This window comes from Zingiber officinale, chromosome 5B (assembly GCF_018446385.1).
Source record: "Zingiber officinale cultivar Zhangliang chromosome 5B, Zo_v1.1, whole genome shotgun sequence".
Taxonomy (NCBI): domain Eukaryota; kingdom Viridiplantae; phylum Streptophyta; class Magnoliopsida; order Zingiberales; family Zingiberaceae; genus Zingiber; species Zingiber officinale.
The window spans coordinates 101,065,888-101,137,976 of record NC_055995.1 but is presented as its reverse complement, the minus strand read 5'-3'; the positions used below and the strand labels follow the sequence as shown (position 1 = coordinate 101,137,976).

At 40.3% G+C, this 72,089-nt stretch overlaps 1 protein-coding gene and 1 pseudogene across 1 annotated transcript; one reads left to right on the top strand and one right to left on the bottom strand.

The window, feature by feature from the left end:
• Window positions 1-42,891: 42,891 nt before the first annotated feature.
• Window positions 42,892-49,559, bottom strand: LOC121986871 (annotated as a pseudogene).
• Window positions 49,560-69,176: 19,617 nt separating this feature from the next.
• On the top strand, window positions 69,177-70,466 carry LOC121986870 (aspartic proteinase CDR1-like). Its single transcript, XM_042540800.1, has one exon. The coding sequence runs from the start codon at window positions 69,177-69,179 to the stop codon at window positions 70,464-70,466; it is 1,290 nt and encodes a 429-aa protein (XP_042396734.1).
• Window positions 70,467-72,089: the final 1,623 nt, after the last annotated feature.

The following is a 72,089-nucleotide window of genomic DNA, read 5'->3' as shown; positions in this document are numbered from 1 at the left end:
CACTGGAAAAGTCCAAGTATGGAGACTTGGCACGGAAAAGTCCAAGCAGGGAGCTTGGCACGTGAAAAGTCCAAACAGGGAGTTTGGCACGGGGAAAAATCCTAGTGAGTGAAGCTAGGTGAAGGTGAAAGTCCTGGTGAGTGAAGCCAGGCATTCGGGGAAATCCTGGTGAGTGAAGCCAGGTGAAAATCCTAGTGAGTGAAGCTAGGTGAATGAGAAAGTCCTAACTGGGATGTTAGGCAGTGTGGAAAGTCCTGGTGAGTGAAGCCAGGCAGTGTGGAGAGTCCTGGTGAGTGAAGCCAGGCGGTGAGAAAGTCCTGGTGATGTGATGTTAGGCTGGGGAAATCCTGGTGAGTGAAGGTGAAAGTCCTGGTGAGTGAAGCCAGGCAAGGGAAAATCCAGATGGATCAGGGATGATCGGACTTCTGGTGTTGGAAAGTCCAAGTAGGTCAAAGGGATTGACCGGACACTTGGCGGGGAATTCTAGCAGGTCAAGGGAGTGACCAGATGCTAGGAATTAAGTACCAACAGGTCGAGGTTGACCGAATGTTGGTTTGGGAGACTTGGGACTTGGTTTGGGCAAAAACCAAGCTCTGGATCGGTTTGCAGACCGATCCAGTGATACGTTTGTGTATCTGATCGGTCTGGTGACCGATCAGATAACAAACAGAAGGCAAAGCAAGCTTACTGATCGGTCTGGGGACCGATCAGCATGAAGCTTGATCGGTCTCCACGACCGATCAGAGACGCAGCCGGGAGAGGTGGGATCGGTCTGTGGACCGATCCAGCTGGATCGGTCCACGCATCGATCAGAAAGCAAAGTTGGGCAACTTTCGCGAATCATCTTGATCGGTCCGGGACCGATCGATGGTTCTGATCGGTCCACAGACCGATCAGGGCACTAGCCGTTGCGACGCAACGGCTAGATTTCTTCTCCGCTGGCTTCTGTCTTCGCAGGTTATAAAAGGAGATCAAGGCTTTGGTGCTTATTTCCTCTCTTTTCTTCTTCTTCCTGTCCCTAAGTGCTGTTGTGCTTGAGTTTTGTTGAGCTCCTCCGAAGCTTCGCGTGAGCTTCCAGTCGTCGATCAGCTGCTGCTGTTGTCCGAGAAGTTGTTGCTTCACAGGCAGTCGACGAGAAGGCGAGTTAGTGTTTGTACATTGTTCTTGTCCTTCTACTTGTATTCCTTGTATTCTATCTTGCTGTTGCGAGTTATTGTGGCGAGGTTTCTCCACCCACAAGGAGTATATTATTAGCCGGTTTTCCGGGGACTCATCCACCGACGGATTGAGAGGCTTCGTCCACCTTACGGACACGCCGAGGAGTAGGAGTATCATCTCCGAACCTCGTTACATCGACGCGTTGAGGTTTGATCTTCTTGTTTTCGTTTCCTTGTTTATTTTTCCGCTGCGCTAACAAATTGTAGGAAGAAACGCGATCGATTTGGGGCGGCTATTCACACCCCCCTCTCTAGCCGCGTACGAAGGATCCTAACAGTAATTTCTTACCATAGGGTTCCATATAGCTATGGAACCGAGTTTAGGTCTAAGAGTCAAGTCAAAAGTACAAGGGAAGTTATCCCTAGGAGTATTTTTACAACTAAGGTGACTGAGACTTCTAAGAAGCCAAACAAAGTCACTAGGAAGGTATCTAGGGAGGTTATCCCTAGTGAGTACCTAGAGCATCCAAGGAGCACCAATAGGTTTTGGGTTTCTAGGAGCATTTTCTCTACCCCATAGATGGGTTAGAGAGTGTCAACTCAAATTGAAAGGATAGTTAACCTAACCATGATGAAGTTGACACTCAAGGAGCATTTTTAAGGTTATTATTAACCTTTGAAAATGAAAAGGATTATCATTTACTCTTAATTGGAGTAATATGTGCTATGAGTTGAGAAGTTTTGATGTATTTTCAATGGCACAACAAAATATGAGTAAAAGAAATGTCAATTTGGGATTTTGACATTTTCTTAGAAAGTTAAGGGCAATTTAGGCCTTATTTTTAAATGGTTACTCTTGTAAGAGTAAAATGTGTCAAACCTTGAGGAATTGTGTTTCTAAATTAAATTGGCACAATTGGGATAATAATAAGAACTACCAAGTTGATATTTTGGTAGTTTCTTAAGGGATTAAAGGCAATCTATGCCTTAACTCAAATGGTTACTCTTGGAAGAGTAGATTGTGCCAAAATTTGAGGAATATAGTTAATTCAATTGACACAACAAATTAAGAGTAAAAGAAATGTCAAGTTGAGAGTTTGGCATTTTATTAGGGACTTAAGGGCAATCTAGGACTTAAATTTTAAGTTAGCCAAGGTTTTAGGATACTTAGATAGGTAATTTAGGTATTTTATTTATGCTAAAACTTGCCATGATTGTTTGCCTTTTATATGTTATGACATCATATTTATTTTCTTTGGCATTCATACCTTATTATGAAAAATACAAAAAATACCATGTCATGTCATACATACATCATATAGTTATAGGAAATTTTCTTTTGAAAATTATTTTTCTTTGATGTATGTCATAACATTATCATGTATTAGTTTATTCCTTTCAATTAAGGACTAATGACATTTATTAACAAGTAACATCCTTGGTGGATGTTCATAACCTCAAAATGCCTAGGTAGATATGCATGATCCCTAGATTAGGGCAAAACCAAGACTTACATCTCACAAAGAACTATAAGGTGGCTTGTATGTGTTTTTGTACACTTTAGATGCAAGTGAGATGTTAGGATGATGAACAAAACTCAAGATGTGATTTGGTGCTTTCTTTTGAGTTTTAGGTTCATCAAAACACATAGTTATGTGTTTTCCAATCATTGAGAAAGCTAATGTACAAGTCATGTGCATTGAGCCCAAGGAACATGGTTGGATATTGGTTTTGAAAATCATTTTAAAATGCTTTTGGAAAACCTTGGTGAAGGCTATCTTTTGATAGTAATCATCATTGAATAGTTGAGCACAAACTTGAAGAAAACACTAAAGTGTTTACAAGTTTTCAAGTTTGTGTCAATCTTTGAAAAAATGAAGTATTTTCTTAGAAAACTATTTTTCCATGATACTATATGCCCTAAATAATGTCTACAACGATTTTTATGATTTTTGAAATTTTGTAGATTTTTCTAGGGGTTTCTGAAATTGACTGAAATAGAATTTTAACTTTTTCAGAGCTTCAATCGATCACCTGATCGATTGAAGGATCTCAATCGATCGATTGAGAGCAAGATTCTCGTGAACAGAAGCTTCCTGGATCGATCCACCGATCGATCCAGCCCTCCTGAATCGATCAATGGATCGATTTAAGCAGGTTCAATCGATTGGGACCCAACTCCAATCGATTGGGAATGCTGATTTTGGCTGGTAAAGTCTGATTTCAGCATTTTGGACCATCTTTAGTCTAGGTAACCATTCCTAACCCTTCAAAACATATTTATACACATTTAAGGGGAGTTTTCATGATGAAAACAAGAATGGATTGGTTAAGAAAGACTAAGTCGAAGTTTAGGTTGAGGTTTGGTTTCATTATTGAATTTATGAATCTCAAAACTTCTAATTTTGGGTTTCCTAAAGGTTTAGGGATTCCAAGTCATTGTTGGTGTAATGACAAGTTTCGTGCATGTCTTTAGGGGGAGTTACTCTTTAAGGACATGAAAAATACTTTTCATACACCTTGGAAGGTGGCTAACCTTTTTTTTGTGAAAATGCTCAAGGTTGGGCATTTGAATATAATGGAGAGTGTATATCTTCATTATTCAAGTGGTGTCTGCTCAAGGATGAGCATTTAATGATAATGAAGGGTATGAGACCTTCGTTATCGGATTGTGAGCAATGAGTGAAGTTGTGAACAACCTTGGGTAACTCTTCAGGGGGAGAGTTTGTTTATTTTTTTTTTTTATGTGTGCCAATAGGGGGAGAATGAAAGGGTTTAAGTTAGGCCTTCATTATCTAAGAGGGAGTTTGCCCTCTTAAGGGGAGAACGTAGGGTTTAACTTACGTCTTCATTACCTAGTGGCATGAAGGGAGTTGAAGCTATGGGATTAGCCTAACTTAAATGTTGTATTGTCAAACATAAAAAATGACGAGATTGTTGATGCAATATTCCCCAGGTCAAGGTTGACCAAGTTGATTGAGCTTGGACTGAGTCAAGCTCGAGTCTTGATGTTTGAGTTTCGATATTTGACAATATATGTAAACAACACATGGAGATTGCAGGTCCAATTATTCATGTGGGGGGATTGTGAAGAAGAGTCAAGTAGGTCAAGGTTGACTGGATACTTGACTGGAAAGTCCTAGTGAGTGAAGCCAGGCAGAAGGGAAGTCCTGGTGAGTGAAACCAGACAGATTGAAAGTCTTGGTGAGTTAAACCAGACAATTAAGAAAAGTCCAAGTAGGTTAAAGTTTTGACCGGATACTTGGTATGAGGAAATCCAGGTGGATCAAGGTTGATCAGACACCTGGTGGTGAACGTCCAAGTAGGTCAAAGGGATTGACTGGATACTTGGCACGAGGAGGAAAAGTCTAAGTAGGTCAAAGGGATTGACCGGATACTTGGCACGAAGAAAAGTCCAAGTGGGTCAAAGGGATTGACCGGACACTTGGTGAGCGAGTTCTAGCAGGTCAAGGGTGACCGGATGCTAGGCATGATGTACCAACAGGTCATAGGTGACCGAATGTTGGTTTAGGGGGCTTTGGACTTGATTTTGGGCAAAATCAAGGAGCTGGATCGATCAGCCGATCGATTGGGTGAGTCCCCGCGACAAGCTTCCTCCCAATCGATCGGTAGATCGATTAGGAGAGGCTCGCAATCGCACAGAACAACGCTGGATCGATCAGCCGATCGAGCCCGATCGATTGGGAGGTGTGATTCTGCGCAATAAGCCCTGGATCGATCGGTGAATCGATCCAGGCATTTCCCGAGAGCACAGAAGCGCTCTGGATCGATCGACCGATCGATCCAAAGCCTCCCTGATCGATTGGGAGCAATCCAATCGATCGGGATCCGACCGTTGGCGCTGGATAAAGCCGTTGGCGTGTGATTCCTTCGCCATCGCTCGCATTGTTCACTCCCGATCTACACAGCGATCTTCGAGGGTTCTTCTCCAGAGCTCACCGCCAGTTCTTGAAGCTTCTTGGAGCAGCGTTTCCAAGGTCAAGAGGCATCCCAAGCAAGAGGAAGAAGCTAGCTAGGTTTTATTGTACACAATCTTGTAAGATTTACTTGTATTTGCTTATTCTTCTCTTCTTGTTTGTTGTGTGAGTTTGTAAAGGCTTCTCCGCCTTCGGTAGTTACCGTAAAGGAGTGTTTTCATAGTGGAGAGTGCTCGTGTGTGTGGATCCTTGGATTAGTCACCTCATCTTGAGGTGGATACCAAGTAAATCCTTTGTGTTAGCGTTGTATGTTTTGTTTCTTGTATTTCCACTGCATATCATTGAAGAAACAAGCAACGAAGAGCACGAGGAGCGCGACGAGCTATTCACCCCCCTCTAGCTACATTTTGGTCCCAGCACATAGGAGCTCTCACTTTCTTTGTTCGAGGTCAATATTGTACCCATATGGCTCGATCATACCATAGCTCTTATGCGCAGTCAGTGGTTAAACTTTCTGGCAGTCCGAGCTCTGATACCAATTGTAGGATCGAAAAAAATTTAGATATCTCCACAATGACATGATATTGTCCACTTTGGGCCTAAGCCCTCATGATTTTGCTCTTGGACTCTACCCAAAATGTCTCATGCCAATGGAAATATCTTTTCTCTTATAAACTCATGATCTTTCCCATGTGTTTCTAATGTGAGCCTATGTTTGCAACCTTGCAACCCCAACACTTGTTACCTACCGCTATAGCTAAGAATGGCTTGTTGTTAAAAGTCAAGGTTGTTCTTATTTATGGTGGATATCAACCCACTTAGAGAAAACCTACCATCTCCCGAATTCAAAATAAGGGTGTTTGAATTTGATAAATAGGCATGCTTTTATTACATGTAAATTGTTTATATAAATAAAATCATATCTTTCATGCATTCTTATTTTTGTATTTTTAGGTTAATAATTTAATTATAACTTCTGTTAATTTGCGTTCGATTTTGGACTCGAACAAATTGACTGGACCAAACTTCTTGGACTGGTTTCGAAGTTTGAGAATTGTTCTCAAAACTGAAAAGCTAGCTTATGTCCTTGATGAGCCTCTTCCCATAAGTCTTGATGCTGATGCAACTGCAGACCAATTGTTGGTCCATCAGAAACATAAGGATGATTCTGTATTTACAAGTTACATTATGTTAGTTGCTATGGCTCCTGAACTACCGAAATAGTATGAGCATTTGGATGCTTATGATATTGTCTATCATCTTCGTAAGTTGTTTGATGAGCAAGCAAGATCCGAAAGGTTCAAGATCTCTAGGCTTCTCTTTGCTCAAAGATGCAGAAGGGTTTGTCTGCCGTATAATTTGTACTAAAGATGAACGACTACATAGAGGATTTAGCATCACTCGATTTTATGATGGATTGTGAGTTAAGTATTGACTTAATTCAACATGGTTTGCCGAAAAATCATTCATAATTTGTGATAAACTATCAGATGAACAAGTTGGAATCAACCATCCCTGAGATGATCAATATGCTCAAGATTGTGGAGCCTTCTGTTAAAGGTGAACAAAAAATTGTGATGCTAGTAGACTTCTCCAAAAAAGGTTTTAAGAGGAAGCCAAAATATCAGACTAAGGGGAAGAGCAAAAAGGCTAAGACAATAGAACCAGCACAAAAGGGCTTATGCCATCATTGTTGCAAGATGAGACATTTGCGAAGAAACTACATGATTTATCTTGAATCTTTGAAGAAGAATAAGACATTTGATACACCATCCTCTTCAGGTGTTTTCGTTATTAATTGTCATGTTATTTCCTCAAACACTTGGATATTAGATACTAGGTGTGAGTCACATATATATAATGGCATACAAGGGCTAAGGAATAGTAGAAGACTCATCAAGGGATAATCAAGGCCGCGAGTTGGGAATGGAGCAAAGTATTGGGACCGTTGGGCCAGCTAGAAGGGGGGTTGAATAGCCCTGCACAAAATTAAAAAAAAATACTGTTCTCGGACTTAAATGAACACTTGCATAAATAAAATTAAAATAAACAAAAAATAGAGGCTCAAGGGATTTACTTGGTTATAACCGGGGAGGTTGTTAATCCAAGGAAATGAAGCGAACTAAATATTCCTTCAGGCGGAGAAGCCTCTTACAGCAGTGAAAGCACAAAAATGAAGAAGCTAAACAAAAATGGAAAGCGTACAAGTGTTGTAAATGAAATTGCTTGTTCATCGTAGCTTCTTGGACCGAACAAGGTTATATTTATAGCCTTGGTCGAGGCGCCTAGAGGGGGATAGGACTTTATCCCCTCCGTAACGGATCACAATCAAATGTGATCTAGATAGAATCATGTTCCGGGTGCCCGGAATCGCTCCGGGCACCCGGAATCGCTCCGGGCACCCGGAATCGCTCCGGGCACCCGGACTGGTCTGAGCGCCCGGAGCCTTAAAGTCAACATGGTTGACTTTTTCTAGTCCGAGCCCTCTGCTCCAGTGTTGCTTGTCTCGATCCGGGTCTTCCGCTTCGGCTTCGCTTGCTTGGGTGATTTCGTCCAACAGAAATAAGGCTCACCCAAACTCAATTTCGGCCTTCTCCTCGAGTAGGCTTTTGCTCCGGCTTTTCGTCCCTCGAACGTCGCGTACATTCTTTTCATCCACCGGTGTACTCTTCCGTGGTGCCTCGCCCCTCAGACGTACCGAGCCCGTCGGCTCTCTCCTATACCGTCCTTCTCGCTAGCCACTGTTGGTGTAGCGGGACCGGCAAGAGGAGGGGGGGGAGTGAATTGCCTGCAAACAAGAATACCCTCCTCAAAACTTTCAACTCAAAATAAAAGTAACAGTAAAGTAAAAATAACAGAAAGAAAAAAAGGGGCTCAGTGAATTGACTTGGTTACAACCGAGACGGTTGAACAGGTACACTAACAGAGTCTCCTTCTCTGAAGGCAGAGAAGCCTTTTATACTTTGAAAGCTCTTACACGTTGCTTGGAAATGAAATACAGAGTTGATTTTCGTTGATTCTGAATAGCTGTTCGAGACCCCTTTATATAGGGGTTCCAAGACTTATCCAGTTCACCTGATCTTCGAGATCAGCATTTGTCTCGAGAGGGATCGGTCGATCGATCCCCAGGTTCGGTTGACCGAACCTGCGTACTTGACCAACCTTCCGTCCAAATGCAATCCGTGTGGATCGAGCCTGCGTTCGATCGACCGATCAGCCAACGGTCTCTCCCTTAGCTGGCCCGATTAGCATGCTCGACTAAGTCTCTGGTTTATCTCCGGTTCGGTCGACCGATCAGAAGGTTCGGTCGACCGATCAGCCAACGGTTGGTTGTTGACGTGGCTGCTGACGTGTCACCAACGGCTGGCTTTTGATGATAGGGGTTCGGTCGATGGATCATGGCGTCCGGTCGACCAAACACTTGTCAAGTCAACTTCCCGGTTGACCTGCTCTGGTTCTGCTCGCTTGGGTGATTGCGGTCAACCGAAATAGAGCTCACTCGAACCCAATTCCCGGTCTTCTCCTCGAGTAGTCTTCCGTCCCGGCTTTACGTCCCTCGAACGTCGCACACGTTCTTTTCGCCCACCGGTGTACTCTTCCGCAGCTCTCTCATCCTTCGGACGCATCGAGCCCATCAGCTCCCTTCCCGTGTCGTCCTTCTCGCTAGCTACGTCTTCCGCTCGACTTCCTGCGCTCCTAAGCTCCTGCACACTTAGATACAGGGATCAAAAACAAACAGGACCTAACTAACTTGGTTGATCACATCAAAACAACCACGGGGTCCAACAGCCACATCTTCCGCTCAGCTTCCTGTGCTCCTAAGCTCCTACACACTTAGCCACAGGGATAAAAAAATCACAGGACGTAACTTAACTTGTTTGATCACATCAAAATAACTTTGGAGTTCCAACACAAAGATTGTTGCAATCGCCATCGGAACATACTTATTAAAACTTATTAGTGGACTTGTCTTAGAACTGGATAATTATTATTTTATTTTTACATTAAAAAGAACATTATTTCTATTTTTTACTTAAATAAAAAAGATTTTCATTTGACTTTTAGTAACAATTATTGTTATAATTTTGAATGACGTTCTTTATTACACTGAAACTTTATGCAATGACATCTACGTGTTAGATATATCTAGTGACGCATTCAATATCAAAACAAGTAATAAACGGGCTCAAATAAATAATCAATTAACCTCTTACTCGTGGCATTGTCGCCTTAGCCATGTAAACAAGAAACGTATGTCCGAATTGCAAAAGATTGCAGTTCTCGAATCATTTAAATTAGATATATTTGATACATACGATTCATGTTAAAAGACAAGATGACAAAGTTACATTTTTCTAGAAAGGGTGAATGAGTTAATGAGTTACTTAGACTCATACATACCAATATATGTGGACCAATGTCAACTCATGGACTAGGAGGTTATAGCTACTTCATTACTTTCATTGGTGATTACTCTCATTATGGGTATGTGTATTTAATGAAACATAAGTCTAAAGCTTTTGAAAAGTTTACAGAACTTAGAAGTGAAGTAGAGAAACAATTTGGTAAAAGTATTAAGATACATCGATCCAATCGAGGTGGTGAGTATTTAAGCCAAGAGTTTCAAGATTATCCAAGGGGCAATGATATATTGTCTTAATAGACTCCGCCTCATATGCTACAATATAATGGTGTATCAGAAAGACGTAACCAAATCCTGTTGGACATAGTTAGGTCAATGATGGATTATACACATCTTCTCAAAACCTTTTGGGGTTATGCAATCATGACTGCTGTTTACTTGCTAAACAAAGTCCCGACAAAGACAATTTCAACTACTCCATATGAGGTATGGACTAGTAAGAAATCCCTCATATCTTGTTTGAAGATATGGAGATGCCCTGCTTATGAGAAGAGAATTGTGTTAGACAAGTTGGACGCTAAGTTTGATAAGTGTTTATTTATTGGATGCTCTAAGGAAACTAAGGGTTACCAATTCTTTCACCCATTCGAACAAAAGGTGTTTGTTTCAAGGTAGGTTGCATTCCTAAAGAAAGAGTTTCTCTTGCAGGAAGCAAGTGGGAGTATAGTTGAACTTGATGAAGTTCAAGAGACTCCAATAGACACTAATCAGAATCCTAGTTAAGAACTACAACCGATTATGATACAACCTCCTCGTAGATCAAGTAAGACATGCAATATTCCTGAGAGATATGGATCTCTTGAAAGAGAATCGAATGATATGTTACTTATTGAGAATGAGGAATCTAATGATTACGAAGAAACTCTAAATAGTTCAAAGAAGGACAAGTGACTTATAACCATGAAGTCGAAAATAAATTTTATGTACACAAATCAAGTTTGGAATTTAGTAAACTCACCTAAAGGTATTACGCCTATAGGGTGTAAGTGAATTTTCAAGAAGAAAACAAACATGGATGGTAATGTAATTACCTACAAGGCAAGGTTGGCAGCAAAAGGCTATTATCAAAGGCAAGACATTGACTATGACGAACCCTTCTCACCTGTAGTCATGCTTAAATCTATTCGGATACTCCCGACCATATTAGTTCATCATGATTACGAGATATGACAAATTAATGTGAAAATAACTTTTCTTAATGGAAATCTGCTCAAAGACGTGTATATGATACAACCCAAAGGTTTCACATCTATTAACAAGAATAAAGTATGTAAGTTTCAACGGTCCATTTATGGACTAAAGCAAGCATCTAGGAGTTGGAATATTAATTTTGATGAGGTGATCAAAGAGTTTGATTTCTCACAAAATTCAGACGAATCTTGTGTGTATCAAAAGGTTAGTGGGAGTGTGATCGTATTCCTAATATTATATGTTGATGACATATTAGTTATAGGAAATGATATGTCAATTCTACAGTCAATTAAAGTTTGATTGTCCATGACATTCTCCATGAAAGATAAGAGAGAAGCAACTTACATTATAAGGATGAAGATCTATAGATATAGACCGAAAAGGTTGTTTGGTCTCTCATAGTCAATATATATAAACAGAGTGCTAAAATGGTTTAGCATGTTTGAAATGAAAAAAAGTTTTATACCTATATGACATGAAATTCACCTTTCGAAGTCTATATGCCCGCGCACAAAAAATGAGAGGATTTGCATGGATAAGATACCTTATGCGTCCGTAATAGGATCTCTTATGTATACTATGTTATGTACAAGGCCCATTGTATCGTATGCTCTAAGTGTTACAAGAAGATGCCAATAAGATTCAGGAATGGATCACTGGGCTACTGTCAAGACAATCTTTAAGTACTTGAGAAAAACTAAGGAAATGTTCTTGGTATATGGAGATGGTGATATGATCATACACGGGTATACAAATGTCAATTTCTAGACGGACAAAAATGACTCCAAGTCTTAGTCTGGATTCATATTCGTATTAAATGGAGACATAGTTAGTTGAAAAAGTTCGAAGCAGGACACTGTTGTAGATTCTACCTGTGAGGTGGAATACATTGTAACTTCAGAAGTAGCAAAGGAAACAGTTTGGATCAAGAAGTTTGTTATCAAACTTGGCGTAGTTCCACCCATTGTTGAGGCATTACCTATTTACTGCGATAATACTGGAGCCATTGTGCAAGCAAAAGAACCTAAGTCTCATTAGCAATCTAAACACATGCTTCGCTGCTATCATCTTATCAGGAAGATCATTAGTAGGAAAAAAAATACAACTCAAGAAAATTTCCACTGAAAGGAACCTAGCGGATCCTTTGATAAAAATTCTACCACAAAGCAAGTTTGAGAGTCACATCCAGACTTACGGTTTAGGACACTATGATGATTGGTATTAGGCGAAGTGAGAGTGTTAAATTTTGAGGGATGTCTTAAGGCAATCGTTTTATGATTTTTATTATTTATTTAATAAATATATATTCACTATTTGAGTGCATATAATATGTTTGAATAGTCTTAAACTCATATACTAAATGTCCACAATACAATTCATAGTATGAGAGAATTTGTGATTAGATTGTAACTTGTGATTATCTCTACATGTGCAATTATGAACGTATTAGAATTTTCCTAGTCGTCGAAATTGATGCATTCAAATATCATAAATTCTGTAAGACTAACATGAGTTATACTCCTTGGTTCAGCCAAGCAACTGTTTCTCACTAGCTGGAGACATTGCGATATCGAGAGTTAAATGTGAATACTAGTTATGGTAATTAGTTCATTGGAGTGACCTATTGTAAGACTTCATATGGTTCTTTATATATATGGATATGTCTGTGAAGTCTCTACTGTAGCTCGAGTGCAAGTTTCCTTAGACTTGAGGTATACAAGTCACCTTGGTTATGGAGACTTATACTTTGATATCTTAAGCAAGCATCTCCTTGGAGATGTGGATCCGAGATAATTGGGTATAAGTTGAAATGCTCGAAGATATTTGAATAGCCTATAGAGGGTTCATCGCTCCTTGCGAGGAGACATATACCCTATGACCACTCGTTAGGATTATTATTCAAAGTTTTTAGCCAAAGCATCACATGTTAAGAGTATGAGACTCTTGTACACATGTACGAGTGATTTGAATCCACAAAATAAAGAAGTATTACTTGGACTAGGTGTGACGTAGTCAACTTAGTGGGGGCAAACACATATACCATATATTGAACCAAGTGGGTATAAGACGAGTGAAAGGAACGAGGCACGATTCACTGTAACTGCTGAAGGGTTCAGAATTAGTTCTGAGATCAACTGTGATTTTCTGATTAATTGGGGACCATGATGTACTACTAGGTGTCACTCATAATCGTTCCATAATTAAGTAGTTAATTATGGATGACCAAGATAAACATGAATCTATTGGGTCACACGCACTATGAGTCTCTAAAAGACTAAAAACAAGTTAGAGAATATGATTCTCATATCAAGAGATAAATGTGTGGTTAGACCATACATGAGACATATATGAAAATATTTATCGGAACAGAAGCGCCGACAGGCCACATCTCTTATGGAAGAGTTGAGCCCTATTTGGTTTAGTCATGAACCAATTTGATTTAACTATAAACAAATTGATTTAGTTGTGAACCAAACTAAAGGTTAATGAGCTAATTTTTTATTAAGGCATAATGAGTTGGGTTTGTGCTTTCTAATCCAATTCATTAAATGAGACTATATATTGATATAGTTAAAAGAGAATTAATATATAATTCATTATTGGTTTGATTAGGTTTTGAAAACCTAAATCCATTACCTCTCTCTCCCTCCGCCTCTCTCTTGTCATCAACCACAATAAGAGGTTCTCCTCTTATCGCCGTGAGCCACCCAAAGGAAGAAAATCTTTCTTTTGCTTCTTCTTCCTCTTCTTAATCCTTCTCCTTCACTCATGGCTAATACCTTCTGAAGACGAAGTTTGTTCTCTTAGAGTTGTCTTGAAGAGCTCGACGTAGATACGAATAGAGACGAGGTTCAATAATGTCGCAAAAGGTTGATACCCTTCTTATTACAAGTCATCTATAAGGTATAACTAGAATAATTATTATTCAATTTCATTTTTATTTTATGATATTGTCTGCGCGATTATATCTTGCATGTGTGTAGTCTGTATGATGTAATAAATTAATTTATTTATCATTAAGTTTTCCGATGTGCATGTTTACAAAACATGTTTTTAGCACGCACTACATCGGACATATCCCAACATGAGAGCCTCTCTGAATGTCCTTGTTTTTTGTTATCCTCTGGAGTTACAATGAGAATCTCATCCTCAATCAGGAAACGACAACGAGGTATCTTGTCCTGATAACACCTACGAGGAGGGAAAGTCACCACACATTTAGATGAACCACTATGACTAGGGCCAAATTCCTTAATAGGACATATCCCGCCGCTAGGTTCGGCTAAGCCACTAGGCTCATCCATCTCGTAGAAGGTAAAGTCTCGATTGATTTCACCTCTCTTAGGGAAATCATTCTCGAGAAACTTGGCATTACGAGACTCAATCTCAATGACAATTCTGTCTGTATGTTCTCCTAAGAACATATGTCCCTTAGAGTGGTTAGAGTGCCTGATGAAGATACACTTCTTTTCTCGCATACCTAACTTACCATATTTATGAGAGGAATCATAAACATATGTGGGGCAACCCCATGGTTTTAATTTGCTAAGGTCAGGCTGCCTTCCTGTCCAAAGCTCGTATGGAGTGCTGACTATGGACTTCGTTGGAACATGGTCGAGGACATAGACCACAATCAATAACGCATCACCTCAATGGAAGATGGGTAAATTGGCTTGCGTAATCATAGACCTCATCATCTCCAACAGAGTCCTACTCCTCTCAGCGACTCCGTTTTACTGTGGAGTAGCAAGAATAATCAACTATCTTGTAATGTCTCTCTCGAAACATAGTTCTTTAAACTGTTCAAATAGATACTCACGCCCCCGATCAGTTCTGAGAGTTTTCACTCTCAAGTGTAATTGATTTTCAACCTCACTAATAAACCTCCTGAAGCACTCTAGTACCTCAAACTTGTGCGAGATTGAATAGACGTAATCGAAATGCGTGTAGTCATCTTTAAAAATAATGAAATACGTGGTACCATTTTCGGCTCTCACATTCATGGGTCCGTAAATGTCGGAATGAACTAATTGCAATGAAGTCCTAGCTCTCATTGCTTTTCCAAAAGGCTTTCTTGTTGCTTTGTCTACTAGGCAGTACTCACACAAGGGCAACTCAACTTTGGTTAGCGGGCCCAACATGCCACTTGTTGCTAACCTACTTATCCTCTCTTGTCCTATGTGGCCAAGTCTGCTATGCCATACAATCACATCATCTACTACACTATCAAATGCATAGACAATAGGAGAATAAGGACAAGCACATGACATCAAATTTAGTACATAGAGTCCCTCATGGACTAAACTAGAGCAAACTAAAGAGCTATCATAAGACATCAAAACTTCAGAGTTTCCTAACATCACATAGTATCCTAATTGATCTAAGCATCAGACAGATACAAGATTCTACATAATTTCTGGCGCATATAAGACGTCATGAAGATATAAAACTTGGTTGCTTTGCAGCAATAGCTTACACACCCCAATTCCTCTCACTGCCACATATGCTCCCTTCCCAACATATAACTTCTTCATATGAGGACTCAAAAGGTGGAACTCCACAAATGTGCTCCTGTCACAAGCTACGTGGTCTGTGGCTCCTGAGTCTACAATCCAGAAAGGAGAAGAGTTAGCGAACATCACACTAGATGACACATAACTCATACCATGTAAAGAAGAAGGATGTACCTTTCGCTTGCTACACTCGCGTGCGAAATGACCAAGCTTAGCACATACGAAGCATCAGACATTACTCTTAACTAGTTCTTTCTTCTTGTGTCTCTATCCTTTCTCGTCAATCTTCACAAATGGCTTCCTCTTGCATGACCTAAAGTAGTCCTGGTCACATCACAACGCTCTTTCTCGAGCTCACAATGCCTACTCATATTCATGAAAGTACTGATATATTCAGTGTGTGTAAAATAGGTCTTAACAATATCCCATGAGTTAAGCAATGATTGGATCACACCACTATTTGAAGTTTATTAGACATAGGCTCTCTCATATTTTTCAGAGAAGCAATCATACTTGACATATGCATTAAATGTTACTTCATAGTATAAACATGCATCTTCTTGTATGTAATGAACTTATAGGTCAACATCCTTATCTTAGGGGTTGACGGGATGTCATGATGCTCTTTGAGAGCATACCATACTGACTTAGTAGTAGGATACTGCTCATATGGGATCAGTTCATTGTGCATGCTGCTAAGAATGATCACCTTAGCTTGGCTATCTTTCTTTTTCCAAGCACGGTATACCTTTTGATCCTGTGTCGCTTGTGACGTGGTACCCTCCCTAGGGTTTGTCATCTCGTGCATAAGAACCTCCCTGAGTTCTTGTTCCTCGAAGATAAACTGAATCTTCCGGTGCTAAATATTATAGTTGTTATCGTTCAACTTGTCTCCCTTTACGAGATCCATTATGATAGATTTTGTTGCAACCATATCTCTGACACACAGAAAAGAGAGATATTAGTGACAATTAATGCTTAATTACATAATTTTATATATCTTAAGAATCATTAAGACCCAAATGACTCGAGTACAGACTCTAAGACGAGCATATGAATCAACGGACACCATATATCACAATACAAAATTGCATCTCACCATTTAGATTTAGATTTACTACACAAAATCCCACTATTAGTTACCTTTAAGTCAAACCGACCAGTCTCGTTAAATTACTGGGCCTAGTGAACCAAACCGACTTTTAATTTTTTTAATTAAGAAAAATTAAACTTTTTCCCATCTTCTTCACCGCGATGAACCATCCGCGACAATCACAATCACAATCACCGACAATGGACGCCTTTCAGCAGCATCCCGACATAATCACCGGCGATCTCCGACCATGGAAGTCGATCGCCAGCCATCCGAAGCGGTCGTCAAGGCTCGCGATGCACTGAAATCGCAAAACATGGTTTTTTTTTTGTTTTCTGTCGAGATAATCTCTACTGCGATGAAAACGGAATCGCTAAGCATCGGCCTCCCGACGCAGTCGTTGGCATTCACTGGCCACATACGCTGATTGCCAGCCTCCTCACGAGGTTGCAGATGCCCGCGATTCGTGCTTCGCAATAGTTTCTGCCGCTATAGTTTCTACCACGACAAATATGGTTCGCTGACCCACGGCTCGTCACCAACGCTCAATACGGCCTGCGTCCACTCCCCTTTCAAACTCCATCACAGAACTCTTAGCTAGGGAGGACATCGTCGAGCTTGACGGCGAAGAACCGTTCCTTATCGACTAGATCGACGACAACACCATCGACTCCAATGGTCTCCTGCTTAGGGAGCTTCCATTGAACTTGGCTTTGATACCTATATGGAATTTATTCTAACATAGCAAAAGCATATAAGAGATTACATATACAAAATGAGTTGAGTTCTTGATATACCTCAATAGACATTACTGTAAACATCAGAAACTACGAACAACTCGTCATCGGGAAAATAGTCATGTGTTTCGAACTATTGCCACAGCTTCACAATGTCTCAACCCTCGACCCGATGATCTTTGACAGCGAACGATCTATTTCTCTGCAAGCGATCAACAACAGCCTTGCGATCAACAACAACCTTTCTTCTTCTACTTTTTCCACACCTCTCTTAATGCCCAAGACTCTTTATATACTCATGTATATTATGGGGATAATGGGAAATGGAAGGTTATAGACAATGGGCCATGATCCCATTATCTTCCTTGGCATGTTCATATGCCTTGACATGGGCATAACCAAAAGTAACATGATTTGTTCTTACTCTATGGTCTATAACTCTTTAGGGAGTTCCAAAAAATTCACTAACTTTCCTTTTTCCCTAACTTCTGTCATAGGTAGAGAAATCTCTAACAATCTTCTTTGCAATATGAGTATAAATGAAAGCTAGAGAAAATCAAAATTATATGTACATATGAAACCTTAAAAGATTAGAATGATGCCCTCATGGGCATAGCCTAGTTAGTACTTGGGTTAAATTGTCACATGAGAGCAGAGATTAAATCCTTGAGGGAACAATCCCTTGAGGAAGAAAATTCTTCCCACCTCGAGAGATCACTTGATCACCATGATTTATTCCCTTCATCTCGCTATAGAGCCAAATGTGAAGGATGCCTGAGTTGAGCGAGTCATGCACCTTGTGTCACACTTAAGATATTACAATGAAAAGCAATAACTCTACATTTGCCCTTGGTTGTCCATTTATATCTTTGAACCTTCTTTAGCTTCATTTATTATTCTATTGTTATTTTGTCAATATGTATCAATCAGTTTTTTTTATCGCTCCAAATTTCAATTTGCCAACAACTACATCAATTGACTAATTTTCACCATCAATCGATTATTTTCCTATAGCCATTAGGTCAGTCGACTATTGTCGCTTAGGTCATATCAATGACTATTTCAATTTTTCAACTAGGTTAATAGTCAATTGGCAAATGTCATTAGTTGAATGACTCCAGTTCAATTCACTAACTAGTCGATTTAGTCATAAATAGAAATATTTTATTTATTAATTGATTAGTTTAGCCAATTACCTCCACTCAACCAACCACCAGTCGAAGACTGCTTTTAATCAATTAGATGTCAACTACAACTATTTTAATAGTTGAGTTTTCACCTAAATTGAGAATTATCTTCTCTTAAGTACAAGTCTCTTAACTTAAAAGTTTATCTTACAACTCATCTTTAACTACGAGGCCCATCTCCCATCAAGTTACTTATCCTCGGATGTATCAAGCTCTCAGCTCATTCCAGGCATCATCTTTTACATTTCACCTATATAATTTGCCTCCTCTAACTCAATTGCACTTTAATGTTCCTCATCTTGCAGTTATTCAAATGTCTCATAATATATTTCTTCAATCTCCAACAAATCTCTAGCCATCAAATCATCATTAACCTTAGTCGTGCCCAGTTGCCATGTGTATTTTAATCAAGTGCCATGTATAACTTTATATACACATCAAATTCAAATATGATCCGAAATTAAGTCTTTGCATATATATACATCAAAACTCATGATCAAGCTTGATTACTTAAGGTATTATACTAACACTTCAGAATCATAAGTAATTATAAAAAGATCCATACTAATGAAAATCTTATTATATTCAATAATTGTAAAATAGATATCTTATATTTATTATCCATATTTTGCTCAACTTTCTCTTTTAATCTCTTAGAGTATTATAAAGAAGTCAAAAAAATTTAACCTTCATCATATTCAAGGGATGTCAAAAGTTCTCTAAATAAGCCAAATAACTATGAAGATCTAATGTTAAGTCTTAAAGCTCAAATAAAGGTTTCTTATCATCAAGAGAAGGATCAATAGTGGATAATAATGTTAGTCACCTTAACATTGGAGGAGATGCTTCTTAAAGGGACGAAGACATCATCAAACCCTTGTGGAGTTTATCCAAGTGATTCAATTAGAGGTGCATTAAGCGAAGTAGAGACTATCTTTAAAAGGTGGCTCTACTTTTTGATATTTTTCTTCTTGAAACAACTTGGTTTGTATGCTTTTGGCTTATTAAATTTTATGCTCATGTAACGTCTCTCTAGCTATGGCTTCAATGCAAACTCAAGGTAGCATTTAATTTCTTTGGCTTTACGATAGACTTCTTTTGTGAAAGTAGAGAGAATAATCTACCTCTGAATCTCTAGCTTATGTACGCTATTGCATTAATAAAGTGATAAGGTTCTTTCCTAATATCACAACATTCAAAATAGTATTCCATTTTATCTAGTCAATCAATAAATTAACTCAAAAATAACAATCCAAATTAAGGGCATATACCTTAATGTGCCTAGACCAATATTTTTATGAAAGTGATCTACTTCTTGGCACATGATGCCATGATCTTAGCAATAGTGGAAGTACTTCATCCTGTTTCTTGTCTTTAGTTATCAATTAGCTAATGGTGAAAACAACAAGTTTTTATTTTGAATATTGTGCACACTAGTGAGCATCCAATTGAGTAAGATCAAATCAAGGGTTAGGAATATATATTTCCCTTGGTAATAGACATTTAAATCAATAATCAAGTTTTCAAGAGCAATTTACTTTGTTGCTTTGTTCTTTTGAGTTGCTATACATGCCCCTCTTGTTTTCTTTTGCTTCTCTCTTTACCACTCTACTTAGTGTAAGTAATATTGATGGAAATAACCATCTTTGTCCCTCTGATATCTTGATAAAGGGGATCAATCCTCTATGAAGCAGAATAACCTTCTAGGTTGACCCCCACTTTTAAAGAAAAAAAAAATGCCTGGTAGGAAAGTCACTCAAGGTATTGAATTATAAAGTTTTTGTTGTGAAAACTAGTTGGTGTGTCTATCTTTTCTTTGGTGGACCAACATCATGTGGGTCTTTCTTTTGATGACCTTCTACTAGCTATAATATAAGAACAAGTAACATATTACTTAACCATGGAAGTAGCTAAATGGATCGTTGGCGTCAAGAATTTGTGTGATGATGCCTTGAAATTAAGAAACACGCTTCTTTTGCAATCTCCATGACAAATGATGATAACTCATAACACAACTAGTCCTTAGGGTGGTTAAAATGGAACTTTCGTTGATACTAACATATAGAGTTTGGAGTTGAACTCCTTTAAAGGTTATGACTCCTCTATCTATACCATTAGGAATGTCCTGCTCTCTGAGCTACTTGGTCCTTGACTATGTTGGGGACCCTTAGAGACCTAAAGTAAGGCAGTGAGTTGCCAACTATAGTTGATGTAATGACATTGGATCAATAAGGACAGTGTTTGATAACAAAGGTTGTTCAACCAAATTATTCTAAATAAAAGTCATTCAATCACTACAGAAATCAAAGGGGACCGTGCTTTTATGTATACCATGCAGCTGATGCAGCTGAGGACTTAAAGACTACTGATCCGGTGATAAGGAGGGTCCCGGTCAACAAGGTGGTCAATGATATAATGGAGGTCAAAATTAAGTTGGTCAGCGTTCCGGTATTATCGTCTGATCGGGCAACCACCTTTCCCAACCGGGAGGAAGAATCGCTGAGCCTACATGAGGCAGATGTTAGCACAGCTCGGCCATGTACTGAGCTTTCGCCGCTCAAACAGACAAGGTATGTGCCGGGCGACCAGCCCGCTCGGACTCACATCTGCAAAACATTGACGATCGAGCATACTACATTCATACACAACTTCGGACTATATAACATGGAGCCAGGACAGTGGGATGTTGGCCAAGCGGCCATTCTGCTCGGCCCAAGGACAAGACTCGTCGAACGGCCAAGGGCTGGCTGAGCGACCATCCCGCTAGACCCACTAACGAACAAAAGTGTTGGATATTGGGGCCTTAATGGACCAATACGATTTTGTGGAAAAATCAGAATGCCATCAATAGATAAAAATCATAATTGACGTCAAAATTGAAATCTACGTTTCGAGTAAATAAATTTAGACTATTAATTTACTCAAAATCGATTAAAGGTGAATGAGAAATTAATTGTTTAAAGTCGGCTCAAATAAACATTAATTATTCATTAATGATATATATAAGGAAATGCATGGGAGAATAGTCTCACATCGAAAATTTTCGATGTGCATTCTTTGCTTATTAATGATGTTGTGTTAATGGAGTTAATTCAGATAAAAGACCAGGTGCTCTCTTCTCAGGGGCGAGCAGGTGCTCGCACCTGTGAGCCCGCCACCTGCCACGTGCGCAATGGGCGCTTTGTAGGCGCACTTTGCACTTCGCCTACGTGACATTGCAGTACCTACGTGACACACGTGAAGCGATCTAGAGCGTTGGATCGCGAAGAGTCACGATCTGACCGCTTGGGATGAGACTTGATCTGAAGCATTAGATCGAATGGATCAGTAGATTCAGATCCGATGGTTGATGACAATAGGCGAGATCTGAGGGTCACAACTCTTCAGATCTAATGGATGAGATTAAAGTGGGATATGTGAAGGGTTATAACTCTTCAGAATGGTCGATCCAGATCGATCCAGCCCAAAGAACACATCCTCTCACCCAAAAAGGCATTCAACCTCTTCATTTGGTATAGATAGAACCCTCCATATGCTGGAAATATCAATCGAATCATCGAATTCATCTATTCTACTCTCTCTTGAGCATTCATCTCATCTTATGCATTTAAGAGTCCAAAAAGCCTACGAGAAGGTTCGCTGGTCTCGGAATTTGGAGTGCTACGATTCTGAGACGTTCGTCGTTGTATCTTGGGAATGAATTGCTGCTATCCGTTAGCACCGTAGCGGAGCAATATCATTTACGGAGATAGTGTTGAACACTAGCCTCGACGATCAGTATCAGTTTGCGCACTCCGGGAGATACCGGGAACAACAGTCGTAAATGATATTCTACAAACTGATATGGCCACTTCCAACGACGTTCCGACGGTCATTCCGACCGCCATTCTATCAACATCAATTCCGCACGGAGAAAAGCCGGAAAAATTCAGCGGAGCCGACTTCAAAAGATGGCAACAGAAAATGCTGTTTTATCTAACGACGCTAAACCTTGTACGGTTTTTGCAGGAAAACCCGCCAGCTGCTACGGAAGGTAGTAAGGCTGCTTGCGATGCGTGGTCATACGGAGATTTCCTGTGCCGCAACTATATTCTCAACGCCTTGGACAACACGCTGTATAACGTGTATTGTTCATTGGAGATTGCGAAATCTTTGTGGGAATCACTTGAGAAGAAATACAAGACCGAAAATGCCGGATTGAAGAAATTCATCGTCGGCCGGTTTCTGGATTTCAAGATGGTGGACTCTAAGAGCGTCTCAGCTCAAGTCCAAGATATGCAATTAATACTGCATGATCTGGACGTCGAAGGCATGAAGCTGAACGAGTCATTCACAGTAGCTGCGGTAATTGAGAAGCTCCCTCCATCATGGAAGGACTTCAAGAATTACCTCAAGCACAAGTAAAAGGAGATGGGACTGGAAGACCTAATCCTGAGGCTACGAATAGAGGAGGATAATCAAAAATTATCCGACTCTAGAGGAACCAAGCGGACAATTGACGAAATGTCCAACCTGGTCGAGCCAAACGCCAAAAAGCCGAAGTAGTTCAAGAAGAAGGCTCAAGTAAAGAAGTTCAAGGGCTCTTGCTACAACTGTGGAAAGTCAAGACACATGTCAAAGGACTGCAGACACCCGAAGAAGCCAACCAAGGGGCCAAAAGATGTTGCAAACCACGCCGCAACCTCTCTTGAGGACTTGGATCTCACTGCGGTCGTGTTTGAATCCAATACAGTGGAGGATAACCCGAAGTAGTGGTGGATCGATACTGGAGCAACTCGTCATATCTATTCAGATAAGGCGATGTTCTCCAAGTATACTCCGATAAATGGAAGGAAGCTCTATATGGGCAATTCCACGACATCTCCGATCGTCGGACTCGGAAAAGTTGTTCTGAAGATGACGTCTAGAAAGGAGCTAACTCTGATTGATGTGCTCCATGTTCCCGACATCAGAAAGAACCTAGTTTCTGGATCGACACTTGTTAAGGCCAGGATTAGACTAGTGTTCCAGTCCAACAACTTTGTCCTTACGAAGAATGGTGTCTTTGTAGGAAAGGGGTACTTAGAACAAAATCTATTTAAAATGGTTGTAATGACTGTACTCCAAAAATTTGATGGTAATAAAATAATTACTTCCAGCTATGTGGTTGAGTGTTTCAATTTGTGGCATGATCGACTTGGACATGCGCATAATAATACTCTGAAACATCTCGTCAAACTAAATTTATTACCGAACGTCAATGTTGACGAAACACACAAATGTGAAGTGTGTGTAGAAGCTAAAATGATGAAACTACCTTTTCATTCGGTGGAAAGGTCAACGACTCCTCTAGAGTTAATGCATAGTGATCTATGTGACTTGAAATTTGTGCAAACTAGAGGAGGTAAAAAGTATTTCATTACTTTTATCAATGACTGCACGAGGTTATGTTATGTCTTTCTTTTAAGAAGTAAAGACGAAGCCTTAGAGGCGTTCAGAACCTATAAAACAGAAGTTGAAAATCAACTTGACAAACGAACTAAGATAATTCGTAGCGATAGAGGTGGAGAATATGGTGCACCGTTTGATGAATTTTGTTCAGATTCTGGCATTATCCATCAAACAACGGCGCCTTACTCACCTCAATCGAATGGTGTTGCTGAACGTAAAAATCGGATACTAAAAGAGATGATGAATGCCTTGTTGATAAATTCAGGCTTACCTCAAAACTTGTGGGGGGAAGCAATATTATCGGCAAATCACATTCTCAACAAAATCCCTCATAAGAAAAGTGATAAAACTCCATACGAACTATGGAAAGGCCGCAAGCCATCGTACAAATACCTGAAAGTGTGGGGGTGCTTGGCAAAGGTCGAAGTACCTAAACCAAAGCAAGTAAAGATCGAACCTAAAACATTCGATGCGGTATTTGTCGGATATGCCCATAATAGTAGTGCATATCGTTTCCCAGTTCATAAATCAGACATTCCTGATATTCATGTGGGAACAACCATAGAATCTCGGAATGCGATATTCTTTGAAAACGAATTCCCAAATAAGAAGGAAAACATTGAAAATGATAACAACGGAAGTTCAAACGAAAATGACGTTACCGAACTTAGCTGTTATAAAAGGACTATTGACGATCAAAGCGCATGGCCACGTCGTAGCAAACGGGCTAGAGCTAAGAAATCGTTCGGGCCAGATTTCATGATTTTCATGTCGGAAATGGACCAAAGAACATTAAGTGAAACTCTCTCTAGTCCCGATGCTCCAATGTGGAAAGAAACTGTCAACAGTGAAATTGAATCCATCATGAATAATCATACTTGGGAATTAGTAGACCTTCCTTCTGGTAATAAACCATTAGGTTGTAAGTGGATACTAAAATGCAAGTATAAAGTTGATGGATCAATTGACAAGTATAAGGTCAGACTTGTAGCCAAGGGGTACAAGCAAGAGGAAGGTCTTGATTGCTTCGATACCTACTCACCGGTGATAAGGATTACGTCCATACGAGTGCTAATAGCCATTACAGCACTGTATGGACCTTTAAATACATCAAATGGATGTTAAGACTGCGTTCTTAAATGGTGAGTTGGAAGAAGAAATTTATATGGAGCAACCCGAGGGGTTCGTGGCTCCAGGAAATGAGAAAAAGGTGTGTCGACTTGTTAAGTCATTATACGGACTTAAGCAAGCGCCTAAACAATGGCACGAAAAATTTGACAAAGTAATGTTGTCAAACAAATTCAGAATAAATGAATGTGACAAATGCATTTATGTCAAAGACACACATAAAGGTTATGTAATCATCTGTCTATACGTAGACGATATGCTAATAATGGGCAGTAATCATAATATAATCATGACTACAAAGAAAATGTTGACCAAAAATTTCGATATGAAAGATATGGGGCAAGCAGATGTTATATTGGGAATTAAAATTCTCAGGACATCAGAAGGGATAGTTCTGACACAATCCCATTATGTAGAGTCAGTATTGAAAAGATTCAATGCGTACGATCTCTCTACAGTAAAAACACCTATGAATCTAAGTCAACACTTAGTGAAAACCCATGGTGAGACCTTATCGCAGTTGGAATATTCTCGGATAATAGGCAATTTGATGTATCTCACAAACTACACACATCCGGATATTGCCTGTGCGGTCAACAAGCTGAGTCATTTTACGAGTGATCCAAACGACACCCATTGGAAAGCATTGATGCGAGTTCTTAGATATTTGAAATATACTATGAACTATGAATTACATTATGAAAAATATCCCGCTGTGCTGGAGGAATATTGTGATGCTAATTGGATATCAGATACAAAAGACTCCAAATCCACTAGTGGATATGTTTTCAAGACCGGTGGAGGAGTAGTATCTTGGAAATCCACTAAGCAGACATGCATTGCTCGGTCAACTATGGAATCCGAGTTTATAGCACTAGACAAAGTAGATGAGGAAGCTAAATGGCTGTGAAATTTCTTGGAAGATATTCCGAGCTGGACGAAACCTGTGTCTGCCGTATTGATCCACTGTGATAGTCAATCGGCAATTGGAAGGGCACAGAGTAATATGTACAATGGGAAGTCACGACATATACGTCGTAGACATAATACCATTAGGCAGTTGATCTCGAATGGAGTGATTGCAATCGACTATGTTAAATCCAAAGATAATTTGGTAGATCCTCTTACGAAAGGGTTGAATCGAGATCAAGTATACTGCTCATCAAGAGGAATGAGATTAAAAATCTACAACTAAAAAACGACTGTAGCGGTAACCCAACCTTGTTGACTGGAGATCCCAAGATCTTTGTTCAATGAGATAACGAAGTTACAGAAGTTGTATTACAACACATGAGATATTTTATCTCTATCCCAATCCTAGGATGAATTGTGCTATCCTACCTCATGTAGTGAGGTAAAGCTTATGCTTTTAGTGACTTCTATACCTTATAAGGTGGAGTATGGTAGGATACTCCTGATAGAAGTGTCACCTATATGAGTGTGAAGACAGACCGCTTCAATGAAACACTCGTGAATCCAAGATGGTGTCCATGACCGAAACGGAACCAACCATGAGAACCTAAAGTAGGTGAGATAGGTCTCTGTGTGGGTGTTATTGTCTTAGTATACACCAACAGTTGAGCAGTTCAAGACATCATGTTCACTGCGCAGCCTAATATACTCGATAGCATTCCACTACGGAAGGTTCAAAGCCACAAGCTACCTCTCCCGATGCAGTGACTTATCGATTAGACTCTTGTAAAGTGTTAGCATGCATACACGCATTGCATTAATTTCCATTCATGTGGGGGATTGTTGGATATTGGGGTCTTAATGGACCAATACGGTTTTGTGGAAAAATCGGAATGCCATCAATAGATAAAAGTCATAATTGACTTCAAAATTGAAATCTACGTTTCGAGTAGATAAATTTAGACTATTAATTTGCTCAAAATCGATTAAAGGTGAATAAGAAATTAATTATTTAAAGTCGGCACAAATAAACATTAATTATTCATTAATGATATATATAAGGAAATGCATAGGAGAATAATCCCACATCGGAAATTTTCGATGTGCATTCCTTGCTTATTAATGATGTTGTGTTAATGGAGTTAACTCAGAAAAAAGACCAGGTGCTCTCTTCTCAGGGGCGAGCAGGTGCTCGTACCTGTGAACCCGCCACCCGCCACATGCGCACGTGCGCAATGAGCGCTTTGTAGGCACACTTTGCACTTCGCACGTATGCGTCGTCGCGAGGAGCATTAAGGAGCTTAAATTTATGCTCCAGAGGACATTGCAGTACCTACGTGACACACGGGTGACGTATCAGGCTCGTATCTGACATGGCAATGCCTATGTGGCATCCACGTGGGCAATAAGAGATGACTGGACTGTTGATTGGGCAAACGGATGGCAACCGTTGATCAAAGAGGTGTGATGGATCGCTTGTGAAATGATCTAGAGCGTTGGATCGCGAAGAGTCACGATCTGACCGCTTGGGATGAGACTTGATCTGAAGCGTCAGATCGAATGGATCAGTAGATCCAGATCCGATGGCTGATGACAATAGGCGAGATCTGAGGGTCACAACTCTTTAGATCTGATGGATGAGATTAAAGTGGGATATGTGAAGGGTTATAACTCTTTAGAATGGACGATCCAAATCGATCCAGCCCAAAGAACACATCAATCGAATCATCGAATTCATCTATTCTACTCTCTCTTGAGCATTCATCTCATCTTGTGCATTTAAGAGTCCAAAAAGCCTATGAGAAGGTTCGCTGGTCTCAGAATTCAGAGTGCTACGATTCCAAGACGTTCGTCGTTGTAACTTGGGAACGAATTATTGCTATCCGTTAGCACCGTAGCGGAGCAATATCGTTGACGGAGATAGTGTTGAACACTAGCCTCGAAAATCAGTATCAGTTTGTGCACTCCGGGAGATACCGGGAGCAACAAAAAGGAGGATCAGTCAATTTCCTCATAAGAACTCGCGCCACCGATAAACGGCATGGTTGGCGGCATGGACAGACAGAGGATCATAAGGCGGAAGCTTCCACTGTCCTGTCAGAGATATGCTCGGGTCGTTAAGATATGGTGTTAAGGACACTTTTCTAACACGTCTTTTCAGAGCATGCTTTGAGGAGTGTGCACACCTCGAGGAGCGTGTGCACGCTTCCTCGGAGCCCTATATAAAGGGCTCCAAGGTTCGACGGAGGTATGCATAATCTCTACTGTAGCTACAGTTACTCTGCCATTTTGCTTCCTCGTTTCTTCTACATCGCCGGTGTTTGACTTGAGCGTCGGAGGGCCATCGCCGGGGAACCCCTCCTCGGCTCGGCACTGACGTTGCTGTGATTGCAGGATTCATTGACGAGGAGGCCACCAACGGTCAACGGGAGCGCCACGTCCTAGCATCCATTGCCTCGACTCTCGGACAGGATCAAATTTGGCGCCGTCTGTGGGAAGGTACCTACATCCGAGCCGAGAAAATGGGAGAAGCTAGACGACTTCACACCGTGACGCTCAATCAAGAGGAGCTCGACGCGCTAATACAAGCGCGAGCGGCAAAGATCGTTAAGCAACAGCAGCAAAATGCACTAGCCGACTGGTTGGCGCAACAGGCAATGTCGGGCTCTGGAGGCCGAGCGGCACACGACGACCGACCGGAGCAGTATTCTATTTGGGGGCAAAATAGACTGCCGACCAGCACGCATGGAGAAGCTCCACCCGTGCCTATTCCATTCCATCGGGCTCTGTTCCAAACGCCCTTATAGATTGCGCAAGCAAATAAGGAGAAATGATCTTCTTCATACGAAGCGCCCGTTCGGGACGCGAGAAAGGGCAAGGCGCCCTGAGCCGACGCGTCTCCCGAGCGGATTAACCGCCAGTTCTCCGAAGCAATACTTCAAGACTCATTGCCGAGGCGCTACGCTCCATTGGCAATCGGAGAATACAATGGATCGACCAATCCGGATGATCATTTGGGAAAGTTCGACAACACTGCTACACTTCACCAATACACAGATGGGGTGAAGTGCCGAGTCTTTCTCACAACGCTGTCCGGCTCGGCCCAGCGATGGTTCAGGAGGTTATTGGACGAATCAATACAAAGCTTCAAGGATTTCCAAACGACCTTCCTCTACCATTTTGCAAGTAGCAGGCGCTATCAAAAGACAAGCGTTAGTCTGTTCTCTTTGAAGCAAGGGTCGAGAGAAACCCTCCGAGTATACATCCAACGCTTCAACCAGGTAGCTATGGATATCCCCTCGGTCTCATTTGAGACCATGATGAATGCCTTCACCCAGGGGCTCATGGAGGAAGACTTCTTTCGGTCGCTCATCAGGAAGTCGCCCCGCGACTACGATCATATGCTCAAGAAGGCTAATTAATATATAAACGTGGAGGAGGCCCAGGCAGCCATAAGGAAGGAGGCGCCATCCGAGCCCACGGTGCCGATCGAACGACGAGCGCCGAGCAGCCACCAACAGCCAAGGGGGCCGAGAGCTGAAGGTCGGCCGCACCAAGAAACAAGGGCGCAGGTCGTGCAGCATGTGGCTTCCGATCGGCCAAAAACAGCGAAGGGGAAGGTATGAACGCCTATGTTTTGTTCCTTCCACCAGTCAGTGTCACACAACATCCATGATTGTCACAGGTTTACACCGATTGCCCGACCGGCACCAAGGGATTATCGTCGCTGATCGCCTTCACCCGACCGGCGACATGGGCATCAAGTCGTCGGGCGACGAGAAGATGTCAGGCGATCACCCGAGCGGCAGCACCACCATCAACAGACGAGCAATGACCATCCCCGAGCCTCACACGAACGACATATGCCTAGCGCTCGGGATGAGGAAAACAGAAGCAATGTCGCTCAGGGAGAGATAAACATCATCGCCGGCGGACCGACCACCGAAAACTCCAATCGGGCCAGAAAATCATACGCTTGGCGCCTAGAAATTCATGTCATGGGCTGTGGTCAGGAGAAGGCGAGCGGCCCCGAAATTAGCTTTAGACCCCGGGATCTCAAAGGAGTGGAAGCCCCTCACGATAACGTCATCATCATTAGAGCGGTAATCGCCAACTATACAATTCACCGGATTTTTTTTGACACAGGGAGCTCGATGAATATAATTTTCAAGAAGGCTTTTGATCAACCCTAATTCTTAATAGGTAGAGCAAGAGATAGGACCGGCCCAATAAGAAATAAAATCACTAGTCCGTCCATCAAGGCTTTAGTGATTGGGCTAATTAAATAAATTATTAAGGAATACCCAACTAATTATAATCTGAAGGCCAACATCATGGATTGGACCACGTCGAAACCAACATTCTCCCACTTAGCCAAAGGACATAATTAGCTTCAAAATGGGTTTGATATACCAGCAACATTATATCCTTAATAATCCACATCATCTAAATGTTTGATCGGATATAGGCCGAGATCTAAAATCATATGTAATAGATTCATTCCTAACTCACAATCTTACACTGTCAATGTTATGGTTCAATAAACATAAGTGGTCCTTCAGTGATTTATTTATAATGCTTAACGTTAATGCGCAAATAAAAACAATAAATCACATGATCATAAATAGGATCCAAAACATTACCAATGTGATCACAAATCAATATCCAAATTCTTGGTGCGGTTAGCACTAACAGTCTAACTCAAGTTTTGATAAATGACAAAATAGGTTAAGTTAGTTTTGTTGTTATCTAACACTCTGACCAAGTGTGCAGGAGAAGCCCAGATAGGTCGACGGGTAGACCTGATGTCTGGCACGAAGCCCAGCTAGGTCGACCGGATAGTTGGAACGAAGTCCAAAATGGGTCGATGGGTTGACCGGACATTTAGCACAAAGTCTCCAGCTAGGTCGACGGGATGACCGGATAGCTGGTGCGAAGCCCAGATGGGTCAAAGGGCTGACCGGATGTCTGGCAGGTAAGTGAAGGTAAGTCACTGGAAGGGAGTGACTGTGAAGACGCATTCCCAGGAAGGGAACATTAGGCGTCGATCCGACTTAGATCCATTTTGGATATCTAAGTCGAGATCGTGACTAGATTTCAGTCTCGAGGAGACGGAATTTAATTAATGCTCTGTTTACTTGATCATAAATTGTGCTAACATTTTGTTTTACAAGATAGTTTGCATTTATGCTTCGGACTAACATTTTCGTGCAGGGAAATGAAGTTGCTGGAAAATGGGGTCTGAGCGCCCGGAAGGAATCTGGGCTCCCGGAGGTCTGGGCGCTCGGAAGTAATCCGGGCGCCCGGAAGCAAACTTTATCCTTATCACTGCATCGCCACGTGGAGCACCCTGGTTGGCTCGGCTACATCACATTCAGGGTGCCCTGAAGGTATCCGGGCGCCCCGAACCTCCTATATAAGGAGGGTGAAGGCTGGAGTAAATCAACAATGACAAGATCCTTCAACGCTAGCCTTAGTGCTTTGCTGTGCTCCTGCGACTCCATGACCGACAGAGTGCTTTTCCGTTTCCTTATTTACATTGTCAGTATTATTTTTTTTATTAGCATTCCTGAAATTCAATTTGTAATCAATATTCCTAATTTCTAATGGATTGCCCAACGAAAGCACTCGACGAGTGCGAGCCTTGGAGTCGGAGTTGCCGAAGGCTCCGAACCAAGTAAAAAAATACTTGTGTTAGCGTTGCTTTTTCTTTTCGCTTTTCCTATTCCACTGCGTACTCTTACTCGATTTTTTTAAACGTATGCTATGAAACTCATCATCCATCAAAACATGCACAACGTTCTATAAATTAAAAGTAAAGGCAAAAAGTCCCAAGTTATGCACATGCTCGCGAAACATCTTGGGAGGCAAGGCTTTTGTCAATGGTGTTGGACCCCGTGGTTGTTTTGATGTGATGAACCAAGTTAGGTTAGGCCCTGTTTGGTTTAATCCCTGTGTCTAAGTGTGCAGGAGCTTAGGACAGGAAGTCAAGCGGAAGACGCGGCTAGCGAGAAGGACGACATGGGAGAAAGTTGACGGGCTCAATGCGTCGAGGGACGAGGTACCGTGGAAAAGTACACCGGTGGATGAGAAGAACGTACGCGACGTTCGAGGGACGAGAAGCCGGGGAGGAAGGCTGCTCGAGTAGAAGGTCGGAAATTGGGTGAGGCCTATTCCAGATGGTTGAAAACACCCAAGCGAGCGGAGCCGGAGTGGAAGACCCGGATCGAGGCCAGTAGAACCGGAGTAGAGGGCCCAGATCGAAAAAGTCAACATTGTTGACTTTGGTGGTTCGGGCGTTTGGAACCCTTCCGAGCGCCCAGAACTCAACTTTTATCAAGTTCGACGTGTACGTTGACCGACGTGTCGGGGATAGAATTTTATCCCACTCCAGGTGCCTGGAACCCTTTCAGGCGCTCGGAACAATGCTATAAATATAGCTTTGATTTCAGTAGATCAGATAACAACTTGTAATTCCTTTTTCTCTATTCTACTATTGATTGTGAGTTGTTAACGTTGTAAGAGGCTACTCCACCCGAAGGAGATCTTCATAAAGTGCACTTCATTTTCCTTAGATTAACAATCTTTTGATTACAAATTAAGTCATTCTCCTTGTGTCTCTGTCTTTTTAATTAGTCTCTTAATTGTTATTTACAAATATTCATAATTAAGCTATAAGTCAAGAAAAGGTTGAGTTTACTTTTGCAGGACAATTCACCCCTCCCCTCTTGCCGACCACCAAGGGTCCAACAAGTGGTATCAGAGCGAGGACGCTTCAGAAGGACTAACCGCTGACCGAAGCAAAGAAACCAATGGTTGGACCAAGCATCGTTCCACCAAAATTCGAGGGAGAATTCGCACACTGGAAACACCGAATGGAGGTATTTCTAAAAACTGACTTTGAGATTCGTTTAATAATCAAGTATAGTTTTATAGTTCCTGTGAATCAAAATGGAGAGGAGAAGGAGGAGACTCTTTAGACGAAGAAAGAACAAAATGATTCCATAGCAAATAACAGAGCGGAATATCACTTGCTGAGTGTGCTGCCACCTAAAGAAGTCAATCGCATCGGGAGCTATTTGTCGGCCAAAGAACTCTGGGGAAAATTCCTGGAACTCCAGACAAAGGCGCAGCTGAAGCCAAGTTCACAAGATGAGACATACTTCAGAACAAACTAACGAATATCCGTCTGGAAAAAGGTAAGAAGGTAGTCAACCTACACGTGAAGGTAAAAGAACTAATCATCGGATTTGAAAACCTCGGTGAAACGGTAAACAACCGAGACTCGGTACGCTACGCACTCAATGCCTTTCCCAAGACTCCAAAATGGACCTCAATAATCGACGCCTACTACATCTCAAAGGACCGGGAGGTAAGTACCCTAGAGGAACTCTTTTCTACTTTAGAATTACATGAAACCAAATGTGCAGGTACAACAAAAGAGTCAAGCCAAATTATGATACTAAATGCAACCAAGAAGGATGAACCCGAGTCAGACTCAGAAGAAGATTAAGAAGCTTACATGGTAAGGAAATTCAGAAAATTCTTTAGATCTAACAAATTTAAAGAAATATAGAATAGGAAAAATCCAAGAAATAGAAGAAAGGTTGGTTGCTACCAGTGTCAAAAAGAAGGACACATAAAAAAGGACTACCCAGAACTCAAAAAGGAAAAAAGGCAAGATCCCCAAGCAAAACAAGTGCAAGACTCTAAAAACTACTTGGGACGACAACTCATCATCTGAGTCAAAAATAGAAGAAGAATATGTCGGACTAGCACTGATGACGAGCCATGAAGAGCAAAGCACCTCAGAATCCAGCATCGTTGAAGGGGGAGCAACTTCAGATGAATGCAGCGAAGCAGGGGGAAAATCAGGCTTCAAGTCTGATGTGGTAAGTGAGGTATGCCTCTTACCTCCTGATCAACTCTATTTTGGTATTAAATCTATGACAAAATCAATGTGCAAGTTAAAAAGTAAAAAATGATAAGTTAAAATTGAAAACTTAGAAATAAAAAGAATTTTAGCAAAATCATGCCTAATAGAAAATTTTGAAAAAGTAAAACTTGAAAATACAAAATTAAAGGAAGAAATAGAAAACTTAAAAAATTCTTCATATTCAAATGTTTCTGATTTAAAGATTAGAAATTATAGAGGATTAAACTGGTACTATAAATTTCACAAAGGTCAGATCAGAAAAGTAATAAAATCTTATATCCCTAGAAAATACCTGATTAACCCTATAGGAAGGAACTTATATTGGGTTCCAAAAACTTGTTTAAATTAAAAGTGAAATTAGACTTAGGGCTTTCAGATAGAAGATTAAATATTTGAATTCATTAAAAGGCTTTGTCTAGAAGTGGTTGATGATCCAATAACCAAGAAAGCCTAGTGCCTCGCCACAACCTGGAAGTCAATTTCTGAATTGAATATTTAATTGACAAACTGATAAGCATGAAATAGTTAATTAAATTAAATGCTTTCAATATTTGTCAATGGTTTAACATTTGTTTAAATTTTTTTTTTACTTGCAAACTTCACTTAGAATTTTTTTTTCAAATCTCACTTAGAAATTTTTTTGATTACAAGCTTCATTTAAATTGTTTCTGTTAAATTTTTTTCCCCTTAAAGATTTTATTTAGTACCCCTCTTTTTAATGTGATCAAAGGGGAAGAATTAGAAGTTAAGTTTAAGGGGGAGGTATATTTGTCAATCTTCAATCTATTACATAATATTTCATGTCTTTAATTTCATATTTTTTTTACCCTAACTTAACTTGGGTTGAATCACATCAAAAAGGGGGAGATTGTTGGACCCCATGATTATTTTGATGTGATCAACCAAGTTAGGTTAGGTCCTGTTTAATTTAATCCCTGTATCTAAGTGTGCAGGAGCTTAGGAGCACAAGAAGTCGAGCGGAAAGCACGGCTAGCGAGAAGAACGACACGGGAGAGAGCCGACGAGCTCAGTGCGTCCGAGGAATGAGGTGCTACGGAAGAGTACACTAATGGACAAGAAGAACGTACGTGGCATTTGAGGGACGAGAAGCCGGGGAGGAAGGCTGCTTGAGGAGAAGGCCGAAAATTGGGTAAGCCCTATTCCGGATGGCTAAAATCACCCAAGCAAGTAGAGACAGAGAGGAAGACCCGGACCGAGGCGAGCAGAACAGGAGCAGAGGGCCCAAATCGAAAAAGTCAACATTGTTGACTTTGGTGGTCCGGGCGCTTGGATCCATTCCGAGCGCCTGGAGTCCAAGCGCACGGAACCCTTTCAAGCTCCTGGAACTTAACTTTTATCAAGTTTGATGTGTACATTGATCGACGCATCGGGGATAGAATTCTATCCCAGTCCAGGCGCTTGGAACTCTTTCAAGCGCCCGGAATAGTGCTATAAATATAGCTCTGATTCAGTAGATCAGATAACAACTTGTAATTCCTTTTTCTTTGTTCTACTATTGATTGTGAGTTGTTAACGTTGTAAGAGGTTACTCCGCCTGAAGGAGATCTTCATAAAGCGCACTTCATTTTCCTTGGATTAGCAATCTTCTGATTGCAAACCAAGTAATTTTCCTTGTGTCTCTGTCTTTTTAATTAGTCTCTTAATTGTTATTTACAAGTATTCATAATTAAGCTATAAGTCGAGAAAAGGTTGAGTTTATTTTTACAGGGCAATTCACCCCTCCCCTCTTGCCAGCCACCAAGGGTCTAACAAATGGGTCCACCACCATAGCACTAGTACTAATGTGCTTAATGGATATTAACTCGTTTTAGATCCTTTCCTTCACAACAAGGTACTTAATGTCAATATGCTTGGAAGCACTACTTGACTTATTGTTCTTAGAAAAGAATACGCCAGGTTGGTTGTCGCAGAATATTTGGTGGTCTGGACATAGAATTCACTACTTGAAGGCCCATGATAAAATTTTTAATCCATATAGCATGACACGATGCTTCATAATAGGCTACAAATTCTGCTTCCATGGTAGAAGAAGCTGTAATAGTCTGCTTTGTACTTTTCCATGAAACAGGTGCTCCAGATAACATAAAAACATATCCATATGTAGATTTTCTAGTATCGAGGCATCCTGCGTAGTCAGAATCAAAATATCCAATAGCCTCGAGAAAATTTGATCTCCTGTAAATGAGCATGAAATCTTTTAATTTGTACCATGTAAGTATCGCATAACTTTCTTGGCATTCTTCCAATGATCCATCCCTGGATTAATTTGGTATCTACCAAGCATGCCAACAATATATGTGATATCTGGACGCGTACACACTTGAGCATACATCAGACTTCCAACAGCAGATGCGTAAGGAAATTGTTCCATCTCATTAAGCGCCAACGGGGTCCTAAGACACTGTGATAAACTGAACTGTCGACTTTATACCTCAATAGCAACTGTGGAAGAATAATTATGCATGTTGAATCTTTTTAGAACCTTTTCAATATAGGTTCTTTGAGATAGACCCAACATACCACGAGATCTATCCCAATGAATTTCAATGCCTATAACATAAAAGGCTTCACCGAGATCTTTCATATCAAATTTACTTGATAGAAAATCTTTTCTCTCGTAACATTCCTAAATCATTACAGGCAAGTAAAATATCATCCACATACAGTACGAGAATGATAAATTTGCTCCCACAGATTCGCATAAAAATGTATTGGTCGACAACATTCTCCTTGAAACCAAATTTACTGATCACCTCTAGAAACTTCAAATACCACTGTCGAGATGACTGCTTAAGACTGTAAATAGATTTCTTAAGTTTGCATACCATTTGTTCCTTGCCCTCAACCAGAAATCCTTCTGGTCGCGTCATATAAATATCTTCATGCAAGTCACCATTAAGGAATGTAGTTTTGACATCCGTTTGATATAGCGCTAAGTCAAAATGAGCTACAAGGGCCATAATTATACGGAATGAATCCTTTTTAGACAGGGTGAGAAGGTTTCATTATAATCAATACCTTCTTTTTGCGTAAACCCTTTAGCAACCAAACGGGCCTTGTACCGTTCGACATTTCCTTGAGGATTCAATTACTTGCAATCTATCGGTTTGAATCCTTGAGGTAAATCTACAAGGTCCCACACATTATTTAATTTCATTGATGTCAACTCTTCGTTCATGGATTCAAGCCATTGAGGTGTTTGGTCGCCTGGCATTACATCATTAAATGATGTGGGATCATTCCTAATAGAATTGTCACAGCCATCGAAATAGATAAAGTCATCTAGAGTAGTTGGCTTTCTCACTCATTCTGACCTTCGTAAAGGTGGGGCATGAACAATAATAGGAGAAGGCTCATTAATGTGATCTGAAACATTAGGCATCATCTCATTATTTGATGATTCTCCTACAGAATCAGGGATAATCAAATCTCTTGAAATAATGGGAGCATTTAAAATTTCACGTTTCTCTTCAAGAATATTTTTACGAGACGTGCTATCACCACAATTACCAACATCTTCCAAAAATATTGCATGTCTAGTTTCGATTATTCTTGTGGTATGTGATAGACAATAAAATCGATAACCCTTTGAACGTTCTGGGTAACCGACGAAATAGCAACTTATTGTCTTAGGATCAAGCTTTCATACATTTGGGTTGTAAATTTTAACCTCTGCAGGACATCCCCATACACGCATATACCCAATATTTAGTTTCCTTTGTGCCTATATTTCATAAGGGGTTTTAGGCATAGCTTTAGTAGGAACACGATTAAGTATATGCATAGCTGTCTTAAGAGCCTCAACCCAAAGATACTCAGGTAAAGAAGTTTGGCATATCATACTTTGTACCATATCGTACCATATCCATAAGGGTACGATTACGTCTCTCAGCAATACCATTTTGCTTAGGCATGCCCGACATAGAAACCTGAGCAATAATGCCACATCCTTTCAAAAATAAGGCAAAAGGTCCGGGATTATGACCTGAATCGGAGAATCTTCCATAATATTCTCCTCCTCTATCAAATTGAACCACTTTAATCTTTTGATCAAGTTGGTTTTCAACTTCAGATTTATAATCCTTAAAAACCTAGAGTGCTTCAGATTTTTCACGAAGGAGATAAATATATCCATAACGAGAGTGGTCGTCAATAAAGGTGATGAAATAACGATGCCCATGAATACCAAGAGTATAAGGACCACTAATATCAGTATGAATCAGTTCTAGTAGTCCATTACTTCTAGTGGCGCCATGTTTGTTCTTTTGTGCAAATTTTCCTTTAATACACTTAATACATGTATCGAAATTAGAGAAATCTAATGAATGAAGTATTCCATCTTTAATGAGATGTTGCATTCTGTCCCAAGATATATGGCCCAAACGTTCGTGCCATAGTATTGAAGAATTCTCATCCATTAATTTTCTTTTGTTTCTGATTTGGGCTGTACAATTTTCATGCATGGATTCCAATATGTTCGTAGAATAAGCATTTAAACATAATTTAAAGAGGTCTCCCTCTAAAATATCAGAACCAACAATTTTATTGTTTAATGAAATGGTAAAACCTTTATTCTCGAACAAGACAGAATAACCATGAGCGACAAGTCGAGAAACTGAAATAAGGTTTCTTGTAATACTGAGAACATAAACAGTATCAAATAAATCTAGTTTGAAACCACTCTCCAAAACCAAAGGGAGAGTTCCTATGGCTTCAACTGAAACTTTATTTCCATTTCCAACCAAAATGTTGTGTTCTCCTTTATTTAGCTTCCTTGGGAAACGGAATCCCTCCGATGAACAAGTAATATGTATAGAAACACCACTATTAATCTACCATGTATCAGTAGAAACATTTGTAAGAAATGATTCATAACAAACATAATTAGACATTTTACCCTTTTTAGCTAACCACTCCTTGAATTTTGGACAATCCTTCTGAAAATGAGTAGGCTCGCGACAAAAGTTGCATTTGCGAGTCTTGGAACCTGAAGTCTTGCCTTATTTTTGTCATTATTTTTCTTCACATGTCTTTTGTCCTTTCCATGTAGTTTCCGTTTCTTGCCCTATCGTTGAGTGGTAAAGTGGGCACTATCAGGTGTCTCAGCCTTAAGTCTTTCTTCTTCCTGATCACACATACTGATTAGTTCACTCATTTTCCATTTCTCCTTCTGAGTATTATAGTTGATCTTGAAAGGACCAAACTGAGAAGGAAGAGATGTCATAATGAAATGAATGAGAAAGCCCTCAGAGATCTCCATGTCCATAGCCTAAAGCTGAGCAACCATATCATTCATTCTTAGGATATGCCCACGAACACTACCAAGGTCATTGTACTTAGAAGTTACTGTTAGGACCAAAAGTAGCTAGAGGGGGGGGTGAATAGCTCATCGCGTGCCCGTTGTTCGGCGTTACTTGTTTCTTCGAAGATGTGCAGCGAAAAATACAGAAACAACTCACACAACGCTAACACGGTTGGTTTACTTGGTATCCACCTCACAAGAGGTGACTAGTCCAAGGATCCACACCTACACACACACCCTCCACTAAATAAAACTCTCCTTTATGGTAACTACCAAGGGCGGAGAATCCCTACAAGACTCAATACAAGAAGAAGAAAGGGTAGTAAAGAAATACAAGCTTACAAGCTTACAATGAATGCACAAACCCTAACCCTAGTTTCTTCTTCTTGCTTTGATCCGTCTCTTGACTTGGAAGAGCCTCCAAGAACCTTCAAGAACTGGCGATCTCGAGCTTGAGAAGGGCTGTGGAGGAGCTGGTGAAGATCTGAAATGAATCGGTGAAGTAGTGCCGAAGACAACGCTCGCCTGCGGCTCAAATACGACTCAACGGTCGGATCCCGATCGATTCGATTTTTCCCAATCGATCGGGGAGGCTTTGGATCGATCCACGGATCGATCCAGAGCGCCTCTGTGCTATGGAAAAACGCCTGGATCAATCCATGGATCGATCCAGCGCTTATCGCGCGAAGCAGCAGCGTCCCAATCGATCCACTGATCGATTGAGACCTCTGGATCGATCCACTGATCGATCCAGAGGCTTTCTGTTCGCTGGGAAGGGTCTGGATCGATCCACTGATCGATCCAGCACTTGGTTTTTGCCCAAAACCAAGTCCCAAAACCTCCCAAACCAACATCCGGTCAACCTTAACCTGTTGGTACGTCATGCCTAGCATCTAGTCACTCCCTTGACCTGCTAGGACTCCCTCACCAAGTGTCCGGTCAATCCCTTTGACCCACTTGGACTTTTCTTTCATGCCAAGTATTCGGTCACTCTCTTGACCTACTTGAACTTTCACCTAGCTTCACTCACTAGGACTTTCACCTGGCTTCACTCACCAGGATTTTCACCTGCCTAGCTTCACTCACTAGGACTTTCACCTGGCTTCACTCACCAGGATTTCCATCTGCCTAGCTTCACTCACTAGGACTTTCACCTGGCTTCACTCACCAGGATTTCCATCTGCCTAGCTTCACTCACTAGGATTTTCCTTCCGCCTGACTTCACTCACCAGGACTTCCATACTGCCTAGCTTCACTCACTAGGACTTTCACCTGACTTCACTCACCAGGATTTCCATCTGCCTAGCTTCACTCACTAGGACTTTCACCTGACTTCACTCACCAGGATTTCCATACTGCCTAGCTTCACTCACTAGGACTTTCACCTGGCTTCACTCACCAGGATTTCCATCTGCCTAGCTTCACTCACTAGGACTTTCACCTGGCTTCACTCACCAGGATTTCCATCTAGTCAGGTATACCTACTTGACTCTTCTTCATTCACACTGATCAGTCCCTGATCTGAATCTCCCCATATGAACAACTGCACCTGCATTGTCCATGTGTCTACATGTATTGTCAAACATCGAAACTATGACCAAGACTCAAGCTTGGTCAAACCAGTCAACCTTGACCTAAGGGATATTGCACCAACAGTTACCATTTTGATTATCAGTGTGGTAGCAAGTGCTTTAGAGGAGCTCTGAAACTGCTCCTCAACGAAATCAAGGAAGTCCTTAGCATTTTCAGAATTAGGCACGCCTCCTCGAATATCCGACGATATGGAACCTTTCATTATCATAGTGGCAAATGGTTGGACCTTTCCCACTTTTCATAAGCAGATTTTTCATCTTGAGTGCTAGTGTTTGAAAGTGGGGTAAGTTTATCAACCTGTAAGGCATAATCAAGGTCCAAAATGCTCAGAACAAGGCGAATCTGTTCGTTCCATTTCTTAAAATTGCTACCCGTCAAAGTTTCAATGGACGTGATTTGGCTCGTAATTGAAGCTGCGTTCACAGAGTTAAATTATGCTCATTAACAATAATGAAAAATATAAATCATAATCATAATACATAAGCGATTGAAGAAATACACTTTAATGTAATTATAGAATTGAATTTATATCACCGTTGGGCAGAAAATAAATTCAGACTACAATTAGGCATTACATTAGTGTCAAAAATTATGATGGGGAATAATGACATACGTTATTCATCAAGAAAATAGCAAATGTTACAACCTTCCGTTGGGTCGACTGTAATAAATGCACATAAATTTTCTTCGTTAGGTTTTTGACTTAATCATAGAACTAAAATCAAATCACCGTTGGGCAGAATTGATTTAGAACTACGATTAAATTGTGTGTTAGTGCTAAAGTATGATAGAAAATTAAATATAAGTTTTCTATCAAGAAATAACAAAATATTACAACCTTCCGTTGGACCAATTGTAACATAAGCATGATTTTTTTTATCCATAAAAACTTTAGCATAATTATAATTGAATTCATCCCACCATTAGTCAGAAGGTAAATTCATACTATAATAAATTCCATTCAATAATTAAAATAATAATTTTCTGTTGGGCCAATTATTAATTTTAATATAAGAATGTAATATAAGTGTGGTTTCATTATTCCTATTTATTTAATTGATAAATCTTCCGTTGGATCAACTTATCATGAAAAAAAATAAGAGTCTCACGTTAAATTTAATATATTTATGTCATGTTTTCAATCATGCGTATCATAATTATATACATGAAAATAATAATTATGATTTAAAATCAATTAAGGATATCACAACACGTTAATACCTTAAATAACGAGATGACGAAGTCAACAATTAAATCATCAATCAAGCATAAATTCATGTAATCGTATAAAGATGATATGAACATTATTTCCTAATATAATTATGGTAAATAATTTATTGAAAGCACATTAATCATATATTTATCTTAATAAATAATATGACAATTAATATGACAACTAATATGGAAACTATTAATGGCATATTAACAACATTGATAATTATGACAATTATCTTGATATTATTAATAAGTCATCTATAGAAATAACTTATGCAACATTATTTATATTTAGCAATTAATTATATCATTAATTACCATCAAAATATTTTTGGAGACATAATTACGTTACCATTCAAAACAAACGCTCCTGTTTAGCAAAAGAAAATTATTGCATACAAATCACAATTAATGCATGTCGGTCGTTTCAAGACTAAAATAAGCATATTTTTTTTTCAACGATAACTCCTTTTAACACTTAATAAAGACGAATCTAGAAAACATCATCACAGCCCATATTTTTAAAACAAACGAGATTGAAATATATTATTCATTGTGAATATAAGTAATTTACCTTCATAATTCGTTGTAAGTCATCAAACGACTGGATATAACATGTCGACATGTAATAATGGATTCTCTCAATTCATATACTTGAATCAACAAAGCTCTGATACCAAATATTAAAAATATTTTTAGACAGTAGAACGTGACATAAGCTTTATCCCATAATCAAGATTTCTACCGTAAAGCAGATCTTATCAAGTATATGAACGAATTTAGAGAATAAGAATTACCTGCGTTGAGCGCCAACATAATTGAAAACTCGATCTTCACCTCTTTTGCTCTATAAGGGGAGATGGATTCCCGTGTGTACTTCTTAGGGTTGTCGTAAGTCGTCGTGTGTAAAAGTATGTAAGAAGCATCCAAATAGGTTAGACCTAAGTGTCTATTTATAATAACAACAAACCCTAATTCTTAATAGGTAGAGCAAGAGGTGGGACCGACCCAATAAGAAATACAATCATTAGTTTGGCCATCAAGACTTTAGTGATTGGGCTAATTAAATAAATTATTAATAAATACCTAACTAATTATAATCTGAAAGCCAATATCATGGATTGGACCCCATCAAATTCAACATGGAGCTGTCGTTGTCAAAGTACCAATTCAAGGTTATGTTCTCCATGCTGATTACGAGGGCGTAGGAGTTGGGATGCACTTGGAGTAGGTTTTTGGCGAGATCAATGGAGATAAGCCCCGCGCTGCAACCCATCCCGCCCAAATTGTAGCTGACGATGTTTCCCTTGAGCTTGTAGTGGTTGACGACCATGGCGAACAGAGAAGGGGTAGGGTTGAATAAGCTGCAATTCACAACCAAGATCCCAATGTCCTTGGGTTTAATGTTGGTCTTGGCAATGAGCTCATCGATGGCACCGAACATGACATCCTTGGCCTCCTTCCGCGCCTCGTCCATGCAGGGATTGGGAGGGACATTGAGGACCGCATCAGGGAGGTAAGTGTTCTCACCGAGGCCGGATCTCTCGAGGATCTTGTGCTGGAACTCGAGGTTCTCTTCCGTGAACGATCCCGAGAGCTTGGATCTCTCCAGGAAGAGCTTCCGCGAGCACTTCCGGCTTTCGTCGGGCTCGTGGTAGGCAAAGTCGAGGAGGTAGACGGGGCGGGGGCGTGTGAGGAAGTAGACAGTCGAGAAGAAGACGAGGAGGGTAGAGTAGAGGACGACGGAGACGAGGTTGAAGCGGAGGTAGTTCCAGAGGTCGCGAAGGTCGACAAGGGAGAAGGTCGAGAGCTAGGCGGCGACGATAAAGACGAGCGGGCTGAGGAAGAGGAACATGCCGTGGGTAATCATGTAGTGGTAGCCGAGCTTGACATACTTAAGCTTGACGCGCGGATTGTTTGAAGTCGGGGAAGCGGGAGGAACGCGTTCGGAGCAATGGGGCATCGGGGCTTCGCTCCGCCGTGATCGGAGCTGACGAGATGTGATCGGAGGCACAAACAACAAAGGATTTTGCACATGAAAAAGAAGAGATGATAAAACCTACTCAAATTGAAAACAAAATGTAGCGTTATTCTATCTATTATCTAAATTTAATTTTGATAGATAGTTATTCTCTAAATTTAAGAAATAAAATTTCTATCTTAAAAATAAAATAATATTTTTTTCAATATCTTTTATTCTACTCATTCTTTTTAATCTCTATTCTTTCACTGATTTTATAAATATAATAATAAAAATTAAAAAAAATTATAGATAATAAAAATTTTAGAATAATTAATATAGTGTAATGAAGTGATTGTCTAAATTTAATAAAGTAAATTATTTATCTTGAATTTTAGATATAAATATAAAGAAAATTATATGAATGTTGAAAGATTTTTATATTTTAGTTTTTTTAAAAAATATAAATTTTATTAAAAAGTTAAAAATCAAAATAAAAAGCGAATAAATTTATCTACGTGTCTAGCTATCTTTTAACGTATATCGATTTGGACTGTCGGTCACTCATTCCTTCTGCTCTGGTTTATTTTTCACAATTTATATCGATTAATTAATTTATTAAAATTAAAACTTAATACTTAGATATTTAAAAAATTGAAAATATATTTTTCTACTGCACTATTATCCCGGAGGTAAATTGCTCCCCGTCTTACACTGCACCCCTCTCCTCTCTCTCCCTATTAAATGACAGTTCTATCCTCTTTTTTTCTTTATTTTTTTTCAATTTTATTTGATTTTATTTAATTTTATTTATCATTTTTTCATCCATACTTATATATTTTTTAATTTTTATTTAATTTTATTTTTAATTAATTTTGTTTATTATTTTTTAATTTTATTTAATTTTTTTAATTAATTTTGTTTATTATTTTTTAATTGTATTTAATTTTTATTTAGTTTTAGTTTTTAATTTTATTTCATTTTTATTTAGTTTTATTTTTTTAATTAATTTTGTTTATTATTTTTTTTATCAACACTTATATATATTTTAATTTTATTTTTTAAATTAATTTTGATTATTTTTAAAAAAATTATTTTATTTAATTTTTTAATCAATTTTGTTTATTAGTTTTTTATAATTTTTTTATTTTTTCAAAAACACACCTCCCTTTAAATTACGCATCTTCAACTGTTAACATTTGTCAGAACTTTCATTCCCTTTAAATTACTCCCCTTCTATCTTTGACATATATCAAAATCTCTCATCCCTTTAAATTAATCCCCTTCCAACCCTTGACACATATCAAAATCTCTCATCCCTTTAAATTAACTCCCTTCCAACTCTTGACATATGTCAAAATCTTTCATCCCTTTAAATTACCCTACTTCCAACGCTTGACACATGTCAAAACTTATTACTTTTTTTAAATTACTTATGTCAAAATCTCTCATCCCTTTAAATTACCCTCCTTTCAACCCTTGACACATGTCAAAATCTTTCATTTCTTTAAATTATCTCACTTCCAACTCTTGACATATGTCAGAACTTCTCACTCTCTTTAAATTACCCACCCTCCAATCCTTGACACATGTCAAAACACTCATCTCCCTTTAAATTACCCCCTCCAACACTTAACACATGTCAGAACCTCCCCTCCCCTTAAATTATCCACCCTTCAACTCTTGACATATATCAGAATTTCCCCATTTAAATCCTTATCTCACATTTCATTTTTAGTCACTCTTCAGTCACACCTCCCTCTACTGTTATCTCCCTTTCAATCTCTCATTCTCTCTTCATGAAACATAATTATCTTCTTAACCATTACAAATAATAACTCCTAAAATATATAACTAAAAATAAACAAAAAAATTATATTAAAAAACAAAAAGTAAACAAAACTTTAAAGAAAAAAGGAAAACGTATCAGGGCAAAACTAAAAAAAATAAAATGAATAAAGGAAAAGGATAGAAATGGAAGAAAATTAAAATAAGAGGTGGGGCTGGGTCGGAGGGGCATGTCAGAGGGGTGTGAAAAGCTGCTCTCGTTCCGGAGCCATCAATGCTCCATTGACTTGAAGGGATTGAGGAAGAAAAGAAAATAATTTAAAGAGAAAAAACGAGAATCTCATGAAGGAGGAAGACAAAAAGTAAGAGAAACAGGAGAAAGGTTGAGAAAAAAATCCGTTTAATTCTTCCCTATTCGGTTTCCCACTCTTCCACCTCCTCTAAATCTCCCCCTTAGTGCTCAGTCAAGGAAAAATTGCCAATGGCAATGATGGCGACGGCAACGGTGGTTGTCTTCGCAAAGCCCTTCCACCCATGCCCAAGCTCTATAGCAGGGCGAGCTCCAAAGTTAACAGTTTTCGGCCTCACTACTTTAGAATTTCTGCTTCGGCTGCCGACGTAGGCCACTTGTCATAGCAAGGCCAAAGAATCGAAAGTCTGGGAAGATGGCGGAGATCAAGGAGACGCCGTTGACCTCGAGGTTCTACACGATGGACTTCAAGGAGATGGAGCAGTTGTTTCATCACGGAGATCAATAGGAGAATTTATTTACTGCTCGCAACAAGTGGCCGAGAGCACGACCACTCGCTACTCGAGGCAAACATGAGGCGGCAGCACACGGTCACCTGCTGCTTGCTGGCGACTGCTCGATGCGGGGCGCCTGCTACTTGCGATAAGCGCGCAGCTGCCCGCTGCTCGTGGCGAGCACGAGGAGGCCTTGTTGGGCTGCTCATGACAAGCATGAAGTGGTCGACGGTAGAGACTGGCGAAGTAACGACGTTCGTCCCTATTTTAAGTGGACAGAATAATCTATTAACAAATTAATCCGTAGATTTGTAAATCTATCCATTGATTTTTTTTTTTCATTTGGATTTAGTACGTCATATTGTCCCGTCCTATCAAATAATTTAAATAAATTGTGATACAATGAATAAGAGGACGGGATCTGAAGGTCAATGGACTAGACTAGGTAACAAGTAACAATCAAAGTCTAAGATAGAGCAAGTAACTACCTAGTGAAATCTCCCAATATCAGTTGGCTTGGACCGATCGGTGCATCCCAAGGGCCCAGCTCCCCAACTATGTCATACATCTATGTGACTTTCCTCCCCCTCATATCTCAATCAACTAATGTCGATCAGACATTCTCTCAGGGGCTCTGTTCCCCCTCATCTCCTGATCGACTAATGTCGAGCGGACCGGGCTGGATCTTCTGGTCCGTAATTTGCGGACCACGGGATGGTCCACTCTATGAGAACCATTGATTTGGATAGAACCCATCTTTAAATTGGTAAGGTCCATCCAAATCAAGGGTCTACAATAGTGGACCATCTCCTGGTCCACAAATTGCGGACCAGAGGATCTGTATACTCTCAGGAGCTTTGTTTCCCCTCATCTCACGATCAACTAATGACAATCGAAAAGACTCTTAGGGGCCTAGCTTCCCAATTCCGTCGAACGCCTATGAGGTTATGCTCCGCCCTCATATCCCGATCGGCTAATGTTGATCGGACGGACTCTCAGGAGCTCTGTTCCCCCTCATCTCCTAATCAACTAATGCCGATCGACTAGACTCTCAGGGGCCAGCTCCCCAACTTTGCCAAACACCTACAGGACTATGCTCCTTCTCATCTTCCAATCGATTAATGTCGATCGAACAAGCTCTCAGGGGCTCTATTCTCTATCATCTTCTGGTCAGCTAAAGCCGATTGGACAGACTCTCAGGAGCTTTGTTCCCCATCATCTCCCGATCGGCTACTGCCAATTGGTCATATTCTTAGTAGCTCAGCTCCCTAACTCTATAGGACTCCTATGGGGCACTACTCCCCCTCATATTCCGATCGGCTAATGTCGATCGAACAGGCTCTAATGGGCTTTGTTCCTCCTCATCTCCCAATTCGCTAATGCTAATCATACAAACTCTGAGGGGCTCTATTCCCCCTCATCTCCTGATCGCTTAATGCCTATCGGAAAGGCTCTTAGGGGTCAAGTCCCCAACTCTGCCGGATGCCTACGGGCTCTTCTCCACCTCATCTCCCGATCAACTAATGTCGATCGGATAGACTCTCAGAGGCTTTGTTCCCCCTCATCTCCCGATTGGCTAATGCTAATCGAGCAAGCTCTTAGGAGTCCAACTCCCTAACTCCGCCAGATGTCTTCGGGGCTTTGCTCCCCCTTATCTCCCGATTGGCTAATATCGATCGAACCTGTTCAAAGGGGTCTGCTCCCTAATCTATTAGTTGTCTACAAGGCTCAACCCCCTCCCCCCCCTTTTCTTTTCTTGAACATTATCATAACTCATTCACCCTTCACAAAGGACCGAGCCCCTGTCCATGGCTCATCTCCTAACTAGTAGCCCAATAGGCCTTCTGACCCATAAGCTTGTTTTACCATTAATACAATACATGAGTTTGTCAGAAAGTCAGAAGATTATATCTTCACACAGATACACAATACTCCTCTATACCTACGATGAGACTACAAGATACAGTGGAAGTCTCATTATGCCACTGTTTATCTTTTTCCTAGATTCTAACTTGATTGTCGGACTAGATGCGCTAGGGATTCTCCCCTGGCTTGCTTACTAATGATTTTTTCTCTCTCCTCCCTTTGTTGAAGTTTGCAAGCGTCCCCCTATGTTCCCCTGTCGAACTCTTCTTTCCATTAAACTCCCAGCTAGTTCACGGACAATCCACAACTCACTATTTTCAGACGGGATAATTAGATTGGATTTAAATTTTATCAACTGATTTAATGATGGATCTAAGTCGTTTGACCTGCCTGGGCTCATGATCTGCACGAGTTGGCCCACTGATTGAGAAAATAAATCTCCAAAACTTAGAAATAAAAAGGGAAATTTAATGGGCTTATTGGTTTGACCCGTCTAATTTATAATTCAAATTTAAAAATTTTAATATTTTCTAATATATTTTTATTTTTATTATTTTTTTAGTGGGCTCATGGATTGACCTGTCTAACCCACAATCCATCTTGGATTGGGTTGAATTAAATTGAGATTTTTTTAATCCGCCAAGATGATGAATTAACTCGTCCTACCTTATCAAATAGTTGGTCAACTATGGATTAGTCCACCCTACTACATATTGACCTGTGTAACCACTCTAGTACTAAGAGATAAATAATATATTTTTTTAAACAACATAAATGATAGGAAATTTTTAAGCGAAAAATTTCCTCAATTTGTTAAATCGTCCTCTCAAAAAATAAATGGAGCCATAAGTGAACAAAAGGATTGAGTTCCGCACTTGCACATAGCTGGCTGCGCACATGCTCCAATTGAGCAGTTGCCATGGTCCCTTCCACGCCAAAATTTATCCGTTCATCAGAAATTGGTTATAAGGAGATATCATCAGTTAAACTGTGCCTATTGAGATGAACTGTCTTATATTTCTCTATGAAATTAAGAATCTGTCTTTTAGATTAAATTAATCTATCTCCTAATTGAAGATATATAATTGATTCTTTTTGTCCACCATTTGATGAACAAGTAAACTCTAAAAAACGTAAGAAGATTCTCCAACGCTACCAAATATATGGATGAAACAAAACACAAGAGTGTTTATATCGTCTCCTCCTATCGAAGTAAACACACCCCAAGAACAAACATGTCTGGACAACAAAAAGACATGGCCCTCCATTAAATAGTTTAACAGCCAATTATCTGTCGTCCACCAATGATTAATCTAGTGACTATAATGACGATATTAACCCTCACAAATCAAAACCACGGCGGACTGAGACCAAATAGAGTCGAAGGCGACGAGGGCAATTGGGTCATTTGAAGCGTTTGACATCGCTGCCGGCTGGACCACGCTACGGTAGGCCGGCCGGTCTATTTAACTTGTCTTCTTTGTACTCTAAATCCGCGACTGCTTAATGATATGGCTGCTTCCATCTGCGGCAGCTCGGAAGGGAAGCAGACTCGGCGGCGGTCGTCGACCAAAGGCGGCCTCCGGCGAAGGTGCCTCATGATGGTGAAGCAACAGCGGACGCGGTTCTACATCTTGCGTCGCTGCGTGTCTATGCTCCTCTGTTGGCAAGATAGCTGAGAGGAGAGAGCTTGGAGATGATGATATATAGGAAATTAATAATTACTTTTTTTAGCAAAATGATTAACTTCTTTGCCATCTATAGTTTTATGGTTTTTTTCCTTTTCTGGAAATCTCATGTGAATAGCTCCCTTATGAAAGGCAGAGACAAGATATATGGCAGCTGTCTGTGATTGTTAGGCAGCTTCAGTGAAAGAAATTTGCCCAAAGAAGTTTTAGATTTATTGGAGGATAAAATTTGTAAATTTATCTTGAACTGACTTTACCCACAGCTTCTAGATATTCACTATTTCGAGTAAATAAAAATGTATAATATTTTTTCTAAGAAAAGCGTGGCATTCCTATTACCATTACAAAAGTAATTAGTATTTTAACTAGAACATCTACTACCAATTAACTAGAAAAAATAGCATAATAGATGAAGCTCTCGTTAATATGAGGTCTTGAAAAAGATTGGATTATATTTGGTCTATTGTACTTAGTCTTATCTTATATTTTACAAAAAACTTTTCCACAACTGGAACTCGTAATTTAAAAGTCATATGATAACAACTTTAATGTTATACCAAGGCTCTCCTTCATCAACTACCAATTAACTAAATTCATTAACTTTGAATCATTCCTTAATGCCCCCTCCTCATTCAAAATCACAAATGTCAGCATGTGATTTGAATTAAACAAACTTGTATCTTGTAAGTGATTTTGTTAGAGATAATTCTCTCAAAAAAAATATCAATGGTATCTTCTTGCTGTTGCTACTGCTGAAGATTTGTAACCCAAATTACTTGAGAGGTTGCTAAAGTTGTTCTACATATTTTGCTTCTAAGAGTATCCACTTCCATAAACACAAAAAGTTATCTTAAATTTTATATTTTACTTAAAAAAAATCTTTATATCAACTATCCTATTAATTCTCTAAATTTAAATTTCATAAATACTTTTTTAAATTTAGAAAATGAAATTTATTCTCTAAATATATAAATATCATTTAATTTGGAAAAGATAAAAAATAAAGAAACAGATTGCATAATGAAAGAAAAGTAGATATTACATAGAGAGAATTAAAAAAAAAAAAAGCAAGAGAAAATAATAAAAAATAAAGATAATAAAAATTTTAAATTAATGTGTAGTGAAAAATGATTGTTTAAATTTATTAAAATGAATGATTTATTTTAAATTTTAGAGATATTATAGAGAAACTGAGATGAATGTTCTAAGGAGGATAGTCCTGTTGTAGCTTACTTCTTTGAACTCCATGAAATTACTCTTAACCCAAGATTAAAACAATAGCCGAGGTACTTTTTCGATCATTCAATGAACTCGTTCCATCACTATCAATGAACTTGCAAATATTAAATCAAACTTCCAACCAAAAATTTAAAATTATTTGCACTAACTTCTATTGGACCATCTTCTAGTTGTAACTTTTCACTTATATACAGGAGCATAATAGCTAAATCTAATTGAGTAAGTTGAACCTTTTAAGAAAATCTATTGATATTTTGTTTACGCAATAAAATATTTCATCACCTTCATGCTTCACTTATGATATATATTACTCTTCAATTAACTATAAAGTAAGAATTTTAAATTATCAAACAAGTTTAAATGAAAATTTTAATAATATGTGATGCGGTGATAAGGAGGGATCCCACCTCGTGAAGGATAGCGACCATGGTGGAGGTGAAAGTCAAGGTAATTAATGCTTAGATAGCACCGGCCGGTCGGGGGAGCATGCCCCAATCAGGAGGGGAGGTGTCAAATGGCCGACGCTCAATGGAGGAGATGCTCAATGTGCAGAAGTCGGGCCGAGCGGGGTCGGTCAACGCTCAGATAGCACCGGTCGGTCGGGGGAGCATGCCTCGATCAAGAGGGGAGGTGTCAGATAACCGACGCTCAATGGAAGAGACACTCAATGTACAGAAGTCAGGTCGAGCGACTATCCCGCTTGACCTGGCGCCAGGACTTAGCACAAGCAGAGTGAACTTCGACCGAGCGGCTACCCCGCTCGACCTGGCAGCAGAGCACGACACAAGCATAGTGAAATACTGCCGAGTGGACGAGATATAGGAACAACGAAGTTCCGACCAAGCAGCCAACCCGCTCGGCCTAGTGGCATACTCTCTTTGGTATCCAGTGACATCCTTTTGGGAGTTAGTGCCACCGACACTGGCATAGACAGCCAGAAGATCATAAGGTGGAAGCTTCTACTGTCGCTTCAGAGATATTGTCGGCCCGTTAAGGTACTGTGTCAGGGACACTTTACTGACAAGTCTTTTCAGGGAAAACTTTGAGATCACTAAAAAAAATAATCTTTGGGGACGAATTTATAAAAAAATTTCGTTGCAAAAATTTTTGGGACGAAAAATTTTTCGTCCCAAAATTCTCGTTGCCAACTTGGGAACGAATTTGGGGACGAATTTGGCGACAAAAAAAAATTTTGTTGCCAAATTCGTCCCCAAGTTTGCAACAAAAACAGTATTTGTCACAAAATTTGGGACGAAATCTGCGACAAAATTAGCAACGAATTAGAAATTCGTTACCAAATTCGTCGCCAACAAAAATAATATTCGTCTCAAAATTGTTATATAACTTTGCGACAAAAATTATTTTTGATGCAGAATTGGCGAGAAATTTGACGACAAAAATAATAATTTAAAAAATTTATGATCGGCGACAAATTAATTTTTCGTCCCAAATTCTAGGACGAATCTACATATTTGTCCCAGATTCTGGAACAAATCCACAAATTCGTTTCAAAACTCGGATGAATTTTGGAACAAAAATAAATTTGTCACAAATTCAATAATCTATAACTTCCCAGATTTGCGACAAAACTTTTTTGTTGCAAAAATGTTACAAATTTACGAATTAGCATGATTAAAAAAACCTAATGTTCGTCACAGCTTTGCGACAAAAATGCATTTTCGTCCCAAATCTGGAATGAATCTGGATCCGTCGCAAATTTTGGGACAAATATTATTCGTTCCAAATTTTGTCGCAAAACTGAAAACAAATTTCCATCATTTCCCCTCTTTTTTCCTATATCTTGTTTACATTTATACATATACAACATAAACAACATTCAAACATCCACCAAACATTCAACCTTTTACAATCATACAACATCCTTCACCATATTTGTGAATCCAACAAATCAAATTCATAAAAATAAGTTCATACAAAATACATATCGTCAACTAAACATAAAAAAGATATCTAAAACTAAATATTTCAAATTCATATACAATTAAACTCAAACAAATCAAACTTTAAGAACTCATAATAAATATCTATACAACAAACCTAACAAGTGAAAGCAAAAAATACATATCGCCATGCCTCAGGGTGCTTCGTTCGCCTTTTTTCATTCATCTTTTCCTACGCCAAAATATAAACAAATAATAAGTAATAGCTATAAAAAAAAATCTATAATATACAAAAAGCTTAGATGACAAAACTTAAATGATTGTCATAATATATCAAAAACTTAGATGGCAAAAGATATCATTATTAAATTGCATGAAACATATAAATAAATGAAATGAAACTTTTAACTAAACGTTACAAAAAAAATGTATACCTCATGTAATCTATAATATACTTTAGGAAACTTGTAATATAAATACATGTATGAAATGTTCCATGACATAATAAAAATATTGAATCCTATATAGATAAATTTACATGGATTAATAGTAAGCAAGTCAAAAATATATAAAAAATGGCATAACATAAAGTACATGTATCAAATGTTCCACCATGACATAATAAAAGTATCGAAACCTAAGCTAAATTAGCCTTGAGATGTAAGGAAGTCAAAAATATGTAAAACATGGCATAACACAAAATGCATATATCAAATGTTTCATGACATAATAAGAATATTGAAACCTAAGCTAAATTTGCATTTAGGAAGGAAGCTAAAAATATATAAAACATGACATAATACAAAGTACATGTATCAAATGTTCCATGACATAATAAAAGTATCGAAACATGACATAACACAAAGTATCAAGATAAAATAAAAATATAGAAATAACTACAACATGACATGCCAAAAAATCCTAACATAAAACTTAATAGGTAAAGACTTCCTCCAATATGAATTTACTGGAGTACTACAAAAAGTGTATTAAAAAAAACTCAATAAAAAAAAAAGTTCATACTTATGTAATTTAAGACGAAGCACCACCACCACCATCATTATCACTATCATCATCATCACCGTCACCGGGAGGAAACTAATTCGGAGTAGAACTCAACTGAAGATGTTGCAAAATCCAGTCTTGTTGTCGGCACATCTCTCATTTCTCGCCCTTTCTCTCATTTGTTCATCCCTTTCAGATAAAATGCCCTTTAACTGGCAATTTAAACAGTTCTTGATACATGTGAAGTTGCATTATCTATTCAGAGGAAGAATTTTAAAACAACAACAACAAAAACTAAAAAACTCGCTTTGCATATACATATGTTAAAAATTTCAACAAGTAAACAAAGTAAATATTTCAAAATGCAAGAGATTACTATTAAAGATGCTGTATTTTTTTTTTCAAAAATCCAACTCGACCTATCATGATTCCACCTCCAATATGGATCCTTTCTAATGTTTTCTAGTAAACATTTCACCATAAGAATATCTATTTTCTGCATGCCTGCTTGATTTTATGCCATTGGGACAAGAATCATCATATCCACATTTTACTATCCAGATTGATGCCCTGAACTCTTTGCAATGAAGGTAAGATTACCAAAATGTAAGAGATGACTTGTGATGGGTCGCCGCTGGGAGCCATAAACACCCCCTCGGGGGGGTCGAAAGCATATGCTTTCGACCTCCAGTGGCCCCTACCCGCCGCTGCCTCCCCCTTGCCGTCGCCGCCTAGCCGGCAGTAGCCACCCCAGACCGGCAGTGGCCAGGGGTGGCCGCGACCCACCGGCAGCGGGTTAGGGTGGTCGCTGTAAAATACCGGAAAAGGGGCAGATAATAATAAGGAATTTTTGGAAATTTTTCGGGAATTTTTCGGAGACCGTATGGACGTGTTTATGGGGATAAAAATGAGGTCCGGAAAAGCCTGTTTAGACTATCCCTTTAAGCGAGGAAATGTTTGTTTTTAGTAATTACTTTTCTTTTTCTTTTATTTTATATTCTTCTTCGTTTCCTTCCCCGAACTCGCGCCCGAGTCTTCTTCCCCTGCCGACTCCTTGCCCTAACTATTTCCCCAACCGGCGCCGCACAACCATTTCTTCTCCTCCTCTCCTTTATTTCTCTTCTCCACTCACTGCCGTAAGCAGTCACTGCTCATCTTCCTTGACTCCGATTGGCGCCGACTCCCTCTCTTCACCGCTGCACACCGCCGCCTTCTACTCGAGTCGTGTTGCAGCGATGAGACGAGGCCGAGCGCCGGCCACCAGGTCCGGCACCAGTCGCCGTGTGCCCTAGCAGAATCCCTTTCACTGCCGGCACCAATTCCTCCAGTGCCGAACAGCATCGTCGCCTCCAAAACCCAGAGCCATGCCCTAACCATCTCCTATCACCCTCTTCTTGTCCTCTGTACTGTGCACCGCCGACCCCTTTCTGGTGTTCCCGATCAGAGGCACACTTCTGCACAAGTTGGGATTTAACCAGAGGTAAAGATCCAAGCTTAGTTGCTTCACCCGTGCCCTGGACCTCACCACCGGGTCCTTCTTCTCCACCAGCCGCCGATAGAGGGGAAAACAATGGGTATCGAGTTAGGTAAGGCAAAAAGAGGTATTTGGATTTTTTGATTTGGATTCTGTGCTGAATTTGTTGGCTGACAACTGTGGTACTTGTCACTGTTTTTCCCACAGCAGCTTCTCCGGATCTCGACGGTAAGTTCTTCAGGATTTGAGCAGCGCTGAGTCATCAGAAAATTTGGGTAAGGTTTTGTGTTAAGCTAAATACTGAAGTGGGTAAGTTGTTTGGTTTGAGTTCTGGATTCGTAGAGTTTAGGGCTTGTGGATATGGTGTTGACTGAGATGGATGCCTCTGATGGTAGTTTTGTTTGCAGTGTCGGGAACATATTTCTGGCAGAAACTTCACCGGCTGTGATTCAACAGAGGAGGGTAAATTAGGACTTTGACGCGAGACGAGCATCTCGACGTCGGATTTGGACCGGATTGGACCCTTCTATTGGAGGCGGGTACCTCTTGATTTATCTTTTATGATATTGTCATTGGATATGCATAGTATTTTATAACTACAAGCAATGAACATGTTTACCTTTGGTATGCCACTGTTTGATATCCATAGCATGTTAGATTTGTCGCCTGTGAAGTATCCGTACTTATATCTCGTGATTTGTTACCATGAGTATCTTGTTGCCATGAGTACTTAATTACCATGAGTATCTTAGTTTCTAGAATAAGTGACATATCATGTTTTACTGAGGTTAGGACTAGGTTCTAGACTTTTGGTTTCAGTCATGTGTATCGAGATTATCTGATACTTAGGTTTTTATGGCATGACCGGCTTGTGTACCTCTATTTGTATATCACATATGATTCGTGTACCTAGACTTTGATTCTTTGATCTGTGTATATTGTTGGTACATATGTTATGGAAGGGAGATATGTTTAGGATCTAGGTTGTTATACCATAGAGGACCTGTATACCCTAGATATGTGGATTTGACTCACTGATATTGTGGTTCCCATATTATATATATGGATATGGTTATGTTGATCAGTTTATGACTATGCTTAGTGTCATGCATCATGATTGCATGCTGCGCGATTGTCGGCTCCACTATGGTTGAGCACATCGCCAGTTACATGTACTGCACACACCACCACTCATGGATTAGTGGTATATCAGGCAGGTGTGTGGCGGTTCTGCTGTTTGGCTCCGTTGGTCATATGACCCAGCGTGGTAGCCGGCAGTCAGTTCCGCTCTGTTTGGCTCCGCTGGCATTTAGTGTAGCAGCGTAGTAGCCGGCAGACGGTGGACTCTGTTTGGCTCCGTTGGTCAGGTGACTCAGCGTGGTAGCCGGCAGAGATACCTCCCCGTCATCGTGTACCGGGAGTTGAGAGCATTGAGCTCCCCCATTTATGATTTGGGGTCACAGGACAGGAGTACTCCGACAGCATCCCGTCCACTCGGTCACTCATCAGGAGCAGTGACGACAGAGTGCACGGTTGTCATAGCCCTACCCACTCGGTCTCGCCATTTGTGTGTGAGAGGACTGACTGGCGTCAGGGGTGACCAGGACGCATCATTAGCATCATATGCATTGATGTATTTATATTATTGTGATTGTGTTTGCTGCATTTTGGTTGGATGCATACTTTTGACCTGCATACAGGATTATTGACACTTTCGGTTTGACGACCCTTTTGTCTGGATAGGAGTTCCTGGTGAGTACAGCTTCCTCAGTTACCTTTCAGTTTTGCATATTCCTATATATGATTAGGAAGTTGATTCCATGTTTATTGTTGTTAGATATATCTTACTACTCATGTCCATTGGTATTGAGTTGTTGAACTCACCCCGTTGATATTATCTTTTCGTGTACCAGTTATTTATGGTGTCGCTTGGAGCATCCTGTCTGTGGTCCCCTCACATCCGAAGACTTATCGGTTTCACGTATGTTTTGTTTGTTTTATGTCAGTTTGTTTAGCTCAGTACTCTGGTTTTATTTTTGGAGTGTTGGCGTTGTTATGTGGTATTTTGTATTTATGTTATTGGTTGTGTAAGTCTAGTAGCGGTTTTGTGTTTTGGTTTTGGTACAGGCGAGTGATTATTTTAACTACGTGGTTGTGACAGGCTGAATTTGATATTAAATGCGTGGTGTTTGTTTTCTTTATTGTTATTATTCCAGCCTGTGGGTGAGGTATATAGTGCTTGTAGAAAGTTTCAGATTGTCCATGGAGATGCTGCCAAAATTTCTTCGGACAGAGACTCCTCCGGGGCGTGACAATTTAGTGGTATCAGAGCAGGTATACGATACTTGCTATGTGTTCTGGATTTTCGAGATTTATCTGATATCAATTTATTTGGTATTAGAGATCGACTTACGTGTCTTATTTTTTCGGTGTTACGGATTTTGTGTTTTGGTCTTCTCGATGTGACTTTTCGGATTTTTGGATCTAGCAGCAGCAGGACATCTCCAAGCTATAGGAGGTATATTGGTATACTGTTATCCTACTATTTAGTTAGAGTATGCATCGTTGACTGTGATAGTTATGACACTTTGTATCTGGTATCTGTATGATGTTGTAGCCATATTACATGTGAGGGGTTAGCCACAGACGATGATCGACCTTAATAGAAATTGAGGGATTACAGTTTCTGGTAATTTTTCATATCATACACCAGTAGTTTTAGTTTCTGTTATTACTAGTTGGATAGCGGATTGAGGTACATACCAGCCTTTGCTATTATTAGTTGGGTAATAGATAGTATCTATATCTTTATGTTGACCTAGCCAGTAGTATACCAGGTTATTTTAGTTAATTTCATTCGTAGATAATTGATTTACTCTGGTTAGATCGGTCAATAGGAAACTGATTTACACATATTGACTTGGGGTAGTCGTGGGTTGATTTACCTTAGACGCTTGTAGAGGCTTTATTTGTTCTTGATTAGTTAGTTGATGATCGATTTAGTTTTGTTGGACCGATCAGTAGAGGACAATCATACCCTATTTTATGGAGATGCTGGCCTTTGGGTTATTCGTGCTTAGTTGGATATCTTGAGCACATCGAGTACCTAGCTTATACGGACGTGGGAAAGGACTGAATTAGCCATATACTATTGTTGCTTTGGTCAGTCGATATTGGTTCGATGTATCTTATTCCATGGGTATTTTAATTTTTGACGGTATGTATCTAGTTGGATGACTTAGAAGGTGACCCTGCCGTTTCTGAATGTCAGGTTGATTGGGTCAAATATGTTGATTATTCCTATCTTTGTGTCGTGTACATATGATTGTTATGAGTTGAAGGAGTTCTATGGTGGATAGTTCATTTGTGGATAGTGTGGGTATTCCCATCTAGATATGGTTATTGTAGGTTCTTTGTGGAGTATAGCTATTTAGTTAGCTGTACGTGCCTGATTGACATGTTGGAAGTATTTTGTCGACTACATCGGTGTTATGATATGTACATATGTGTTTGGTGTGGTATCTGAGGTATCTTGATGATTATGTGTGATTTGTGAATGCACCTGGGTTTTAGTATGCCTTATTGGAAGTATATGTTGATTATACTCCTAGCATATGTGTATATTTATCATGAGAGTGTTGTTTGAGGGGTATTGTTGATTTTACCTACGATGATATATGCACACGGGTTCGGTATACATTGTTGGAGGTATCACGGTGATTTATACTTATGATGTGAGTATATTCGGTGTGTACTAATTGGAGGATTATGTCGATTATACATATGTTATGTGTGCATGTGTGTCAGATGTATGGTTGGTAGCATCATGATGATTCTACCTATGTTAAATGTAGAGTGTTAAATGTCTACATTATGATATTGATTGTTTTACCCTGTCAACTAATATACCCATTAAGTGGGTGACCAACCCACAAGGAGGGATGATAGAGTTGACTATGGATTTGATTTGCTTACTGGGTGGTTATACCCTAGGCTACCCACAGTGATATGTGGTAGAGAGATCTCGTGCAGTCTCTAGCTAGATAGTTAGGTGCTTTGGGCACTTATGTATTATTGTGGTAGAGCGTAGCTCTCACATAGTCTGGATCCCACATATTTAGGGATTGTTTTGTGATGGAACGTTCCATATATTGCGGATTGCTTGTAGCGGAGCATTGCTCCCATGTTTGTTGTAGATATATATTTTGGATTATTTGGAGTGGAGCGTTGCTCCCACATATGGAGGATTTCTTGTAGTAGAGCGTTGCTCCTACATATATGGTATTTCGTGTGATAGAGCATTGCTCTCACACTGAAGGTTCTATTCTTTGGTGATTATATATCGTTGGTGATTAGATCTGTTTATTGTTGGGGATCTTATTGTTAGGTATGTCTGTGATACGGACATTATGTGTCTTGGTTTTACTATTAGTGCTTGCGGTGCCCTAGATGTTATCATGGACTCGATGATTTGGGTATCCCTAGAATGTTTGGATCGGTTTCCATTGTCTTTGTTGACGATGTTGTAATCTATTTCGAATCCGCGGTGAGTCACGTACACCACCTTTGCTTAGATCTAAAGATGTTTCGACGAGAACATGTATATGTGATTATCAGTAGTGCTGATTTGGTTGTCTTCTGTGAGATGTTTGAGACACACGGTCACCAGTAGGAGTATACCGTGGTTCCACAGAAGATCGAGGTTATTACCGTTGGGAGTAGACGGAGTCTATAGAAGAGGCTCGCAACTTCCTTTGTTTGGCTTGATATTTCCGGAGATACGTTGAGGGTTTCTCACGGATTGCTATGCTACTTACACGCCTGATCAGGAAAGGCGTGAAGTTCACTTGGACTGAGGTTTGCAAGACCAGCCTTTAGGAGCTGAAGCGGAGTTTAGTGTCGGCTCCGATTTTTTTTGGTTTTACCTTCTGGAGAGGACGGATATGTCCTCTACACCGACGCATCTATTCAGGGTTTGAGCGTTGTTCTGATGCAGCACGATAGAGTAGTCTCCTATGCTTCTCGTCGGTTGAAGGAGCATGAGAAGAACTACCCTGTACATGATCTGGAGCAAGTCGCCATTATTTTTGCCATGAAGATTTGACGACATTGTTTTATATGGCGTTACATTTGAGATTCTCACTGACTATAAGAGTCTCAAATATCTGGTTACTTATAAGGAACTTAATCTCCGACAGGGAGATGGATGAACTTCCTGAAGGATTATGATTATACCATTAGCTATCACCCGGGAAGAGCTAATGTGGTTGCCGATGCACTTAGCCGGAAGTCTAGAGTGACTTTCGCTTGCCACCGAGTTGTGGCTACAGATAGAGCAGGGTATTCTTATTACCATGGTTGCTCAGTCGTCGATCAGGACGAGGATCCGAGAGCCCTAGGCTGTATTTGCAGGTTATTTGCAGCCAGATAGCTTCCGGGTAGCAGACCGAGTTCACACGAGACGAGGAGGGTATTATATACTTCCGAGGTAGATTATGCGTACCTCAATCTCATCCGGTCTTATAAGAGTTACTTCCGGAGGCTCATCACTCATGATTTGCTGTCCACCCAGGCGGTACTCGTGTGCACCAAGATTTGAGGTGTTTCTATTGGTGGAACGACATGAAGGAAGACATCGCGGATTTTGTAGCTAGATGTATCGTCTGTCAGCAAGTGAAAGCCGAGCATTAGAGATCTGCCGGCTTACTTCAGCAGATTTCTATTCCTGAGTGGAAATGAGAACATATTACTAAGGACTTTGTGGTGAGTTTGACGAGGACATGACGAGACCATGACGCGATTTGGGTAATCGTTGACAAATTAACCAAATCCGCGCACTTTTTAGCTAATCGGGGGACAGATTTCCTGGATCGATTGGTAGATCTATTTTGCCGGGAGATCATCAGATCACGTGGTGTTCCGTTGATTATTATTTCGGATAGAGACCCCGATTCACGTCTCATTTTTGACAGAGTCTGCAGCAGACCTTGGGCACGCAGCTCTGTTTCAATACAGTTTTCCATCTTCAGACAGATGGATAGTCACAGCAGACCATTCAGACTCTAGAGGACTTGCTGAAGTCTTGTGTATTGGATTTTCGGAGGCAGTTGGGAGGACCATTTGCCATTGGTAAAGTTCGCCTACAACAACGGTTTGCATTCGACTATCCAAATGCCACCGTTGAAGTGTTGTATGGTAGGCCTTGTCGGACACCCACCCTCTGGATGAGGTTGGGAAGGCCTAGTTGTTGGGACCTCATAGAGCCTAGCATGAGGCAGAGTTGGTCCGTACTATTAGACAAAGGATGTCAGAGGTATAAGACTGCCAAAAGAGTTAGGTAGACCAGAGTCGGAGACTCTAAGAGTTCTCTGCAGGCGACCATATATTTTTGCAAGTTTCACCCACGAAAGGGGTGAAAAGATTGGCCTCAGAGGTAAGCCAGCTCCGCGATACATTGGACCTTTCTAGATCTTGGAGAGGATTGGAGCGGTAGCGTACTGGCTAACACTACCACCGTCCTTGGTAGGCGTGCACGATGGATTCCACGTATCTATGCTGAGTAGATACGTACCTGACCCGACACATGTGCTGACAGATGTCTTAGTTCCAGTTCAGCCTGACGTCACTTATGAGGAGATTCTGGTACGGATTCTGGACTGGAAAGAGCGTCAGTTGAGGAACAAGACTGTTCGGCTGGTTAAAGTCGGATGGTAGTATCATTCGGACGAAGAGGTTACCTGGGAGCTCGAGGATACTATCCGAGCTCGATACCCCCACCTTTTTTACTTGACGTATGTGATTTAAATTACCGTTCAGCATTTATACTCTTTACCTGTTGTTAGTATGTGCTGAGGGTAGATAACGAAATTTGGGGACCAAATTTTTATTAGTGGGGAAGAATGTAAAATACCGGAAAAGGGGCAGATAATAATAAGGAAATTTTTGGAAATTTTGGAAATTTTTCGGGAATTTTTCGGAGACCGTATGGACGTGTTTATGGGGATAAAAATGAGGCCCGGAAAAGCCTGTTTAGACTATCCCTTTAAGCGAGGAAATGTTTGTTTTTAGTAATTACTTTTCTTTTTCTTTTCTTTTCTATTCTTCTTCGTTTCCTTCCCCGAACTCGCGCCCGAGTCTTCTTCCCCTGCCGACTCCTTGCCCTAACTATTTCCCCAACCGGCGCCGCACAACCATTTCTTCTCCTCCTCTCCTTTATTTCTCTTCTCCACTCACTGCCACAAGCAGTCACTGCTCATCTTCCTTGACTCCGATTGGCGCCGACTCCCTCTCTTCACCGCTGCACACCGCCGCCTTCTACTCGAGTCGTGTTGCAGCGATGAGACGAGGCCGAGCGCCGGCCACCAGGTCCGGCACCAGTCGCCGCGTGCCCTAGCAGAATCCCTTTCACTGCCGGCACCAATTCCTCCAGTGCCGAACAGCATCGTCGCCTCCAAAACCCAGAGCCATGCCCTAACCATCTCCTATCACCCTCTTCTTGTCCTCTGTACTGTGCACCGCCGACCCCTTTCTGGTGTTCCCGATCAGAGGCACACTTCTGCACAAGTTGGGATTTAACCAGAGGTAAAGATCCAAGCTTAGTTGCTTCACCCGTGCCCTGGACCTCACCACCGGGTCCTTCTTCTCCACCAGCCGCCGATAGAGGGGAAACAATGGGTGTCGAGTTAGGTAAGGCAAAAAGAGGTATTTGGATTTTTGATTTGGATTCTGTGCTGAATTTGTTGGTGACAACTGTGGTACTTGTCACTTTTTTTCCCACAGCAACTTCTCCGGATCTCGACGGTAAGTTCTTCAGGATTTGAGCAGCGCTGAGTCATCAGAAAATTTGGGTAAGGTTTTGTGTTAAGCTAAATACTGAAGTGGGTAAGTTGTTTGGTTTGAGTTCTGGATTCGTAGAGTTTAGGGCTTGTGGATATGGTGTTGACTGAGATGGATGCCTCTGATGGTAGTTTTGTTTGCAGTGTCGGGAACATATTTCTGGCAGAAACTTCACCGGCTGTGATTCAACAGAGGAGGGTAAATTAGGACTTTGACGCGAGACGAGCATCTCGACGTCGGATTTGGACCGGATTGGACCCTTCTATTGGAGGCGGGTACCTCTTGACTTATCTTTTATGATATTGTCATTGGATATGCATAGTATTTTATAACTACAAGCAATGAACATGTTTACCTTTGGTATGTCACTGTTTGATATCTATAGCATGTTAGATTTGTCGCCTGTGAAGTATCCGTACTTATATCTCGTGATTTGTTACCATGAGTATCTTGTTGCCATGAGTACTTAATTACCATGAGTATCTTAGTTTCTAGAATAAGTGACATACCATGTTTTACTAAGGTTAGGACTAGGTTCTGGACTTTTGGTTTCAGTCATGTGTATCGAGATTATCTGATACTTAGGTTTTTATGCCATGACCGGCTTGTGTACCTCTATTTGTATATCACACATGATTCGTGTACCTAGACTTTGATTCTTTAATCTGTGTATATTGTTGGTACATATGTTATGGAAGAGAGATATGTTTAGGATCTAGGTTGTTATACCATAGAGGACCTGTATACCCTAGATATGTGGATTTGACTCACTGATATTGTGGTTCCCATATTATATATATGGATATGGTTATGTTGATCAGTTTATGACTATGCTTAGTGTCATGCATCATGATTGCATGCTGCGCGATTGTCGGCTCCACTATGGTTGAGCACATCGCCAGTTACATGTACTGCACACACCACCACTCATGGATTAGTGGTATATCAGGCAGGTGTGTGGCGGTTCTGCTGTTTGGCTCCGTTGGTCATATGACTCAGCGTGGTAGCCGGCAGTCAGTTCCGCTCTGTTTGGCTCCGCTGGCATTTAGTGTAGCAGCGTAGTAGCCGGCAGACGGTGGACTCTGTTTGGCTCCGTTGGTCAGGTGACTCAGCGTGGTAGCCGGCAGAGATACCTCCCCGTCATCGTGTACCGGGAGTTGAGAGCATTGAGCTCCCCCATCTATGATTTGGGGTCACAGGACAGGAGTACTTCGATAGTATCCCGTCCACTCGGTCACTCATCAGGAGCAGTGACGACAGAGTGCACGGTTGTCATAGCCCTACCCACTCGGTCTCGCCATTTGTGTGTGAGAGGACTGACTGGCGTCAGGGGTGACCAGGACGCATCATTAGCATCATATGCATTGATGTATTTATATTATTGTGATTTTGTTTGCTGCATTTTGGTTGGATGCATACTTTTGACCTGCATACAGGATTATTGACACTTTCGGTTTGACGACCCTTTTGTCTGGATAGGAGTTCCTGGTGAGTACAGCTTCCTCAGTTACCTTTCAGTTTTGCATATTCCCTATATATGATTAGGAAGCTGTATTCCATGTTTGTTGCTGTTAGATATATCTTACTACTCATGTCCATTGGTATTCGCTGAGTTGTTGAACTCACCCCCGTTGATATTATCTTTTTCAGGTACCAGGTTATTTATGGTGTCGCTTGGAGCATCCTGTCTGCTGGTCCCCACGTCACATCAGAAGACTTATCGGTTTCACGTATGTTTTGTTTGTTTTATGTGTCAGTTTGTTTAGCTCTGTACTCTGGTTTTATTTTTGGAGTGTTGACGTTGTTATGTGGTATTTTGTATTTATGTTATTGGTTGTGTAAGTCTAGCCGGCTAGCAGTTTTGTGTTTTGGTTTTGGTACAGCCGAGTGGGCTGCTTTATTTTTAACTGCGTGGTTGTGTCAGCCAGAGGCTGAATTTGATATTAACTGCGTGGTGTTTGTTTTCTTTTATTGTTATTATTCCAGCCGTATGTGGCTGAGGTATATAGTGCTTGTAGAAAAGTTTCAGATTGTCCGCTGTACAGGGGAGATGCTGCCGAAATTTTTTCGGACAGAGACTCCTCCGGGGCGTGACAGTCGCGACCGGTGGGCATCACCTAGGATGGCCGCCACAAGCCAACAGTGGCCCAAGCGGGCCGCGACCGACCGGAAGTAGCCGAACTCGGTGGGCCAACGACCAGATCTGGCCAGATCTAGCCGGATCTAGAAGGTGCACCGGAGAGGAGAGAAGAGATGGGGAAGAGAAACCCTACCTGACGGAAATCGTCGCCACAGAAGAGCTAACACCGCCCTACTGTTGTCGGCCTCCAGCGGCCCCATGCCCGCTGCCGCCTCCCCATTGTTGTCGGCGCCTTGTCTTGACCGACAGCAGCAACCCTAGACACATATTCAAACATGCGTTGAACTTTAACATATCTAATTAATAATAAACTATCTATGTTTCACTATATATGGACCTAGAGATGTCGGAATTTCATTAAACAAGTTTTTATAGGTTTATAATTTTCTCGTGATCTTAAAAATATCTTCATCCATAATTTTAACATAATATATTGAGTGTAGTGATTTTTTAACATGAATTAGGTCATAATCATGTTAAAAAAATCACCACACTCAATATATTAGGTTAAAGTTCTGGATTATGATATTTTCATGATGAGAAGAAAATTAGAAACCTATAGAAACTTGTTTCAAAAAATTCCGAGATATCTAGGTTCATATTTAGGGATTCCGAATGATTTTTCTAGTTTTTTAAATTTTTTTAAATTTTGGGACCAATCCTGGATTCGTCCCGGATTTTGGGACGAATCCGGGAATTTGTCCCAAAATTTGGGATGAATTCGGAAATTCATCCCAAAATTTAGGACGAATCCAGGAATTCGTCCCAAATTCTAGGACGAATCTAGGATTCGTCCCAGATTTTAAAAAAATTAGAAAAATCATTCGAAAGCCCCAAATATAGATCTAGAGATGTCAGAATTTCATGAAACAAGTTTCTATGGGTTCCTAATTTTGTACCAATTGTAAATATGTCCTCATCCATAATTTTACCCTAATATATTGAGTGGGGTGATTTTTTAACATGAATTAGGTCATACTCGTGTTAAAAAAATACCACACTCTATATATTAGGTTAAAATTCTGAATTATGATATTTTTATGATGAGGAGAAAATTAGAAACCCATAGAAATTTGTTTCATGAAATTATGAGATCTCTAGGTCCATATTTGGGGCTTCCGAATGATTTTTCTATTAAAAAAAAGAAAAATTAATCGGAGGTACCAAATATGGATTTAGAGATGTCAAAATTTCATGAAACAAGTTTCTATGAGTTCCTAATTTTGTACCGATCGTAAATATATCTTCATCCATAATTTTACCCTAATATATTGAGTGGGGTTATTTTTTAACATGAAGTAGGTCATACTCGTGTTAAAAAAATCACCACACTTTATATATTAGGTTAAAATTCTGGATTATGATATTTTCATAATGAGGAAAAAAAATTAGAAACTCATAGAAACTTGTTCATGAAATCCCATATCTCTAGGTCCATATTTGGAGCTTCCGAATGATTTTTCTATTTTTTTATTTTTTTTAAAATCTGGGAGAAATCCTGGATTCGTCCCAGAATTTGGGATGATTCCCTGGATTTGTCCCAAATTCTGGGACGAATCCAGGATTCATCCCAGATTTAAAAAAAATAAAAGAAAAGAAAAATTAATCGGAGGCACTAAATATGGATCTAGAGATGTCAGAATTTCATGAAATAAGTTTCTATGGATTCCTAATTTTGTACCGATCGTAAATATATCCTCATCCATACTTTTAACCTAATATATTTTGTGTGGTAATTTTTTAAGCCGGATTACGTCAAATTCATGTTAAAAAATCACCACACTTAAAATTTTAGGTCAAAATTATAGTTGCGGACACTTTTACGATCAAGAGAATAATACGAACACATAAAAACTTTTATCATAAAATTTTAATGTCTCTAGATCCATATTTAAAGCTTCTGATTATTTTTTCTATTTTTTTAAAATATTTCAATTTTGGGATGAATCCAGGATTCGTCTCAGAATTGGGGATGAATTCAGGATTCGTCCCAGAATTGGGGACGATTCCATGGATTTGTCCCTAATATTTTTTTTAAAATAATTTTTTTAAAAAAAATCAATCTGGGACAAATTCTGGATTCGTCCTAAATTTTGGGACGAATCCTAGATTCGTTCCAGAATCTGGGACGAATTCAGAATATATCCCAAAATCTGGGACGAATTTTGTGACGAAAATAGTTTTCGTTCTAAATTTTCAACGAAATTTTTTTGTTGCAGATTGCGTTGCTAATTTGGGCCAAAATTTGTTTTTGTCGCCAAATTTATTGCGATTTTGGGATGAAAATTATTTGTCCCAAACATTCGTCCCTAAATCATTGTTTTTTAAGTGAGAAGTGTGCACGCGCGCTACATGAACTCTATATAAAGGGGAGTCCAAGCATCGGCGGAGGTATGTGCAATACACTATTGTTGTTACTGTTCATTGTTCTTGTTGCTCCGTCTTTTATTTCGTCGTCGATGACTGACTTGAGCGTCGGAGGACCAATGCCGGGAACCCTTCCCTGGCTCGACATTGACGTAATCTATGTTGCAGGTCGGAGCGGAATCCACAGGAGATCAACGGGAGCGCCACGTCCCCAACTTACCATCTCATCGACTTTCGGGCAGGATCAATATGTAAATAAATCAAGCTCAAGTCAAACTTAACTTAGTTCAATCTCATTATAAAAAAAATCTAAATTGAGTTTAAATAACGATTTCATAGGCTTGATTTATTTCAGACTTGGCTAGGCTTAATTTGATTAATTTATCAAATAAACTTGAATAACACAAAGTTTGATTAATCGGCCAAACTCATTTATAATCCTACCGAGAACAATGAAGCCAATATGTCACTCGACGTAGAGATTCTTGGGTTTAGTAACAAATTAGGCCCACTAAATTGAACTAAAAACTTTCCATTTAAAAATAATTAGGAAATTGGTTTTAAAATTTCCATATAGTTTGTTTCCTTAGCATAGAAAAGTTTTAATTAAACTTTATTAGTATAAACGGAATCAATGAAAACACATATTTATCCTTTTCTAATGGTAGATAATCACTTCAGACAATTACAAATTTATGGTAGAATTTACAATTGCAAATTTTATTCGTTTTAAATTAAATTTAAAAGCTATATATTTATTATCATTCTAATGCATATTTGTTTATTAATTTAATTACATTAAATAACTTTTATGTTCACGGTTTCTCACTAGCTGTCCAAAAACACTGCAGGGATTTTAATTAACAGGATGCAAGAAAACAAATTGTATTAGGAAATAATAACTTGTAATTAATTCAAATGAAAATTTTTTCTTTACTGCTTGCAATTCCATCATATATTAATATTAAATTTATTAAGAATTTAGAATTTTTACTAATAAAAAATTAAATATTATTTAATATTTGATATAAAAAATTAAATGATTCTTTTACGAGAGTATATTTAGGTATTTATATTCCCGCGATGGCTAATTAATATTAAATATTTGTTTGAAAAAAAGGTAATTCAATAGTTGCACGTATTGGTAATTTAGAGTTCTGGTTTGAGATAAAAAAGACGATTTCGCTTCCTATAATTGATAGAATTCAGGAGCCAGTTCGTTTCGCTGAGGCAGATTCTTAATTAGTAAAGAATTAAAGATCGATCATCAAATTGATCCATTCGTATTCTGAACCTGCCCTTTAATTCCATTCACATTGCTCCATTCCTCTCTATAAAATCGCAACTCGATCGATCGATCCATCCATCACAAGCTCGATACTAATCCGATCATGGCGACCTTTCTTGCGCTCTCCTTAGCGGTTCTAATGGCGGCAGCGGCGGCGGCGGCCGCTTCTGGAAGCTTCAGCGTCGAGCTGATCCACCGTGACTCGCCCAAGTCGCCGTTGTACAACCCCGCCGCCACCCGCGTCGACCGCGCCCGTGCCGCCGCCCGCCGCTCCGCCTACCACGGGCAGCGTCTCTCGGCCTCGGCCTCCCACGACATCGTCTCCAAAGTCGTGGCCGACACAGGCGAGTACCTGATGGAATTCCAACTCGGGACGCCGGCGTTCAAGATCATGGCCATCGCCGACACCGGCAGCGACCTTATCTGGACCAACTGCAAGCCCTGCTCCCAGTGCTTCGATCAAGTCCAGCCCCTCTTCGACCCCCGCAACTCCACCACCTTCAGCCCGATCTCCTGCCAGTCGCAGGCCTGCGAGGCCCTCCCGTCCCAGGGCTGCGACGACAATTCCGACTGCGAGTACCACTACGCCTACGGTGACAGATCCAACGTCGACGGCGTCCTCGCCACCGAGACCTTCACCTTCGGCTCCACCAAAGTTTCCAAGATCGCCTTCGGTTGCAACTCCCAGAGCTCTGGCACCTTCAGAAATACCACCAGCGGCCTCGTCGGGCTCGGCGCCGGAGCCGTCTCTCTCGTCTCCCAACTCTCCCCGCACCTCGACAGCAACTACTTCTCCTATTGCTTGGTCCCCATCATGGACGAAAAATCCAGCAGCAAGCTCGTCTTCGGCTCCGCCGGCAAGGTCGCCGAGAGATCCAAGGTCACCACTCCTATGTCGATCGAACAATCCTTCTACGCCCTCAGTCTGGAGGAGATCAGCGTCGAGGGCGGCGGCTCGGTCTCGGTCAACTCTTCGTCTTCCTCCCAATTAAGCGACGGCAACATCATCATCGACTCCGGGACGACCCTTACCTTGCTGTTCGAAGACGTGGTCTCGAGCCTGGTGGAGCAAGTGTCGCAGGTCGTTGACCTTTCTCAAGTTGACGATCCGGAGGGACTTTTCCCGTTGTGCTTCCAGGTGAGCCAAGAGTCCGACCAGGAAAAGCTGCCGACGTTGACGTTCAAGTTCGCCGGAGACGCGTCGGTTAAGATGACCCCTCTGAACATGTTCCTCGAGGTGGAGGAGCAGGTGCTGTGCCTCGCGGTGACGGCGACCACGGCGGACGTCGGCCTGCAAATACTCGGGAACGTGGCGCAGCAGAATTTCCACGTGGGATATGATCTGGACAACAAGGAGCTATCCTTCGCCAGCACGGACTGTACCAAGGTTTAGATTTTGTGCTGGTTAAATATGCATTTCATGCATGCGTGCGTGCATGAGATTAATTAATCATGCCCGTGGTCGCGAATTTAAAACTTGTTGCATTTTTCATTTCCAGCATTACTTTATTTTTGTTAAATTTTAATTGTACTTTGGCAGTTCAGCAAGTTGAAATAAAATAAAATAAAATAGTGTTAACTTATATTACTTTGATGATTATTAATTATAAATAATATATGATAATCAATTTTGATTATAAAACAGATTAAAATAGTGACATTTGTAAGTCGTAAAAAATAAAATTATAACACCCTTAAACCCAAAACTCTTTTTCCCCTACGCCTTGCTCCTCGTTGCAAGCCACAGTAATTCACGAGCGCCTCACTGTCGCTGCCTCGCCCAGCCTGGAATCACGATGGCAAGGATTCTCGATTTTCTCTCTCGTAAAAGTGTAAAACCCTATTCCTACCCGGATCCGCCGCCTCACAGGATTCTCGAATCTCTTCTCAATAGTCTCTCATCTCCACTGATACGGTGCATAAAAGGGAGGTCGGATAATTATCGTAGTCAAGAGTCAAGCCAATGGGACGGTCAGAAGTCCAGCCCCCGTAGAGATCAGAAGTCAAGCTTGCATGACATTGGTCAAAGTTCCAGCCTACGTGACAGTCAAAGGTCGAGATTACAGGTTGAGCAGGATCCAGCCTCTGTGGCAATTAGGGGCCGTGCCCACAGGTCAAGACTTATAGCCTTGCGATACAAGATACAGGGAAAACCGTACAGGTCGAGATGTACCATCCAATGATACAGGTCAGGACTTATGACACATGGAAGACAAAACGTACAGATCGGGAGGTGCTAACCAAGGACACAGGTCAGGACTTATAACCTTGTGGCACATAATACAGGGAAAAGCGTACAGGTCGGGATGTGTCACCCAAAGATACAGGTCAGGACTTATAGCCTTGCGACATATGACACATGGAAGGCAAAGCGTACAGATCGGGAGGTACTAACCAAGGATACAGGTTAGGACTTATAGCCTTGCGGTACAGGATACAGGGAAAAGCGTACAGGTCGGGATGTGCCACCCAAGGATACAGGTCAGGACTTATGACACATGGAAGACAAAGTGTACAGATCGGGAGGTGCTAACCAAGGACACAGGTCAGGACTTATAGTCTTGCGGCACAGAATATAGGAAAAAGCGTACAGGTCGGGATGTGCCACCCAAGTATACAAGTCAGGACTTATAGCCTTGCGGCACAGGACACATGGAAGGTAAAGCGTACAGATCGGTAGATGCTAACCAAGGATACATGTTAGGACTTATAGCCTTGTGGCACATGAAACACAAGGACCAAAGCGTATAGGTCGGGATATACAATAGGCCAGGATCACAGGCCAGGATTTATAGCTTTGTGATACCTGGAGTAGAGCGTACAGGTCGGGATATGCCAACCAAGGATACAGGTCAGGACTTACAGCCTTACGGTATAAAGCATATGGATCAAAGTGCATAAGCCGGAATATACAAACCTAGGAATACAAGCCAAGATCACAGGTCAGGAAACACAGACTGAGACATACAGGTCGGGGATCAGGGTAAGCGGAAGCAAACTGAGGCATACAGGTCGG

Bases quoted from the DNA above. Each gene is read 5' to 3' on its own strand.
- LOC121986870 (XM_042540800.1), top strand. From the start codon at position 69,177: ATGGCGACCTTTCTTGCGCTCTCCTTAGCGGTTCTAATGGCGGCAGCG.